The sequence below is a fragment of the Artibeus jamaicensis genome, unplaced genomic scaffold (genome assembly GCF_021234435.1).
Source record: "Artibeus jamaicensis isolate MK-2021 breed Jamaican fruit bat unplaced genomic scaffold, CSHL_Jam_final contig_466, whole genome shotgun sequence".
Lineage (NCBI taxonomy): Eukaryota > Metazoa > Chordata > Mammalia > Chiroptera > Phyllostomidae > Artibeus > Artibeus jamaicensis.
Window position 1 is genome coordinate 20,443,903 of NW_026521844.1, and position 72,089 is coordinate 20,515,991.

The 72,089-nt window shown below is 45.5% G+C and overlaps 1 long non-coding RNA gene across 1 annotated transcript; it reads right to left on the reverse strand.

Moving 5' to 3' along the window:
• Positions 1 to 34,418: 34,418 nt before the first annotated feature.
• LOC119039002 (uncharacterized) lies at positions 34,419 to 40,953 on the reverse strand. Its single transcript, XR_008392054.1, has 3 exons — positions 40,704 to 40,953; positions 38,681 to 40,180; positions 34,419 to 37,829 (listed from the first exon to the last, which is right to left on the reverse strand). It is a non-coding gene; the product is annotated as an uncharacterized LOC119039002 (long non-coding RNA).
• Positions 40,954 to 72,089: the final 31,136 nt, after the last annotated feature.

Here is a 72,089-nt window from a genome sequence, read left to right on the forward strand (position 1 = left end):
CTAATTAGCATGTCTTTCTACCCTCCCATGCCTTTAGGTATACCTATGTCCAGACACGTTTTCAGGATGCCTGTGGGAAGGCTGTGTTTAAAGGACATTTTTTGGTATAGTCTGGAGGCTGAGTCTCTCGACAATAATTAAAAAAAAAGAGTAAAATGCATTTTGCATCAGTTGAATGTCTCTAATTGGGTCTTGAAGACCAAACAATTCCCTTCAAGACAGCTGGGGCTTGGGGTAGCCCCAAACCAATTAACTCAAATTATATAATTTTCTTCCCACGCCTACCCCCAAAGCTGGTCTTGCTTATTTAGGAAAGAGGAGGATTAGTCCAAGCACTAAGGACTCCATTCTTTCACTGCCTGGTACAATATGCTGAACTCTGCTCTGGGCCAGCCTGGAGCACTCTGGCTGGGGAAAAGGTGGGGGGACCTAAAGTCATCTCCTCAGTACGTCTCCTCTTTCTTGGGACACAATGCAGTTTCAGCATAAGCACATTACTGGAAGAGTGGGCAGCAGACAGCATCCTGGCTTTGCAAACAAGCAATTTCTAACCCTCCTAACTCTCTGGAAACGCACACAAGCTAACTGAGGCAACCGTCTCATACGGTGACCAGAGAAGGCCAGAGGGATTTGAATAGTTATAGAAGAATCAGTGCAGGAGTGTGTGTGCGTGCACATGTGTGTGTTTAAAGGGGCACGTAGCTATACTACAAATAGATTTCATGTGTCTTCTCTTTCCAAATGGTTCGCGAAGGCTAGATAAGCAGTTAACAACTGATAAAATTACATAATAATTACAAATACACATTTTGAAGTAAAAAACCAAAAATTTTTAAAAGTGCAATAATAGTGTATATTACAACTATATCACAAATATGCTCAGTGAACTTTGTTATAGAACTGCTTAAGCTTTTTCCTATTTTATATAAAGTATTGCATTTTGGATGTTACCAATTTATCATTCTTGCAATAAGGTGTAAATTTCTGATTTGACTATTATGAAATATAAATGAATTTAAAATCACTTAGTTTTAATTAGAGAGGGTAATTAATATTATCCTGAGGCTGTTAAGATTCTTCAAGGAAGCCCTTTCTTTTTTTTTTTTTTCAGTTTTCGTTCAGTTTCTTTTTTTAATTATTTTTATTGATTATGCCATTACAGTTGTTCTATTCCCCCCTTCGTTCCCCTCCACCCTACCCTCATCCCCACCATTACCCCCCTTTAGTTTATGACCATGTGTCTCAAGTTCTTTAGATTCTATATTTCCCATACTATTCTTGCCCCCCCCATCAATTTTCTATCTATTGTCTATGCTACTTATTTTCTGTACCTTCTCCCCCCTTCTCCTCCTCCCACTCCCCTGTTGCTAACCCTCCTCGAGATCTTCATTTCTATGGCTCACTCCTGAACTAGCTGTCCTTTTAGTTTGCTTTTGTTTTAGGTGTGGTTGTTAATAACTGTGAGTTTGCTGTCCTTTCACTGTTCATGTTTTTTTAACTTCTTTTTCTTAGATAAGTCCCTTTAACATTTCATATAATAAGGGCTTGGTGATGATGAACTCCTTGAATTTGATCTTATCTGAAAAGCACTTTATCTGTCCTTCCATTCTAAATGAAAGTTTTGCTGGATAGAGCAATCTTGGATATAGGTCTTTGTTTGAACAAATAATAAAGGAGAATTTCCACAATCTGGCAAAGGAAATAGACTTCCAGGAAATCCAGGAAGCTCAGAGAGTCCCAAAGAAGTTGGACCCAGGAAGAAACACACCAAGGCACATCATAATTACATTAGCCAAGATTAAAATGAAGGAGAGAATCCTAGAAGCAGCAAGAGATAAGGGGACAATCACCTACAAAGGAGTTCCTATCAAGGAAGCCCTTTCTGGTATTTATTTTGGCCTTTGGAATCCTCACTTGTAAATGCTGACCTTTTATGCCACAAAAGGTAAAGGCAAACAGTAGACCCCCTGAATGTGCTTTCTTTTCTAAGCATAAAATGCTGAACTTACCCTAAAGGTATTTTCTCCCCCCTTCCTGTCTCAGAGGACTGTCAGCTCCTTCAACTACTAGAATCAAACAGTTCATGGAACAGACTTCCCTGGTATTATGAGTGCCAGGAGTTATCTTCCACAGGTGACTTTTTGTTCCTATGTCTGTCAAAAAGGCCCATCTAGTGAAATTCCAGTTCTCCGGGAAGCCGCAAGTCCATTCCCTACACTGCTAGATGAAAGAGCATTTTGCCTGCTGGTGACATTACCGACTCCACGGGGTTTTCTGATATCTATGAAGGAGACGCCAGAGATGTGTTTACTGATTTTCTTTAGAAGCTACTGACCACCAGTGTGGTACACAGCTGGAGAATCACACCTCTTGGCTCTTCAGTCCACGGTAGCTTTGACCTGGGCCTAGGCCTCCTCTGTCCATGGCCTCTGTCTTTGGGCAAGTGGGTTCTCAGATTGAGGAGCCACAGCACAGGAAAGGTATTCAGGTAAGATCCAGAGTAGGGATACTAATTAAATTTAAAACAAAACAAAACAAACAAGAAAACCCCAATTGACGTTAAAGTTCAAATTCTGAGAACACTGGAAATTTTTTTAGTTCGCTCTGTTATTTTAAAGAGGAAGCCATGGCAGCCAGGACTGGGAGGTGAGCTGTTCAAAGTCACATGGCAGCTTAGTGGCAGAACTTGCCCGGAACTCAGGTCTCCAGACTCAATGGAAAAGTGGCCCCTGGGGATCAGTGCTGGCCACATCTTAGTCACTTATTCTTTTGACTTTATAGATTGCTAATGGCAGGGGGACCCTATGATTTGATTTCCAGGTGGTGGTTTCAGCCTGCTGCCCCAGGCTGGACAGATTAGGAGTCTGTGGTGTGGTCGCTCAGGTGGGAAGCAAGCAGGGCCCTCTCTGCTGGCTGAGAAAACAGGAGGGGCACTTACTCACGGACAGAACATTACGGCCTCCATCTCGAAGCCCTAGCTTGTGCTTTGCTTTGAGACTTCACCAAAATCAAAGCACCACTCTGGTTTATTTTGAAAGTATCTTGAAAAGGAAAATGTTTGACCACTCGTCTCCCGGCCCTACCTCCATGCGTCTGGTGTAATGATCCAGGGAGAATCAATTGGACACTGCATTTTAAAGATAAGGATTGGGATTTTACTTCTGGGTAACCTGATGACCCCAATCAATCTCTGTCTTACCAACCCTCTGAAGATTTGATGCTCCATCTGCAATTAAATCCCAGCTTCCAAGAATGGCAACAGATGTTGCAATCCAAACACCTTTATTAACTATTTGTCTTCAGATGTGTATCAGTGATCTCTAGGCCGGCAGAAACCGTGGGCTGCTCCTTAAATGGAAAATCGCACTCTTTCATCTCTAAGCTATTTTACTCTGTAATCTCTTTGAGAAGATAAAACAAGACATGTATCAAGAAGGCAGCTAACGATATTGCATTGCTTTAAAATTTTGCCTTTTCTAAGAGTAGTTGTCAGCCATTCAGTAAAAACACTGGTGGTAAGTCATATACCCCAATCAAACAAAGCATTAGATAGTATTCAGGACAAGGAGAGAACAGACTCACTGAGAAGATTTCAATGTGTGGTTTCTTTTTTCTCCCTGTAACTTGCTGATGATACAAAGTGGGGCAAAAGTAGGTTTACAGTTGTTCTCACTGAAAATAATACAATAATGAATAAATAACAATACAAGAATAAACTCCGTGTAAACCTACTTGTGCCTTACCCTGCATTTCATTTGCCAGACCTTGGCCTGGTTTGAATTGTGGCTTCAGCGCCGTAGAGAATTATCCTTGCCACCCTCCTGACTTATAGGAGCACCATGAGGATTATACATGGCAGTAGGTACCTTCAACACTAAGAAGAAAATACAAGGCCAAAATATTTTAAGCAGTACTCTGTGTAATCCTTCACATTTGAATTCATCAAGGCCTTGCTCTGTAATCAACTTCTTGCCTGGAGTTTATTGAGGTTATTCCATAGAGAGGAAAACACACTATTGTGAAGGCAAGTAGACTTCCTCTGGCTGCGTTTTCTCACCGGCTAAACTGGCTAGATTCCTCTCACGCAGGCAGGCAGGCAGAGTGGGCGGTTCTTTTCTTCAAGGGCAAGGTGAATTCACAGGCAGGCTAATGGAGTTGAAGCTTCTCATCAGTACAGAACCTTCCAAAGGTGTTCTCATTTGTAAAAATTGCAAAAATCAGATATTTTAACCATAATTGGTTAAGAATGCAATGTCCACTTTGATTTCCCTCCGTCTTACCCTCAGGGGCTGTTCAGTGACATTGAAAGCTGGTCCCAGAGGAATTGTGCATTCGGTCAAGAGGACCTGGAGTGGGGGTTACCTTAATTTGTGCGTCACAGGATAGATGTATGTAACTTGCTGTCTCTCCTGTGTAATGAAGTTTTTTCTAGCCTCTTGACGTAAAGATGACTTCCGGGAATGTACCTCCCTGACGCTAACTCACCTGCTTGTCATGACACAGCTGCAGGCTAAAGGGCCTGTCAAGAGTTCAGTTAAACACCCGAGGTCTCCGGTGCATGGAGGAGAAGCAAGGACACTTTGCTCGGTATGGAGCTAGAGGCCAGCCTGGGGGAAATGCTTCTACTCACCAAGGCTATGCAGTTGTAAATGCAGGGTTTTGTTCAGTGATGCCTGGTAAAAGTGAAGTCAGGAATAAAATTAACAAGGCGTTATGCACAATTATAGATGCACCATGTGGTTTTTCTGTAAAGTGAGACTTGTGTGAAATAGAATTCGTCACAATTCTGTGTCTATAGGGGTGCTACAAAAATCAAGTATATTTATTGAAAAATCTTGAGTTTTATACATTGCAACTCTCACAGTAATAAAAAAAGAAATTCTAGTCAATCATGCCAGAGGAAAGAGCGAATTACTTTCTATTGTCTCTATTGAACATTATACAACAAAATCATTGCCATATTAAGAGTCAATCACTGTTCATATTTTTTATCTTCTTTTTCTTAGATAAGTCCCTTCAGCATTTCATATAATAAAGGCTTGGTGATGACTCATTTAAAACATTTTCAAAAAAGAGTCAATCGAAAAGTAGTAAGAAATATAGGTTAAAATATTACAGATATAATTTGTATACTATAAGCAATTAATTACTAAAAATATGAAGTTGTCCTTAGGAATTTGAATATTTATGGTATTTTACCAACTTTCTAAATAAATATCTGTATCTGTAGCTCAATGTTATGGTAACTTTTACATATTTTTTCGTGTAAAAGGCTCTCACATTTCTATTTACTTTAGCCCCTACACACGTTGGCTCTGCCCTGGGGGGTGTCAGACAACAAAGCGTAGTCTTTCATCAAAGGTTACTTAGTTCAGAGGGACCTCAGAGGCTAACCACATCCATGCTCCCTGCTTTCCTCCACCCCTTCGTCCTTACGTTTGATAAAATCAAGGCTTTGGCACAGAGCTCTCTGCCTACGGTCACACAGCCCATGGATGGCAGAAACTGAACAAACCCATGCAATAATGGGAATGATGCTGGGACCTCCTGGCCACGGAGTCAGCAGCAACGGGACAGATGATAAGCTGAGAGACCCGAGTGCCAGTCTTGGTGGTCCCCGGCTCACGTGGGACTTGAGTTAATGAACTTCTGTCTCTGGGCTTTGGCCTCTCCATCTGTGCCAGCCCAAAGGAGTATCTACCTACAGATACTCCCAGGGAAGGCTCCTGTGATAAAGTGACATCCGAGCAGAGACCTGAAGGATGCGTGGGGTTTTCTGTGAAGCAGGAACAGCTGCCTCCCAGGCAGGCATGTGCATGGTATCTCAGAGGAACAGCAGACCAGTGGGCTCGGGCGGAGTGGCCAAGGCGTGGAGAAGGGGGGATGCCATCAGAGTGGATGTAGGCCGTGGGCAAGCAGCTGACTCCCAGGGAGACGCGGAGACACTGGAGCTTGTGAACGTTGGTGTGACACGACCTGACAGATATTTAGAAACTCCCTCCTGTAGCTGTGTGGCATGATGGTGGAGACCAGGTAGGAATCTCCTGCACCCACCAGGTGTGGTCCAGGGCAGGGGCCAGTGGAGAGGTGCCCACCATCACCTCCAGTATGAGGCGCACAGTCAGAGGAGCCTGGAAAGAGGCAGAGGAAGGTGATGCTGACTGGGAGGAATGAGCCGGACATTGTCAGGCAGAGGAACTTTTGTAGAGGACATGGTATCAGCAATGACAGAGGTGTGAAAAACAAAGGCTGCGCTCCTGGAGGCCGTCCTGGGAGATGATTGGGAGCGGGGGCTTTGGGCTCTGCACCCTTAGACAAGGCATGGCCTTCAGAGTCTTCATTGTAAAATGAGAACCTTGCCGTCACCTGCTTCCGAGAGGCACTGCAATAGGAGGGCAGTCCTGGGGCACTTTAAAGGCACAGGGTAAGTGGTGGCTCCCATGACCGTGAATGCAATTTTATCAAACACCGAAAAGTTCGATGAGGCTGATGTGCAGAAATGTGATGGGCAGAGACCCAGGAAATCAGGCGGAAAAGGAGGGTGGAGGCCTGACAGTGATGAGCCCTGAATGCTGTGGAGACAAAGTAGCAGCACCTCCCCCAGACGTGCCTATTGGCCGTGAGGTTCCCCGAGCCCCTGCCCTGGGGCGGGGTCTAGGAACCAGAGTTCATCCAGAGTTCCAAGTGATTCTTCACTAGTGCTGCTTGAGAAACTTTTTTTCTTTTTTAAACTGGGACTTGATTGACTCCTCTGTAAAAGCAACAATATTCTTCATACTCCCAGTTCTCCTTTAAGCGAAGCCAGCAAGGGCAAAGCGGGAGATGGGGCTGAGGGCGATGGCCGGAGGAAGCCTGTGGCCCAGGACCGAAGGAATGCTGAGAAGCTTGTCTTCCCCCAGGGAGGCCGTGCAAGGCCGTGGCCGGGCTGGCGTTCTCATCCTGGCTCTTCTAACACCCATAGGCCATTATGGGTCTGCGGGTGATTCTTGCCTCCTCTCTGAGCTGCAACTTCCTCCTCCACTAAAAAGAAAAAAAAGTCTAGAGAGCTGAGTTGGGTAAACTCTCAAGTCTTTTCCAGCTCCAAGTTTATCTGTTTATCAAACAGCCTAATCTTTGCAAAGGCACTTGCAACGGCTACAGCCTGGAGACAGTCTTTGCAAACTTTGCTGTCTGACCCAAGGCTCTTGGGGTTACACAAAGGGCACCAAACACCCCTGCCATCAAGATAAGAGAAGAGCCCTTCTCCCTGCTGGCTCACATGTACCTCTGCAGGCTCAGATCTGAGCGCTCCGGGACTGGTCTGATTTAACCCTTGTCTCGCTGCAACACTTGCTGGGGCGGAAGTGGAAGCAGTTCGACACTGCCAGTCACCCGTCCAACTTCCCAGCAATGGGACAGTAGTGCCAGAGTTTTCTTTGACTGAAGCAGATGAGCTGGGTTTTAGTGCTCTCCCATTGGAAGCCCGATGATTCTGTGCTGTGAACAGCAAAGATACTAAGTGCCTCTGACTGTGGATAAATCACTTACGCACTGCAGGCCACCAGTTTCTTCATGTCAGTGATGTTTGGTTCCCTGAAGTATATTTTTTAAAATCTTAATTGCTATCAAAATCTGTCTTTAGATTTGATAATTCAACATTCTGAGGGCATAACTTTTACTAAATCCTTTTTCTTTCCCCCACCATGTTGTGGAATGGCCTGACTTTTTTGAATTAGCTTAAAAATAATAGTTCATTCTAAGTGAACAGCTGCCTTTCCACTCACCTTTCCACTCACCTTGTCTCTATTAATGGCATCTTTCCATTGTGAGGCAGGTCGTAGTACCAGCCACCTTGCTAAGGGCCTCTCTCCCCTGTCTGCTCACAAACAGCTCGGCACGTGGCCGAGGACTCCCGGGCGCGTTTGCTCGTTTGGCCTAACCCTCAACACCTCGTTAGTTTTAAATGCTGTGTGTTCCTGCAATTTCCAACTGAAGAGTCACAGTGATATAAGAGAGGCAGTAGGGTAACTCTGTAACCATTTGCTACTTTATGTCCTCTTTTCCACATCCAGGGGGAAAAATGTAAAATCTCAGGAAAACATACACCCCCGCAAGAGTGCGGGGTGGGGGTGGGGGGGAGGTGGGGTGTATGTGGTCAGTAGCTTGTGACATCACGATTGACTGACCAAGTAACCAAGGAAGGTTAAGATGTAACTTTTCTATGAAAAAGGCTGAAGGAGATAGGTTGGGTGGGAGTTAGCTCTTGAACCCAGATTGCTCTGGTCTGGCCGGTCGTCTCCTGCCTCCTGCAGGGCCGTTGCTCCTCACACGGTCACGCTTTCCCCGGGGGGCCTCCTGGCGGAGCCCCCTGGGACCAGAGGAAAGCAGGGGTCTCCCGTCAGCAGACTTTCCTTCTCCCGGAGCTACTTGCTCTCTGGGCCTCTGAGCCTGAGGTCCGGCCTGGGGACCTTCCGGGGATGGCCCCTCCCAGCCCTGCCCTGCACCGTATCTCCCAGCCCCTACTCCCATGAAACAGGGCCTCAGAGGGCAGGGGCATCCGCTATAGGAGTCCGGTCTTAAACACACGTTCCATTTCTTCCACTTATGGCACACTGTTTCCTCAACAGACTCACCCTTCACATGCCAGTCCAAGGCGGGCTCCCTGAAATCCCCCCTCAGCTGCTGAGGCCCACAGAGGTGGGGGGAGGCTGGCCGCCAGCAGTTGCCGAGAAGCTGCTGTGGCCGAGGAGTAGGTGGAAGCCGTCTCACCCAAGTGTCAACGTGCAGTTTCTGTTTGACTGCAGTAAAGTTCTCGTGATAAATATTTATTGAGGCTTCCTCAAGTATGCTCCACAGCATGGAGAGAAGAAGGAAATGTGGTTTTGTCCTCGGGTGGTCGAGGGCTACTGTGCTAGACACACATACACACCCAGCACTCTGAGATCCGAGGGCCGACAACCTCGGCTTCCTTCTCTGCCGGGAGACTGGAGGCTGGTTTGCCAGTGGCCCAAGACTTCCACACAAGGCAGTGGGGAGGGGGAGAGAAAGACAGAGGCCAGCCTGAGGATGTCATAAAGCAAGTGCTACTCCGGCCCTGTGCACAGACCAGCTCCTCCAGGGCACAGGATTCTTAGTGGAGTCTGTCTTCTAGGCCCAGGTCTTTATTTCCAGCTAGGCCACCGTGGACCTTCCTGCGGCAGCCAGTGAGCACCAGCTCTGCCCTTCTTGCTGGCCTCATTTCTCTTAAGCCAAAACCAAAGTCTGGATCAGTGGAATACTACTCAGAAAGGAAAAAGAGAGAGAATCTCAAAAGCCTACTGAATGAAGAAAGCAAGGCACAGAAGAGGACACATGATACAATTCTGTTTATACAGAGTTCCAGGACAACAGATCTGATCTGCAGTGACAGATGTCAGATCAGTGGTTGATTCATGTTGTGTGTATGGGAAGCATTGACCAGGAAGGAGCACGAGGGAAATTCTGGGGTGACAGAAATGTTCTGTGTCTTGATTGGGGTATGGAGCACATGGGTGTATTCGTCTATCAAACCAGATCAAGCACTTAGAACTGAGTATTTCACTACATGTAAGTTATACCTAAAATCTTTTTAAACGACTTTCTAGCTAAAGACAGGAAGGTACAATATTAGCACTCCATTGGGTTGAGAAGAGGGTACGAGAGCCAAGGACTATTAGGCTGCTGGACTGGGTTTGCAGCGCTGTGGCCTGGAATCAGAGCTTGGGAGCACGGCTGTCTGTTTCCGCGTGTGCCACAGGCCGGGGTCAGCTAGCTTCCTGTGTTCTCTGCCAGGGCCTAGCTGTCAGCCTTGGCCCAACCACAGCTGCCGTAATAGCAGGTTGGGAGAGCCATTTCTTCCCGGCCCTACAACCACATCACAGGGGCCAGCCATACCCTCTGGCTTGCTTCCCCTACCGCTGACTGCCTCATGGAACCCACTGAAGGGCCTTACTTTTCCTCACCCTCAGCCACCCTTCCGGGACCTTTCAGAGCCCAGGCTGCACTTGACGTCTGTCCAGCTCCGTGGGCTAATCAACTTTGGTTTCTGTTTTTTCCAGCACTGCTCCGCTGGGCCAGTGCAGCTCTTCTTCCTTTAACTTTTATTTTTTAAACTGTCATTTTTATATTTTCTGGTAAACTGTCAAATCAGGGTGTCTCTAGATGCCAACATCTGGTACTAAATTGCAAGTCTGGAGAGTCTTCCAAAAGAATGTTTGCTAAGAGCCAGAGAACTTTATTTTTTATGCGCATTATTTTTCTGTTCCAATTGTGCCATGTTCTCTCACTGATTTCTCCGCTGAAATACAACTTTCAGCGTGTCAAGCTCTACTCTGTTTAAGAGGGGCCTGCCACTGGCATCGGACCCTATGTTGCCTAGAGAAGAGGGAATCTCTTGTTTTGTTCTTCTCTTTTACTTTTCTTTTTTTAAAAAATCAATACATTACAAGTAAAACCTTCATGGAAGACCATTGACTGAATAAACGAGCTCTGCCTTTTCCTTATTACGATTCTTATATTGCCAATGTAAAATGAAATCTCTGAGACCAGACATATGGCACCCAGAGGAAGTGTGTTTGTCTGCATCGGGGGCTAGAGGTGGTTTTAGATATTTCACACATGCAGTGCATGTCCTCCAGCTGGGAACATGGGCTTGGAGTGGGGAGGACCCGCAACCCCCAGCTTGATTCCTTTTGCTTCTCCTATAACTGTAGAAGCCTCATTCTTTTTCTGTAGAATCCGGAAATGAGGATGGGGTGGAAGGGAAAGCCCCTGGCTGAGAGATGGAGAACTGTCTCTGGTCCCAGTGTTATCACCAACTCATAGATCGCTCAGTCCCCTCCCCTCAGACCTTCTGCCAACTTGGGCCTTAGAACAGATCGGTTCCTTTCAACCTCAATGTCTTTTGTGGGCCAGGCGAGGAGAGATGGGGTGTTGGGAGAGAAACGTCTCAGGGAGTGAATTCCTGGCCACCTTTTACTTCTATGTCAGCCATTTGTTGACATGGAAGTCAACAAATGATTTGTTTTGTATCTTGGGTTTCTGGGATGTTATTGTTGCTGGCAAAACAGCAATGATAATAACCACCACCTCCTTTTGGACTATGTCTAGTATCTGATGATTTACAGGGCTCCTTCTAGGCTGGTGTGCAAGGATTCATCATTCCTTTCTGGGGCCAAGCCATGGGAGATAACCCACCCCATGGCCGGTCACCTCGGAAGGGACTCCATCACCAGCACTTGGAAGGCCTATCATGGAAGAGGAATGTGCTCTGTGCCAACTTGGCATGTACTCTCTCTGGTTGTCTCCTTCCTTCCTTCCTTCCTTCCTTCCTTCCTTCCTTCCTTCCTTCCTTCCTTCCTTCCTTCCTTCCTTCCTTCCCCCCTCCCTTTCCTTTTTTCTTTCTGAGAACTTCCTGATGTTTTGCCTGCATGCTCTAGGTCTTCCAGTGGCAATAAATATGCTCCACAGTGAATTTGGAAGGGGGATGTGTCTAGCCTTCTGTCTAGACACAGTTTCAATGTGCAGATGGGGTTGGGCCTGCCTGGGATTCTCACACAAGCCCACCAGGGCCCATCTGTAGCTTCATAAATCTATGGGGAGCCAGATTCGACTGCCCACGGAAGGGTCTTGAGCCCCCATGGCTGCCAGCTGTTGGAAACTGCCTTCTGCCAGACATGCGAAGTCCTGAATCAGCAAACTTGGGCACCTTTGGAAGAGACGGGGAGAAACGTGAATATAAAAATATAGCACAGCCTCACTGTACAACAAAGGTTGAACAAAAGGTGGGTCCCATGGATGAAAGTTCTGGTGGCACTCGACTGAACGTCTAGTTCCCATTCACCGTGCCATTCTGCTAGAAGCACCGCTTTATTGATACATTCTGCTGAAGCTGAGATGAAATGCAAAACTAGAAAGCTGAGAGGGTTGCTGGCAACAAAATGCGGCAACTTGCAGAAGTAGAGAGAGCGCCGAACATGACCCACGTGGGGCCGCATGTCCCCAGAGGGAGCCGCCGTGACAGGGGCCCCAGCGTAAGCTGTTTACGCCTCATGAGATGTTGCCTGGCCTGAGATTTTTTCTTTTTAACATAAAAGGGAGAAGAAAGAAGGTCACCTGATTTTTGCATCCCTTAAGTGTATTGGTGGAATTTAAGAGATGGAGGTCAAGATCACTCTCTTGAGTTTCCTCAGTCTGGAAATTCCACAGCTTGTCTTGTTGTGTGTCTTCCTTCATACAAAGTGCTCCCACGGTTCACTCAATCACTCATCCTGTGAGATGCATCGAGAACCTCCTCTGTATTAGGCATTGACTGCATCCTATTTTAGTTAGTGACATTGTCCTTCATGTTGCTTTAGGGCAAAGATCATGCTTATTCAAATTCATATGTGCATATTCATAAGTTATGAAGTATATGTTCATGAAATGAGTCCTAGAGAGAGCTCTTTACGTCAGCTCCCTCTCCCTCTGTCCAGACATAGCAGCCCTTGTCCGGTCCCATTTGAACCCTGGGAAGTGAAGACGTTGGCCTGGACGCTTTCCCCTCCGCAGGCAGAAAGAACAAAGGCTGCTGGCTCCAGAGGTGTTCTCCGTCATGTTGAAAACTGTGTCCAATCTCATTGTAGGAAGCAGCAGGTAGCTGTGAAAGGCGGCTCAGGCCCCCATTGCGACGGCCTGGGCTGCAGGTGAAAGGTCACTTTGCAGGCAAGACTCTGACCCTTAACTTTTTTGTTGAGAGTGTCACAAGGTAAATTAATCAGATTTATGGCATTAAGCTCTGCCAATATCTTTATCCTTTCAGCTCTTTTTCTCCAGCAAAACTCTCTATCCTGGGGGGGGGGGGATTTTCCTTTCTGATGAAGGGGGAAAGTGCTTTTAGTTTCTCTCTCACAGTTTTCACTAAAAAGTGAAAATAGCTGGACGCACATAGATAAAGCCCAGAGGGCAGTGCAGCGCTTCCTTCCGAGAAGAACTAAATGAGGGGTCTTGTAAGTTAAAGTGGACTTTCCTGGCACTTAATCAAATGTCCTTTAGCCTGGGGACAATGAGGAGGGCAGGTTTTGCTGGTGGTGGTAGGCTTCTGGATTTCTGGGCAGGGCCGTCTCCTTCGACCAGAACAACCTGGCAAAGCCCATGAGGGAGAGGTCACCAGCCTGGCCACAGGCTTATGTCTCATCTGGACCTGGCCCAGGTCACTATTTGTACCAGAACAGTATTTCAGAGTGGCAGGTAGTTTGGAAGTGAATGAGCAGAGAACCCTCCCCCACCCTCCCGGTCCCAAAGAAAAAGGCTTGAAGCTGCCTCCCAGCAGGAGTGGGAGGGAGGCTGCTGAAGTTGCAGGTGCTTTTCAGGCAGCCTTGCAGGAGAGCACCAACTTCCTGCTGCTAGAAATTTGTCGGCAAATTTTTCCTCATTCAGAAGTGACGGGATCCAGGAGACACTGGCTAGATATGATAACTTGATTACGGCTTGCACAGGCGACCCAGATGCCTGGGAACTGGCTGCAAGAGAGCTTGTTCCCTCTCTAACCTTTCAGCAGGAGGGAACTGACGGGTTGCAGCTGGTAGATTTCTTCGCCCTAAGCTTGAAGAGGTCAGTGTTTTAGATGCAGAGCCCTCTGAATACTGCAGTTGTGTTTTTTGACACAGCTCCTTTGCAGGTAAAGGAGAATCAACTGACAAAGCATCGTTTCACCACATTTATTTGCAGCATAAAATAAGGGTTGGATTATATTGACTTAGCCAGTACTTACTGAGTACCTACTATGCGCTAAGCCCTGTTTTAGACAAGGGAGATAGAGTAGTGAGTGCTTCAAGCAAAGTTCCTGCTTTCATGAAGCTTATCATCTAACCGGGAGAAACCGATAGTAAATACTCACAAAAATTCCCCATATATCAGGGGGTTAAAGTGCTACAAAGAACAGCCCTGGCTGGTTTACCTCAGTGGATTGAGCACGGGCCTGTGAAGCAAGAGGTTGCCGGTTCGATTTCTGGCCAGGGCACATGCCTGGGTTGCAGGCCACGTCCCAGGTAGGGAACACATGAGAGGCAAACACACATTAATGTTTCTCTCCCACTCTTTCTCCTTCCCTCCCCCTCTCTCTATAAATAAATTTTTAAAAAGTGCTACAAAGAAGGATGAGGGGTTCAGGGTTCGGGGCGATACCTCGGATACAGAGAGTGGATGGGAACATCCTCTTTGGTAAGATGGCATCAGCTAGAGACCTGAATGAAGGGAGATCAAAAGCCGTGTTGGTGAGTGGCATAGAGTCCTCCTGAGGGAGGGACTAGCAAAGTGCTGTACCCTCCATCCTCCAGTGGGAGTACGCTTGACGTGTTTGAGGAATATTCTTTACAATTATGTCTTGCTTAAGAATGCAAACACCATCCCATTGAACGGTTATAATAAAAATGGTAGAACTTTTGTGACAGTGTTGTTATGAGGACCAAATCAAATAGCACAGAGCACAGTGTCTCTGAATAGTAACAATTTAATCAATGTTGACAATCCAGCAGCACTTCTTGCCCTGTACGTCCACAAAAGAGCCATATGGATTAGTGGTCACATTCAGCTTTTTGATCTACTTGTGCATATACTCATATGATTAGAGGTATAAAACATGTATGGTTATTTTAAATTCTATTTCATTTTTAGCTGGCCAAGTCTAAAGAGAGCCCATCTAAAATTATAAACTGAAAATACATTTGGCCTACAATGGCGTAAAACACCATGAAAATGTAAAGCTTCTTTAAGAAAAATTGTGAACTGTTTCAGTACCAAATAAGGTAGGACCAATGATTTAGTGTCTATTACACATGGGCCCCCATGAAACACAGTGAGAGCAGGGTCTGTGAGAGCCAACTAGCTCTGTGAGTGCACCAGGCCAACTTAGGCAATGAGACCAGGCCCTGTGGTTCACCTACTTCGACAATTTATTCCCTGGGACCACCTTGCCCTCTCACAGAGTCAGTGGGAACCAACAGCTGAGGTTCTGAAGTCATCCCTGTGAATGGGGGAGGGAGCAACAAGAAACACAGGCCTTTTGGGGGTGGGGTAAGGAATATTGATGCTGTTTTTTTCTCTAGCAGGGCCTTCATTTAGCAAAGAAATGCAAGTAGTCTCTTCTAGAACTTTGTGATCCATAACGCAAAGAGCCACAGTCTAAATTCTAGGCAAAAGGTGCTGTTCGGAGTGTGAGCTCCCCTCCTGGCCCAGCAGGGAAGGCATCCTGGACCATGATCCCACCCCCTGGACAGCATTTTAAAAGCATCTCCTTCTACATCGGAGCACTGACAATCCAGTTTGATTATTTGGAAGCTGACAAGTTGCAGCCTCAGCCCCTGCCCAAGGAACCCCCTTCCCCCAGGTCTTCTGCTGACTCCATCTACCCATACATATTCACTCCCCAGCGGTTCCTGTGTGTGTCCCTCCACAACCCCCAAGCCTTTTAGAAAGCAGTCTGTGCATGACCTATCTCCCTGCTCCTGCCAGGGCTTGGCATTGAGCTTTATATTTGGCTGGTGTTGAATAAATACCTAGGGAACTGTTAAATAAAATAAATTCTAAGAAAAGCTTTATAGGAGGATTCTGAGTACCTAATTTAGAAAAACTTGCAGGCTTTTGCCTTGAACTGCAGATAAACATCTATTTTTAATACTCACCACAGATTAGAAGTATATAAACAAAGCGTCTGGCACTTAGTAGGCTTGATAAATATTGGTTAGATGAATGAATGCATTAACTGAAGAATGCAAGCCAGGACAGGAGGCTATAATAAGCATTTCGGCAGTTCTCAAATCAAGAGAAAAAGTCAAAAGTGAGAGTATAAATAGATTCCATTACACAGTGAAATTCATTAGAAATCCACAAATCCACAAGTTGCACGAACAACTAATAACCTTCTATACATCACACCCACCAGTATCATTATATTATATTATCAGCACATCAGGAGCAGATACCTTTTGAAGTGTCTCAAGTTATCTTAACTTTTAAAATGATTGATTAAAAAAAAAAAAAGAGGCCCTGTTCATGAGAAACCTTGAAATAAGACTTAACTGTGAGCAAATGTACTTTAATTCCCTCCTTCTTGATTGCAAAGGTCAGGCAACGTTCCAAGGTCTGGATTTTCTTTAGTGAGGAAGATGGGCAAATCAGGAATTAAACGACAAAGTCAGACCTCCTTGTTGGAAACCACAGCCTCCCTGCTTTTTAATAGACCTCTTTTCCATTTGGTTTGCAATAAAGTGGCCCCAATTATTTTAGAATCCCTTAAAGAAAAAGATATCCATAAATTAGGCTATACTCCTCTCTTTATTCCCTGGAGAAATTAAATTCTTACCTTAAATGACTTAAATCGCATGGCCTGACCCAGACAAATGCTCTTCTGTGGCGTTACAAAAGACGGACTCGGCAGCACGGAATTCTGGAGCTAAAAAGATAAATAGAAATAGATATAGACACACACCCCACTAGCAAAATTCAATAGTAAGATCAAAGCTAAACTTTCTCCTTCACAGAGCTCCTGTTAAGATTTTTTTCCTTCTACACCATAATCTGAGTCTCAGATACTTTCGTTCCTATTCAGGCTCAAGATCAAACAGCTCGCACACATCTGCTGGGTCAGTTTTTTTTTTTTAAGCATTCAATAATTGATGGGGGAGGGGGGGGAGAGGAGTTTGATATCAACATAAAGGCAACAGCAAACACACCGTCACACTCCTTCTGCCCATGGAAATGAGGGGCCGGTAGGAGCTCTGTGTGTATGTGAGGGTGTGAGTTTGTAAGGAGTAATGTTAACACGTTACAAAGAGAATTCTCTCAGAATACTTGCCTGACCATTTAAAATCATCTTTAAAAAAAAACCCTCATGAAGGGTGTGTTGAGAAAGAAAGAGACATCAATGTGGGAAGGAACATCGGCCAGTTGCTGCCCATACCTGCCCTCAACCGGGATCAAAACTGCAACTTAGAAATGTGCCTTGACCGGGAATCAAACCTGCACCTCTTCTGGTACACAGGATGACATTGCCACCAATCAAGCCACCTGGCCAGGGCAATCATCTTTGTTAAAAGTAGAAAATAGCACTTTATTTCATCTCTCTTCAAGTGGAATCCTGCCCTGACCTGGTTCGAGAGCTATGAGGTCAGAGGCCTGGCCTCGGGAAGCCTACAATCTCAGGCAGGAGCTAAGCATGTACTTACAAGTGTATCCATGCAGCAGTAGAAAAGCTTTATTTCTAGTAGCATTTTATAGAAGTATTAGCTAGTACATTGAACAGCAATAAAGACTTTTCAAACTTACTATTTAACTTACCTGATTCAAATACTGGCTTTGCCACATATTTTCTGTGAGATCATGAACAAGTCACCTAAACTCCTACTTCTACAAGAGATCTTAGGGTTGTTTTGTGGATTAAACGAGATAACATTAAGTATTTAGTATCGTGCCTATCACATAGTAGGTGCTCATTAAATGCTAGTGATTTTTCCACTTTTTGCATATTTTTCCAATGCCTTTAATTGGATTTCTTTTTTACTATTTTTATTGATTTTAGACAGAGAGAGAAAAATAAGAGAGCGAGTGAGAAAGAGACATTGATTTGTTGTTCCACTTATTTATGCCTTCATTTGCTGATTTTTGCATGTTCCATGACCTGGAAATAAAACCCATAGTCTTGGTCTACTACCCGGCCAGGGCTTAACTGTGCCTCAATAGCTGTGATCAGCTTTTGTCTTTATGATTGATGTTTACATTTTCAACATTTCTCTTTAAAAATATCAGTGTCTGTAAGCACTTACACACTGACGGTGTGGGGGATTGTCTCCAGAACACACTGGTAAGGCTGCCTTTTTTAGCTTCCTGCTGCACGTTGCATGCATCCGTAGCCCACAGGTAACCGAGAGGCTTCCTTTCGTGTCCCCTGGACACCCTACCGCAGCACCAGCCCACGTCGTCCTGAGGGAGCGATGTCCTTTCTTAATAAGCACTCCCGTTACAGGAAGTGTTGGAGAGCCCTGCATCTCGGCAGAGTCTGCATTTCCTGTGCAGTCTCTCACCGATGCCTCTTTGGCCCTCCGCCTCCCTCCCTCTCTCTCAGGAGCACCTCAGCCCCTGCCAGCTTCTGGGGGCTGGGCTTCTTGAAGTCATTACCTAAGGTCATTCTCCTTGGCCTTCACAACTATACCTAATCATACTGTTGTCTCCACTGTGTTTTTCCTAGCTTTTGAACTCACCCAGCCTCTCTAAGAAAACTTTCACATTTCCTTTCATCTCTCTTAAGGTTTACACATCTGGATTGCCCCTGCTGATGTCCAGTCTAGCCCAGACAGCCTGGGGAGGCAGGGCGCATCCGCGTCTTGCCTATCCACTCCATCCATTCCTGTATGAAAGCCACACCTGATTTTGCTTTGAGGAACCATCCAGCACTCACTGCGTGCAGTCTCGAAGGGGCTCTGGGATTATTGGTCAAGTAATCTTGTCTTCCATTGGCCAAGGCTTGGCATATGATTAAGCCTTGACCAATTAGATTCTTCTTGGGAATATTTATTTTGTGTGTGCAGACGCCACTCCAGAAAGCCAGTGGAGTCGTTTAATCCCCTCAGCAGCTCCCTATCCAGACTGCTCTGCAACCCAGAGCCTGCCTCGGTTCCTGGCCATTCTGGCATGGGTCCTTCGAATTCTGATGCTGTGAGGTCCTGTACTAAATTCCTTTTGTGTTTAAGATAGTGAGATTCCATTTCTCTTGGTTGCAGTTAAAGATTCCTAACCAATATACTAGGTCACTCCAAATATCTAAAGCTCAATTGATATTATGATTATTCTCAGCTGATCCACAGGGGAATTCTCTAAAAATCTTTTGTTTTGAAACAAAGGATGTGGCAACTGTGTTTTAGAGTGAACTTCCTGTTCCCCTGCATAGAAAGACTTTTTGTTAATCACATGGCTAAAGGTAACCACAGGTAATAGAAGTAAGCTCACGAGAGGCTGATATATCTAAACTTGCCCTTAAATCAGTGCTTCTCAAACCTAGTGGCACAAGAATCACCTGAAGAGCTTGTTGTTCCGAACATCTGTTCTTGGGAACTGCTCCCTGAGATTCTGATGTCGTGGGTCTGGTGCAGAGCCCTGGAATCTGACTTTCCAACAAGCTCCAGGAGACATCGCTGCTGTTGCCCTAAGGACCACGTTTAGAATAGCAAGTCCTTACATGTGATTTTTTTCCCCAAGTCAGAGAGACTTTGCAGCACAGGAAGATTCCTCTGGCTTGTTAAAATAACAAGACAAGAGACAAGATGAAAGTTGCCTTTGCACGTGAACTTCAGAGATGTCTGCTGCTCCCCAGCCTCAAGAGCAAGCTGCGCCCCATTGAGCCCTGAGTAGGATGAGACAATGGCTGGACTGGAGGGCATGCTCAAGGGCAGGGTGTCTTTACAGTCAGCCTGGCACCCCCTAGAGCCTCATGGACTGCTGGGTCGAATGTCCAAGTCTACTTCAGTGGAAAGTTAAAAACAAAACAAAACAGTGAGTAATTGCACAAGATCTGGAAGAAATGCCCAACTGCCCCTGGGACTGCTCAGCAGGGACCACATGAGAGCTGGGACCTGGAGCTGAGCCCGGTCCCCGCTGTGTCCTCACAGGCCCTCATTCCCCCCTCGAACGCCCGCCCACCTCAGTCTTCCAAACCCTTTTCTTATGCTTCCCCCAAACCCAGCTCTGAGCTCACCTGTCCCAAGGTCCCCTTCCCTGCCACCTTTGTTCTGTGTTATCCCAACAGCTGCATACTCAGCTTTAAAATGTTCAAAGTCCAGTTCTGATACTAGTAACTGACTTCTTACTGCATTCCTGGAGCTTTGTTTATCTATCTCATTTAATTCTTTCAACAACCTTATAAGGTAGGTATTATTACCCCTGTTTATAGATGAGAAAACAAAGTCAGAGGAGTAAATGCCTAAGATAAACTACTTAGGAAGAATTAGAAGCAGAAATTAAACTCTATTCTGTCTGACTCCAAAGCCTATGTCCCAAACCACACTCACATTCTAAATCAATTCTGTACTCTGTGTGTGGGTATGAGTGTTATTGTGTGTGTCTTAGTAGTTTGTTTCCCTGTCAAATGGGAAACTCACCTACCCAGGGTGTGGGTGCTCTGGGAGAATATTCTAGTGGTTGTCTTGATCTGGCTCACATCCTATGGAGTGCTTAGAGTCATGTTACTTTCCACAGTAATCATTCAAGAGATATTGTTTACCAGTGATGTATTCTCTGATAGCTGACATTTCTGAACATCAGCAGGGATAGGCCTTTTACTAGGAGCGGGAAGCATTTTTTCCTACTTACCAATTAGCTGTGTTTCACATTCATATCTATGAGACAGATGAAAACTCTACTTCCAAAAGGAATAAAGAGCTCATTATTTGTCATCATGTATTGAGAGTCTGTTTTGTGCAAACCAGGAGGCTGGGCTCTAGAAGGAGCCACAGAGGATCCTGATTTGGAAGGCCTTAGACATGGGGTATGCTAGGACGCAGAGTTGGGGGAGACAGGGACAAGAAGGAAGAGCAGGCTGAACCTGGGCTGGAGGAAATGTCCTGGTGGTGGTACTGGTCCCACGCTGGACTTCAAACTGAATTAAAGGTGTGTGGTAAGCACCAGCACCCGCCTCGCAGGTGTATACTATAGTAGAGGCTTAAAGTCACATGGGTATCAGCATTGCTAATGCACATGCTTGGAGATAGGAGCACAAGAGCCCAGGCAGTGGTAGAGAAGGCACAGGAAACATTCACTTATTCATTCAAACATCCCTTCATGCATTCAGCAAATACTCATTGAGTATAGAACTTGGCACTGATGATAGAGTTATAAACAAGACAGTCCTGATGGGCATGGCTCAGTGGGTTGGGCATCATCCTGCAAAGCAAAAGGTCACTGGTTTAATTCCTGGTCAGGGCACATGTCTGGGTTGTGGGCCAGGTCCCTGCTTGAGGGCATGTGAGAGGCAACCAATGGATGTTTCTCTTGCATGTTGCTGTTTCTCTCCTTCTCATTCTTCCTTCCTTCCTGTCTCTCTAAAAATAAATAAATAAAATATTTTTAAAAAGACAGGTCCTGTGTCCTCATGAAACTTGTAGTGTTAAATACTAATGGCAAATGGGTGGTTTTATTATAGCTGTGATCGATGCTGTTACAAGGATGAACATAGCATTATAAGAGGACTCATGCTCTGTGGCTAGGCAGAGTGTAAGTGCCCCAAGCAAACGGGCAGGAGTTCAAGACCAGGCTCCAAGTACAATGGCCTCCATGCCTGCAGTTCATTTGGATCAGGTGAGACAAGTGTTTTCTGGAGGTTCAAACTCTGCCTTGCCTTTGACGGACAGTCTGTCTAATTGCAGAGAGAGGCCCAGTGCCCAAGCTAAGCGTGTTGGACTTAGAACCAGAAGAGCTGGTGTCTAGTCCCAGCCATTCCTTGTGCCCACATAATGGGCTCAGTAAATTGTGCTAAAATCTGAAGACATTTAAACTCTTTGAGCCTCATTTTTCCATTTGTAAATGGAAGAAACATTTACTGCTCTGCTTGCTTTATGAGGGTCATGAGTGAGAATGGGAAAGGGTTTTGTAAATTGTGCAAAGCAGAAGATCTCTGTGAACCCAGGCACACACACCCTGAGCTTAATGAGCCCAGGACGCTTAGGGCCAAGTGCAGAGTTCAGTGCTAATGAAGCATCGAAAGGGTTGGGTCTGGGGAGGTTCCCATGAACAGTCTTCAGAGAGATGAGTGTGGCACAGGGAAGAAGGCAGTGGCCTGGCCCGGACATTTTGCAGGGGTGGCACGTGTGAAGGCAGGTCGTCAGGAGGGAGGGCCCTGAGGGGAGGGCCAGAGGTCTGTTTGGCAAGAGTCAAGAGCCTCCATATGGGGTCATGAGGGAGGGGAGGAATTGTGTATGACGCAAGGAACCCTCTGGTGGGGAATCTTGAGGAACGCGATCATCTCCCCATCTGTTTCACGGTCTCAGTTTGGTCACTAAAACATGAATTTGGGTTGTTTACCACAGAGGTTTAATTCTATCAGAAAGAGGAGGCCTGACATGTCTGTAGAGAACATGGAAGGAGAGTAGGTGGGCAGGGGGAATACAGTCCACTCTGCAGAAAAATAAAGTTAGAATTCCCACCTTACACTAAGTAAAAGGTGAATTTTTAGGTGGATTAAAGACCTACATAAAAAGGTGAAATTCTAAAATTCTAAAAGGAGCTGTAGAAGAAAAGATAAGAGAATGTGTTTGTTCAAGCGACAGCCACAAACACGAAGTGAGTGCACTGTGGGTGTTGGGCACTCAGTGCGACAGACAATTATACGTCACAGATATGTACACCTGACACCTGTTTGATCGTATTAACCTATGTCAGCCCTATACATTTCATTTTTTTAAAAAGCACAACACTTAGGACAAAATACTGATGGGTTTAGCATCAACAATACTAAATTTGTGTGTTCAGTAAATTATACATTAGCTAAAGATTAAAGAAAGGCATCAGATGAAGAGGAAATGTTGCAATGCCTTAAGCTAATGGGAGTAAAAGAATATACAAGGAACTCATGAAGGCCAACAAGGAAAAGACAGGAAACCCAATGAAAAATGATACCCAACCTCACTAGTAATAAAAGAAATGCAAAATAAAACCTCAAAATGGTATTTGTACTCACTAAATTTGCCAAAATTAGAGTATGAGATCCTAAATATTGGTGAAGACGTGAGGTGCCCGCATGCATTGCAAATGTGGCCATTCCAGGGCGCCGCCACCTTGATGTACAGAATGCCCCTCATTGAAGAAAAAGTGTGATGTCTGAGCAGCTTCGCCCCAGGGGGACATGCCGGGGAAATGTCAGAGTTGTGTTGTTTGCAGAAGCAGGAAGTTGGTGACAATCTCAGACACTGTCTCTGGGGGAATGGATAAATGAAATGAATGGATGCATACTAGAATATTATGCAAAAATCAGAAACAGTGAACTAGAAGTAAAACACCAACATGAATAGATAGAAGCAAAATGGTTTTGGGTAAAAAAAAACAGAATGAGATGTATAGCACAATAGCATATATAAAGCCATAACAGAATAAAAGTATATTTACAGCTATTTATTTATTCATATCCAAAGATAAATGCCAAACACACTCAATGAGGTACCTATGGAGCAGCAAGGAGTGGGCATAATGCATCAATTAGAGTCAAATCAGGAAAACAGAAACCACTCTAGATACTTTAAACAGAGAGAGTTTAATGCAGGAAATTGATTCCAAGGGGATTGGAAGGCTGAGAGATGAGAAAGGGGACAATGAGAACACCAAAATATTATAACTGCAGAGGAAATGTGTCACCTTTAAGTCTGGTGAACTAAAGGGAAGAAATGGTGTTGTGAGACCTAAGAGTTCAAAGAAAGGAACCCCATGGCTGGTGTGCAGGCCCGATGCTCAGAGCTCAGGGCTAGGGACCAAACAGGTGCTGATGGCTGGTGCTGGGAGAGCTGAGGGAAGAGGGGGGCCAGAGCTGTGGCGCTCCTCTGCTGCTGGGGGCATGCTGCCAGGAAGCGAGAAACAAAGAGAGCCCATGGTCCCTTCATCCTCTCTTCCTATCTCCAACCTGTAGGTCCCATCAACCGCCTGCCGGGAAGCCAGCTGGGAAAGAAGTCAGGGAAATGAATTTAGTGGCTAAGCCCTGTATGACAGGGCAAAATGTAAAATTATGGGCTTGGGCTCAGAGATAATTAGAAATAACCAATGCTGTAAAAATAATAAAGCAAAACCAACAGCCTTGTCTTCGACTGCTGGTCATGGTGCACCTATGAATTAAGGAATACGATAAAATCAGATTTGTAACTAAGTCCAAAAACACGAATAAACAGTAGGGGGTCAGGACAAAAGAGTCATGTGACTTGGCCCAGTTTGAAATCTGACTCACTATGTCACCTTGGCCAAGTCACTCAAACAAAGGATCTTCATTTTACTCACCTGTGCTAGATCATAGATCTACATATGAGGTAAAGCTATAGAACTTTCAGAAATAAAACACAGAAGAAAATCTTAGTGATCTTGAATTTGGCAAAGATTTTAAAAATCTGATACAAAGAGCATGACCTAGAAAAAATTTTAAAAAATAATAAATTGCACATCATCAAAATAAAAACATTTATTGTTAGAAAAATACTGTTACAAAATTGAAAATGCCAACTGCAGACTAGAAGAATATTTTTTTGCAGAATATGTATATAATAGGGACTTATGTTTAGAATGTATATAAAAAATTCTGCCCTAGCTGACGTGGCTCGGTGGGCTGAGTGCTGGCCTGCACACCAAAGGGTCTCCGGTTCAATTCCCAGTCAGGGCACATGCCTGGGTTGCAGACCAGGTCTCCAGTAGGGGGCACTCAAGAGACAGCTACACATTGATGTTTTCTCCCTCTCTTCTCCCTCCCTTCCCTTCTGTCTAAAAATAAATTAATAAAATATTTTAAAAATTTGTACAACTCAATGATAAAAAAACAAAGAACCCAATTTAAAAATGGGCAAAAGATTTGAATAGACATTTTGCCAAAGAAGACATATGAATAGCAAGTAAGTACATGAAAAATGATCATTAGTTATTAGAAAAATGCAAAATAGAACCATAGTGAAATACTTTTAGTCTCCCACTAGAATGGCTAATATTAAAAAGATTGGTCAAGTCAAGTGTTGTCAAAAATGTGGAGCAATTAATTAGGACTCTCGAAAACTGTTGATGGGAGTTACAAATAATGCAGCTACTTCGGAAACGTTTTACATTTATTTTTAAAAGTCACACATATACCTCTCATGTGATTCAGTCATTCCCATCCTAGGTATATGCTAGGAAAAATGAAAATACATGTTCAGATAAACTCTCACATTAACAATGTTTATAACAACTTTGTTTGTAGCAGTCAAGAATTAAAAACAATTCAAATGTCCGCCAAAATCAGACTAAAAATTGTGGTACAGCTATGTAGTGGAATACAATATAGAAATAAAAATATGAACTTTTGTAACATAACAATGTGTATGAATTTCAATATACTTTTCCTGAATAAAGAAGCAGACAAAAAAGAATACATAGTGTGTGGTTCCATTTACATGAAATTCCGGAGCATGCAAACTAGTCTTTGGTGACACACAACAGGCCAGAGATTGCCACAGTCTCCAGGGTGAGGTGGAGGGGATGAGGTCAAGGGGCAGAGGGAGACAGTGATTACAAAGGGGCACAAGGAGACTCATGGGAGGAGTGGGTATGTTTGAAATCTTTATTTTGGTGAAGATTTTTCATGTGTGCTTGTATATTGCAACTCATCACCTTTTATATTTTAAATATGTGCAATTTATTCAGTCTATCCTATGTCAGGTATACCTCACTGAAACTGAAAACAACAAGTCTTCAGAGGAAGGAGTCACGTGACAGGGTCCCACTTCTAGTTCGGAGCCACCAGGGCTCACTTAGCCTTCGTCCATTTGGAGGAGGGAGACTCAGCCCTGCTGCACTTCCAGAGCTTTGAAAAACTCAGGTGTCTAAGTTCCCCTGTAAAGAATCTGATTCAGTTGGTGCAGTGCTATAGTGGTAAAGCCTAATCTCTGCCTTATTCATTGAGCCCCCCCCGCCAGGTAGCTCCCCCTTCCAGGTAATTCTAATGTGCAGGCAGAATTGAGAGCCACTGATAGAGAATTCTGTTTTGAAAAAAATCCCTGAAAGACCATGTCAAGAGGTGCGGAGCAGGCAGGTGGGTTTGTCCTGCAGGAGTGGGTAGATGTGGAAGTGTAACTGTCTGCATTCCATCAAGAGGCAAGAAACGAGCAAGCCACATTTAGAAGACTTGACTTGGTTTAGGGGGGAAAACAAGGTTGGTATTAAGTAATAGCACACGGGGCCAATGGGCCTTGAATTCCAAGATGAAGGGTGGGATTCCTCCTACTCCTCAGAGCAAAATCTTTTAAATGGAGACTATTCAATCCGCAAAGAACTTCTTGAATTTTAATCTCAGGTAATTCAGTGGTAAGAAAAGTAGTACAAGATTCTCTAAGCAGGACTCTATCTGTCCTCGTGTAATTTCTGTCAAATTACCCATGCTTCTATAACGGTAGTGTTTTATTCAGAACAGCACTGATACCTATAAAACTGCTTGACTAAAGTTCAGTTTATTTAATTTAGTAACTTGGCTGAGTCGTTTTTTGAGAGATTATAGATAAAAATCTAAAAAGAAAATACTGGACTAGTGTAAAATTAGGTTCTTCAGCTTTGTTTTCCTAAATCTCTTATGAAACAAGGAGGGAGAAGCAATGAATTGGTCCATCTGGTTTTCTTGTCCTAAAAAATACTTTCTCTGTATCGTTTCATGAAATTTGTAGGGAAATGTCTGTCATGTGATGTAGATCACATGAACTATCAAAACCCATCAAAAAATTTTTTTTAAAAATCCAGAAATGTGCTTGGCTGGTGTGGCTCAGCGGATTGAGTGCTGAACTGCATAGCAAAGGGCTGCCAGTTTGATTCCCAGTCAGGGCACACGCCTGGGTGGCAAGCCAGGTCCCCAGTGAGGATGCACAAAGGGCAACCACACACTGCTGCTTCTCTCCCTCTCTCCCTCCCTTTCCCCCTGTCTAAAAACAAATAAATAAAATCTTCAAAAAAGATAAAAATCCAGGAATGATAAAAATATCCTGTAGAGAGCATGAGTCTTTGTTTCATGGAAATAGCTATGTGGTGCTAAGAGGTGAGGGAGGCTCTGAGTTTGGGCATGCGAGGGTGTGTGTATTTATCCGCAGATCACTCCTCTGGCAACTTGTCCACAGAGTTGAGAACTGAGAATAATCAAAACACCGATAACACCAGCTAACCTGTATTGAGTGCTTGTCATGTTTTGGGCATGCGTTTATGAGCCGAGCCTCTACCAAGACTTTTAATCTTCGCAACAGCTCTGTGAGACATTGCAGATCTTATATTTGTCATCCCGTTCTAAGGAAGAGGAACCCGAGAGGAGGAGGGGCTCCGTTATTGGCCTAAGATCGCATAACCAATAAACGGCTGCTCTGGATTCAGATTAGTCTGGTTCAGAGCCTGAGCGCTTCACATTCCACCGTCATCCTGGAAGAAGGAAAAGAAGGTAGAAATAAACAGTAAGTGTTTATTAAGTGCCAGCTACTTTACACATGATTATTTCATTTAACCCCCACAACACATCCTTAGCTCTATGTTATATCCAAAAAAGCGAGGAAATGCAGACTTAAGAGTTTAATGACTAGCTCATAAGAGGTAGAGTTATGATCCGACCTTAATTTGCCTGACCATAAACCTGTGCTTTTTTCACTAAACCATGAAATTTCAGAGTAGCGTCCATGCATGAAAGCACACTTAAGGGAGAGAGTCTCTTGCTTAGAGTTTCATCTTTAACTTTGTACGGTTTGAACAAGCTTGATTACCTGGCTTCCTTGCTAAAACCAGGAAGTATGTGGGGGTGGTGGATGGGTAGGTGAGTTGCAAAGGAAATGAGGTTGATAGAGAAGTAGGGGTCCAAGAGAACACAATTGTTAAATTAGTAGTATTTTCGCTATTCATCTTTGATTTCTTTGAATAGAAGTTTTTTTTCTTTTTCATTACAAGCTATGTACTTTATTTAAAGGAATCAAAGAAAAGAGGCTGAGTGAGCTTGTCAGGTAAGTTTTGTAAACTTTCAAAAGTTAGTATAAAGATAATAGTTAAATTTAGAAAACAAAATCAAATTCAACCAAGTACTCCTTCTTTAAAACACAAAGTTTTGACTCTAAAGAATACTCGGCCATTTACTGTAAACAGCATAAAATCAATGCAATGACGATTGCAAGATTATTAAACGCACACCGGAAGGTGTACTGAGCTGAGACACCAGCCGGTCCCAGCCGGGCCCTGCTCCTTCTGCGGGTCCAGAGCTCCACTGCCGGCCTCAGGGCTTCCTCCGCCCCCTCCAGCCACCCCACAGTTCTCACACTTTCATCGGGCTTCCGAAAGAGGAGGGCTTGTTAAAACACAGATTGCTGGGCTCCACCTCTGGAATTTCTGATTTAAGACTCTGAGCTGGGCCCCAGAGTTAGTATTTCAAAAAAACCTGCCCGCTGGGCTGACGCTGCTGATCCCGCGACTGCACCCTGAGGACCACAGCTCCGAAGAAAACGTGTTTCTCCTCTGGGCCACCCTGGTCTGTTCAGTGGTTTTATTTTGACTTCCACCAAGCAGGTGATTTCTCTGTTTCCTCAGGAGTCTGTGAGCTTCTTGAAGGAAGGAGCTGAGTTTTCAGACCTGGGCAGAGGGTTAGGGAGCTATAGGAGGAGGACGCCTGCTGAGCAGCGAGGGCCCAGGGCTGAAAGGTCTATCAGCAAACAGCTTAGTCACAGGTGTGTGACGACTCCATTCCAAACCCCAGACTGTGTGGACTCACAGGCAGGTGGAACGTCAGGAGTGGTAATTAAACACAAAGAGCTAGTTAAAACAAGCAAACAAAAACAAAGGAAGAAGGAGCACTCGTGGGGAGCCCTGTAACGGTATGTGACACAGGGAGAGAGGTGTATTTCTTCACCTCCACAAACCACCCTCTTGGTGCCCAAAGGAATTCAGGCCATCGCAGGCAATACCTGAGTGAGATGGTTGCACCCAGCAGAGAAGACATCGCCCCAGGCTGTGCTGCCCAACGCAGGCACCACTGCCCAGACATAAATTAATTGGAATCAAAGAAAAATTGAAATTCAGTTCATCAGTCGTGCTAGCCACATTTCAAGGGCTCAAGAGTCACAGATGGGTTAATGGCCGCCCTATTGGACAGCACAGATATAGAACATGTCTGTTATTGAAGAAAGTTCTATTGGCTAGCACTTCTGTAGGGGCTGTGAGTGATGTTATGGTAGGAATTCGATGGCACTTGGGACAGGACAACGTAATGTGCTTGGGTCCCTTGCCCTACCTGCTACCACTGCCCAAGCATCTGCAAAGATTTTGCAGTCCCGCACGCCACCAGTGCCTGGGAACAGATGCTCCACCTCAGCTCCCTGCTTTCCTACACTCCTCGGGCTAAGACCTTACTGTCTGCTGTGGTAATGGAACAGTTGGGACAGAGGGGCACATTAGTGGGACTGAGAATAGGAGTGTCCCTGAGTGTGGGCAAAGTCACTCCCTGGGACTCCTAACAGGGCCCCAGGGTCCTTTGCATGGGGTGAAGACTGCCTGATGTGCTCAGGCTAAGTTGGGTCCTTTCCATCAGTCCTAGAGAGGCGAGGGCCTTGCCTGGCTCCTCCGGCAACAGGGACTGCCTCTCCACCTTCTCGCTAACCAGGTGAGCTCCTCCTCTTGTCATCACTCCTCTATCAGAAACAGCCTCCTCTGTGTTAGACTTCAGGAATTTCAAAGGATGGCAAATGAAAAAGTAGAGTTGGGTTATCCGGGCCAATGATCGCGTCCCCCAGACTCGCCTGGTCTCTTGTGTGTTTCGGGAATGGGGTTTCCCAGCCTTCCCTGCAGATGCAGCATGGTCTAATAAACCTCTCTCTATAGCAGAATTTCCTGATCAAACTAACTTAAATATTCCTTTTTCTAATTCTTCCTTAATTCATCCTAAACTAAGAAAACAGATCTTAATTGCCTCCAGTCTGGCTAAAGGTTAAGGTAGGAGGGAGGGAAATGCATATCCAGGCTGTCTTTCAGGTTGCACATGGGACTTGAACTTTAGCAGAAGGGCCCTTGTCTGTCTCTGCCATAAACCGTTGCAACTCCTCAGCCTTCTGTACGGCAGAGTCTCCGTCATTGGCTGGATCACAAGACAGGGACCCTGCTGTGTACTGAACACATTTAGGGGAGAGGGAAGGAGCCTGAGAATAGAATGCTCGGCCAGATCATTGAAGTGAGTCAGGTATGGAGTTTAGGAGTGTCCAGAGTGTGTGGTGACAGGCAACTGGAAGTCCTCCTGTGAGGACCAAGGAGCGTCCTGGGAGGAGGGGGGTCAGGGCACTGCAGGTTGGTCTGGTAGGCGTAGAGTCTGAGCTGGAAGAGGGGGGGGGAGCCCACACGCATCGTGGCAATTGTCACCCTGATTTGTCTCTGACCCAGCTGGGGGAAGACGACATAAACAGGACTACCGTAGGCACACTCTGGAAAAGCTCTTTGACTTTAAACTATAACACATTGAGCCCAAGCACCACTGCTTGGGGACTTTCTAGCAGAGTGTGACGGAGCACAGTGGTGAGCAGACGTGTTCTCTCACTCTCCTCCTGAACCCACATAGCCTGGGCATAGACACAGGATAGGCAGCAGCTGAGTCCTGGGGGACCCAGGAAAGCCCTCACTGAGCTGAGCGCTCAGCGATCCCAGGGCATCCGGGCTCTCACAGGGAGGAGGAACGTACACAAAGAAGCTTGGGATACAGAAACAGGCCAAGGAAACCAGCTCTGCTCTTCCCTTCCCTTCCAGAACATTCTGTTCCGAAGCCATTAAGTGAGACGGAGCAAGGCGAGCCTCTGTCCCTGAGAGTGGAGTGGCCATGGTGGCCCAAATCAGGAGGGTCGAGCCAACCAGGATGAGGAGGAGGCTCACACGGGAAAAGGGGTGGTGACCCACAGCGAGGCTGGGGCCCACGTGGAGTGAGGGAGGTATCCGCATGGGAAGGTGGCCCCGTGTGTGTCTCAGCCCAAGTGCAATGACTAGGGTAACTTAAGCAAGGTGAGAAGATTGACCCACGGGGAGGCCCTGTGGCATGGGGGCTCATGCTCTAAGTGGAGTGAGCAGGGGTCTGCCTAGGAAGGTGTCAGGAACCGAGTGGGTGAGGAGGGTGTCTGTGCAGTAGGGTGGGCCAGGGCAGCATGCTAGTGTCCTCACGGAGGGCGACCCAGCATGGGTGTCTGCCTGAGCAGGGCGAGGAACGGGTCCGTGTGCCCTCAAAGGTGGCTATGAGTCTCCCTCTTTGTATTCTGCGCCTAGCAGAGTGCAAAGTGATTGATTAGTAGGTGCCTAAGTAATGGTAATTGTTAGTGAATAATGAAATAAATGAGGACAACCTGGGTTCAAGTCCCATCCTTACCACTCAGAGCTATGTACCAATGTGTCTTCGTCTCTGACAACAGGATACTATACATGAAGAAACTGAAGAGCTGAAGTACCGTTCCACCTGAAGGACCCCCTCTGCTCTCCCTAGTGGGAAAGGGACTGTGGCATTCTCTGATGGGCAGGCCTTCCTCATACTTCCCGTGCTTCCCTTTGTGGGCACCTGGGCAGTCTGCTCAGATCCTCGGGCCCTGGTATCCCCTACGTCAAGTGAGAAGAGCATGAGCCGACTCCCCAGAGCCAGCCAGGGCTGGGCCATGGCGGACCCAGAGGGAGGGAGCAAATTTATGGCCATGGTGAGCAGACCTCTGTGTCCCGTGTCCCCAAGCCCTGTTCAGTTTATTTGGCCTTGCTTGCCCGCACAGGTCTGTGGGAATAGGTGTCGCACTCCCCTTTCTCCATAAATACTGCACTTTCATAGTAGACTGAGGCCCTTGGGCTTGCTCAGGGAACACCAGGGTGCCTTCCCATTCTAGCAGACTGGCTTCTTTCTAGCAGACTGGCTTCTTTCTACCAGGTGCAGGTGTCCGAGCGCGGGCACTGAGTGGGAACCACCAGCCCTGGACTAGCCACGTGACCGCAGGTAAATGCTGCCCTGCCCTGGACAGCTGAGGACAGCCTGAGAGCTGTATTCTGGGGTCTCAGTCCTCAGAGTTTCCCTCCTGACACCATGGGCCTCATGCAGGCAGAGGGGACAAACTTATGACAGGCAGCATGAGATCTGATGGATATCTAGAAGATGTCTCATCAAATACACCTCTCCCCGCACAGACACACCCCCAGTGGAGTCAGTTTTGTGGGTAGTTAAAACACAAATAATAAAAGACAATTTCACTAAATATGAATACATTTAAGTTATTCTAAACCAAATTGTTCTGAATTTTTACGTAAGCTTTTTAAAATTTTGTTTTTAGTTAATGCCATTATGTTTACAGCCCTGAGTCAGATTTCCTGGTCTACATCCTTAGTGTTCTTTACAGGTGACATTGCCCACAGTTTTCTCTCCACCAAGGTCTTCTCCCCTGACCTGCAGATTTAGGTATCCAGCTGCCTCCTGCACATGACCACTTGGATGTCTCTCAGGCACCTCCCTCCACAGAGTGAGCTGTGAACCTCCTGCTCCCTCCTGCCGACACCACCCTAGGCTGCTTCTCTTAAACCTCCTAGGGTCTCCCAGATCAGCAGCACTGTCCCACTCCTCCCTCTGCCCCCACCAGCCCCTACCTTCTCTGACTCACACCACAAGGAGTCCTGCTAAATCCTGCTGATTTTACTTCCTAAGTAGTTCTCAAAGCTGCCCATGGTTTCCGCCTCTGTTGCCGATATCCTGGTTCAAGGCACCGTCATTGCTCACCTGTAATACTGCAAACAGCCTCCCAGCTGGTCTTGCAGGCTTTTGCCCCCTTCACATTAGATACCCTACAGCACTGAACTTTGAGAAAGGTAACTCCGAACCATCACTTCCCTGTTGAAAACTAATTTTTCACTATTGCCCTTAAGATAAAGTTCAAAATCCTTACTCTGATTTTATAAGCAGCCCTCCAGGGAGACCAGCTTGTCCAAAACAGCCAGGGACTTCCCTGAGTATAGCCCCGGAAGGCCTGGGTCCTCCTCAGTGCCTGGCACACTGAGCAGGGCCATCACTCTGCTCTGCTTACCAACCCCTCCCCACCCCTGCGCACCCCTGCTATTTTCCCCTATTCTGAATTTCTTTCCTTTAATGCTGTCTGTCACCTGGGGCCTTCACACTCTCAGTCCTGTGGCCTCCTACTGAGAAATCTCTGCCTCCTTCTCTTTGCCTTTTAAACTTTTACCAGCGCCCCCAGATTGGTGGCAAGGTGTGGCAGGCCCGAGGACTCGCCCCTGCTCTGTGGCACTTTCTAATCCCCCCTGTGAGATATAGGCAGGTTATTTCAGTCAAGGGATTATTTGGATCTTCCGTCCAAGTCTGTAAGTGCAGCAGGTGGGCTCTCTCGTCTCTGCCCCTGATGTCACCCCACATCTGGCACAATGTCTACCAGAGGTTTCAGGGGTGGTGTTTAGATCACGACTTGTTCAGGCACAGCCTGAACACAGAGTATGTGTGTATCTGATATTTTGGCTCTTAAACAGGCAGCCTCAGAAACAGAAAACAACCAGCTTATAAATACATGATAAAAATGTCTGCTAGCACTCACGATTAAACATATGCAAATTAAAATAATTGTAAGATTCATTTTTTTACCTCCGAGATTCCTAAAGATCGAAAAGTGGTGGGAAGGCTGGGTCATCAGCAGGGTGGGGGAGTGTAAACCTGCAAGAATCCTTCTAGAACAACTGAGCAATCTCTGCCAAAAGTTCATCTGGACATATTTTTTGACAACTTCACTCCTAGAAATATGTTCGTCAACTATTCTTATGTATGAGCATGTGAAAGGTCATACAAGAACATTCAACAGATCATTGTGACCAAGGAGGAAAATATGGAGAAAAGACACTGCCTCTTCATCAAAGAGAGACTTATTAAATACACTGTGAAAGTCCTTCTCACAGAGATTGTGAAGTTTTTTAAATGAGGTAGATTTACACATGTCCATTCGAAGCAATCTTTGAAGCAAAACATTTAAAAAGGTACATGATGTATATATTTTAAATTGTGATTTTAAAAGAAAATGTACATATGCATAAAAATGTACACAGGCATAAAATATTTCTGCAAAAACATGCAAGAAACTCTGAACACTAATTAGCCCTGGGGAGAGAGACCGAGGTTTGGGATAGGCATTGATTCATCGTAGTTTCTGTTTCGGGTGTTTAAATATTTTAATGTAGTCATGAATTACCTTTGCAATTATTACCAAAAGAAAACTCTGAGTCTTTTTTTTACAAGAAAGAAGCCCATGAATTTTTATTTCCCTTTGATTCAAGTAATTTCCTCCTTCTGTCCCCCCTTCCCTCCTTCTTTTCTTCTGTTCTCTTCTCCATTCTGAGCAAATTATCTTTCCAGAATCTTCTAAGAATATTGAAGATCAAATGAGACGAGTTTCCCACCCCCGCCCAGATCCAGGCCTGACTGGGTGAGCCCATCCCTGCCGACTTGCTGGTGTGGGCTTCTCTGACCCGATGGACGTGGCACCTCTTGTGCCGGCCTCTTGTCCTGTCAGATCACCTGAATGGAGATTCCAGCCGGGCCTGAGCTTCCGCCTGCAACTCCTCCCAGCACCTCGTTTTTCCTTCTTTCTGCCCCCAGGGCCACGCCGTGTGGAATGTGTGAGGAAACTGTGTTGCCACCCTGACACTGTGGACACCTGGAGATAGGACGAGACTAAGAAGCCAACAGGTGACTTGTGGGAGCCAGTGGTGGATCAAGACTGTACTCACCACTCAGTAGGGGCCCCTGGTGTCAAGTACCCATTTGGCACTGGACTGATCAAGTCAACCATTGACATTGGATTGTCTCTCCCTCTTCCCTGTCTACTCTCCCCAGCCTCTCACTCCTGTTTCTTGGGATCACTTCTGAAAGTAAACTACTAGCTCTTGGTGTGGAACTGCTCCTTGTGGGAACCCAGTCTGGGCTGCCATCCCTCCCAGTCACTGTGCGCTCTGGCCTCCTTGGACACCTGAGGATCAAGATAAAATGATTGTCCCTGCGGAGCTGCTGTCTCTGAGTCTCCCTGGGGTGTAGCTTTTATCCTCTAGGTCCTCATGCCAGTCTTCCCTGCCCCCCACCCTCTGTCACTGTGAGGATGGCATCTGTGAACCTAGCTATTCTTCTTTAACATTGTCCCCAAGTCAGACAGAAAAGAATATTACAGATTTTCCAGGTAGGAGAATCTGTTCTGCAAATAAACTATATCCTTCATGCTGGGATCATCTAGCCTCCATTTTAGATCCCTAAACTCTGATTTGGTGATTTGAAAAACCCGAGAACCTTTGGGTCTAACCCTGATAGGCCCCAGATTCACTGGAGGGCGAAGGGCATATGTGGTTTGCTCATTTGGAGACCAAGGCTTCATGCACAGAAGGTGCTGGACCAGCCTGCCGATCCCTGGCTTAGGGTCACTATGGTTCCATTGCCGTCTGGTCAGAGAGCCTACAAAGGGCTGCTGATGCCTTTCCAACAGGCCTGGAAAAGTGACTTGGTGGTCTCCCCTTCTTCTGACCCGCCCTTTCCTTCCTTCTCTGTGTTGTGCTTTCAAAACAAACCACCTCTGCTGGCTCTGGTAAATTTCAGCGAGGGAAATTTCCAGTTGGGAATGAATGGTAAGAAGACCTAGTGGAGGGACACTATACATAACTTGTCTTTAACGGCCATGATAACATAATTGCCTTTTCCCTGCTGCCTGCCATCAAGAAATAAATAACGTTTTCATTTGAAAATCAAACCAGAATAGGGTGCACAGTCTGCCAAGATTCAATAAGGTACGTGTAAATATGCAACATGGCTGTATTATTTACAGACCTGACTATAATTTTCTGCAGGAGAATAGGTTCATTTGGGCGCTGTGCAGACCCGAGTCGACTTAATCTGACAAAATCAAAATCCGCCCTAGAAGTCTAGAAGTTTAGAGCTAGAGAGACCTTCTGGAGTCACAAAGTGTAAAGCCCATCTTCTCCCCAAGGTCATGCGATGACAAGATGGGGACATGCAGGGAGGGAGAAGAGACCCATTCTCCCTCACCTCCTAGAGAAAGGCCTTGATTCTTAGATCCAGTGAAGGGAGCACCGACATCTTTTTACCTCCTCTAGCCAAGATTTGGAGGTTGTAAATCCCCACTGTTCAATTGAGAAAATAGGTTTGGAGAATGAAGTGACTTGTTCCAAGTTGCACAGCTAACCTGTGACGGGGACTGAATTGGAACCTGATTCCAGTTTAAGGCCAGTATTTTTCTATTCATTATGACATCTTAGTTGTTCCTGGTTTCTGGACTCTTGGGTCAACTTTGATATCTCCACAGCAACAGTCCTGTTTCTCCCACCCCACCCCCACTCCTCAACACCTCACTCTGATCCCCTCTTTCTCCCAGGCCCAGGGCTTGCTCATACTGTGGATGGCTTGAGCCTCCCTAAGCCTCCATCACAGGTGCCTTCTTCTGGACATACTTCTTGCTTCTTACTCCAAGCCCATTCTCAGTTGTTTTCTTCACTTTCTCCCAGAGTGGCCCTTTCCAAATAGAGCTATTTACAATTTCTTTCTTCCAAAAGAAGAATTAAAAATGAAAACCACATTTTAGGTTCCCTCTTCTTCCATTACTTTCATGCTCAAATCCAAGCCTTTGGCCTTGGCATCCAAGGCTCTCTGCAACAGGGCTCCTGCTGTGCCCCTCATGCCCCATCACTGTGCTGCCTGTACTCCCACTGCGGCATTGGTCTTGCAGTATGGCCTTATAGAAGCACAAGGCATTGAATTCATTTTTGTGTCCAACAGAACATCTGCCACAGGGTCTAGACATAGTAGCTGCTCAATGAAGGTGTTGAAGGGAATGGACTTTTCCTGTTCTCTGCAGCGTGTTTGTACAGCATGTAAGACCGACCACACCACTCCATGTGGGGTGGGGCAGTTCTGGGACCGCCCTCCTTCGTAGCAGACACTCTCCCACAGAGGGGTGAGATCTGCCCCTGTGCAGAGTGACCCAGGACTGGCTGACCTAAGCGAAACTCATGAACGCCTTACTAATACAATTCAAATAAGTTTTTCTGAAATCATCATAATGAGTTGCCTGCTGTTTTCTACAAACTTTATCTGAATGGTGTTGATGTCTTTACTGACTCCCCGAAACTGACCTGCTCAAGACTGGGTAAAGAGGAGTGTTGTCAGAGTCTCCCTAGACATGGCAGCACCCTGTTCCAGTGCCTTGTACTGGGGTCCCGAGACGCTTTACGAGGAGTGTCCAGTCTAGTGGGGACGGAGAAGGTGTGTGCAGGGTAACAACCCTGCAGGGAAGTCCTGGGTGAAGACAAGGGGGTGAATACAGACACTGTGTAGTGAGCTGGGGTGGCAGGGATCAAGTGAGATAATGTACAGAAAACGTCTACACAGGGCCTGGCAGAGGCTCTATGAATGGTAACAAGTCTTGTCCTCACTGTCGCACCTCCGGGTGGGCACATGGAGGACCAAGGCCTCTTAGCCCGCATCTGACTGCTGTGCTTCCTCCCACCCACTCCATCTGCTCATTGTGAACAATGAGCTGCACCAAATTCTTTTCCTCCCTGGAAACAAAAAGCTGTTCCTTATGCTGGGAACCTTCTGTTCCCAGCTCTTAGCAAAACTGACTCCATCCCATCCTTCTGGCCTCAGGGTAAATGCCACCTCCCCAGAAAGGCCTTTCCCGACACCCCCATCACCCCCAGAGTTATTGTCTATCCCGTCACACTGGCTGTTTCTTTCTTTGCAGTTACCGGAAGCTGTAACAATTTGGTTTATTTTTTTGCTTTTATTTATTGTCCCATTGGACTTCAAGCTCCAGAAAGAGACGAGTCACCCCTGTGTTCTCCACTGCTGCACCTCAGGGCCTGCAGTGTGCGTACTGCAGGATCGGCCTGTGGCTGCTCTCCCTTTGTCTGGGACAGCTGGCCAGGGCTCAAACAGAGAGGTGCGTCTGACGGGAACCTCGCAGGGCGAACAAGAGTTCACCCACCAGGGGTCTGGAAGGTGAGGTGCACCGGGCCTGCTTTTCAGTGGGAAGTACTGAGAAGAGAGGCCTTGTTGTGGTCAGCAATTCTGTCCAAGAGAAGGCAGGCTCCTAGTCAAAAGTGGATATTCAAACAGAAATGCCTTGAGGGTGGGAGGGAAGGAAGGGTGGTGGGCACCTCATCTCGCTCTCAGGGGCTTGGGACTCAGACTTCCACCCTCTTACCTGGATTCTCCTGCCAGCCTTCTGAGTCGGAATGTGTTTTTATCAAGGTAACCTGCCCACCAGGCAGGGGGAGACCTTATCAGGTGGCCAAGCCCAGTTTTCAGCCAATAATAATGAGACGTATTATCATTTATTGAGCCAGTACCGAGTGTCAACCATTGTACTGGGCATTTTATATCTGCGTAAGCCACAGTTCCTGGGCAAGGTTGCCATTACTTCCCCATATTCTGAGGCTATAACTAGGATTCAAAGAGGGGGAGTGACACGTCAAAATTCTTGGAGTTGTGACATGATGGATGGAGTTTCAGACCCAGCTACATCCGACTGCGGAACCAGTATTCTCAACCACAACCTCCTTTGGCCGGTGCACCTCACAGGTGAATCAATCACTTAGGTTTGGCTCAGACCCTTGAGGGTGAGTCAGCATAAGTCTGGCTGCCTGAACTTGCTCCTCTCTGGGAAGCTGATATAAACCTAATCCTTAAACTGACAACATCTAGGGCGAGGCTCTGGATTTTGGTAATCCCAGATAGGGCCTCTTCTCCCTAGGGCAGGACCCAGGGGTACCATGGGGGTGAGTGATTGCAGAAACTGTGCCTGGCTCTGCCACGGAGTGGGGTGGCTGAGAGCTTGGGCGGAGAGGCAGACAGACTGGTTTGGAAACCAGCTCCTGCCCCGAGTAGCTGTGTGACCCTGGCCCGGGCAAGTTCTTTGCCACTTTACACTTCAACTCTTACCTGTAAAACGAGGACGAGGAACATCTCCGGGGTTCTCATCTATGCTATGAGGATGACATGGGAGAACGTATAGAAAGGGGTGCAGAGAGCAGGAAGAGTCATAAGCTGGGCACGTAGCAAGTCCTTGTCGATCAGCGGGCTTTATCTCACTGTTGTTAATAGTCTGAAGGGGAGGCACTCAGAGTAGAGTAGGTTGGAAACTTGGCGCCATGTGATTTGGGGAAGTCAAGACCCATAGTCATCTGTAATGACACCTGTCTCAGGGTTAAAGGATTGCATGTCTGTGCTTGACACACACTGGGTGTCAACAATGCCCATTCTTTCCCCATCTTAGGTAAACCCTATGACCTGCCCAGGCGAAGAGATTGTGGTCACTTTAAGGCCTGGAACCCTGCCTCCTGTTGCCCTGGTTTCTTCCCCTCACTCCCCAGCAAGCCCCTAGACTTGGCCTTGCCCTCCATGGTTGTCTTATCCATGCTGTGGGTTCTCACCACCCTGACTTCTGTCCACGTGTCAGTCATGCCCTCCTGGTATTCCCTGAGCCACACGGCAGCAGCTACACAGTGAGGCACCCCAGGCTCCGCAGCGTGGCACCCAGATTCTAAAGCTGTTATCTACCGCCTGTGGAACCTAGGTCCAGCCATTCCCACCTCTGGGCCCTCATTTCCACATTCGTGAAATGAGGACACTGGGCCAGCTCCCCACATGCTGTAGTATTTGTATGAGTGAATTATTCCTTCCTTCCATCTTTCCATCCATCCATCCATTTATCCATTTATCCATCCTTCCCACAAACTCTCAGCACCTTCTCGGTGCTGTTAAGGAAGATTGTAGGAGGAGTTTAAAGGACATGCCCCAGGCCTCACACTCCTCACACCATGGTGAATTATACAGTCCTCTGCAAAATAGGATGCATCTTTGCAGGGGACAAGCAGTATGAGCAGATGGCGGCAGAGGGGCACTTGGTAAGTCTTGCCTGAGTCCCTGCACCAGTGGTTTTGCAGTGGCAGGCACCCAGAAGTCGGCCCTGCTTCCCGTGGAGATGCCTTCCCTTGCTGAGCGTTACTCAGAGCCCTGCAGTGTCTGCCTCCCTGCACCCGTCCTTCTCGTCCTCTTCGTCCTCCTGGAGAGCAGCACAAAGGTCCTGTTGTGGGCCAGAAGCCCAGGCAGCAGGCGAGCCTCTGGGTGACTCACTATCTTGCCATTTCCTTTGTGTGGCCCCGCAGGATCCTTGCTGGAAGCCACTGTGTGGCTGCCTGGCTCGGGGTGGGGGCACTGGCATTGATCTCTAGCATCACCCCTGCAGGAAGGGGGAAGGGGATGGCCCCGGGACTCACAAGCCTTTTTATGTAGCTGGGGTCTCCCACACACAATGCCGCATAAGGAAGGTGTCTGGCGCAGGCAGGAACAGCAGGATGTTTGCAGCCTGGGCAGGAATCAAAGCGCCTGCGGTGGGGGAGGCATGTGGTCCCCATCAGGCAGTCCTCTGCTTCCGGTGCCCTAAGCACATGAAAAGTGAAAATTAACCACGGAAGGGAAGGGCCGGATGGCTTGGGAAGCAACGTGGGCTCCCGGCCTCCTGGGGGATCTTTGGTCCCTGCTCAGATGCCCTGTCAGCTGCTACAGAACCCATCTGAGTTTGAGACAGTTCCCAGGCCTGGCTCAGGCCTGGGACTCCTTGTAATCTGTTCCCTGGCAAGGCTCCAGCTAGTTTGTGGCCAGAGGCAGCCTGGCCAGGGGCAGCTTGGCTAGGGGCACCTAATGACCAGTGAGAAAGTAATCGAGCCTAGGAGCCTAGAGATGAGTTCTCCCAGAGGTTAACTGCAACACCTCCAGCAAATTTTAACAGTGGAATTTCAGGCATCTTTTGCAGTAGGTTTTAAGGCATAGCTCCTAAGACTCTTCCTGGCCTGGCTCCTGACTCCTCTTCTGTTTTTCGATCTACTCACCCACCCCTTCAGCTTTCTACTCTGGCCACTGTGAACAACTTGTTCTTTCCTGCTCACACTGTGTTCTTGCTCACCTTCAGGTTTTGCACAGATTGTTTGTTCTTCCATCCTTAGGGGCATGTGGTGAGTCCTTTCCTTGAAGAGCGAGCTCAGGTGCCACCTCCCACAGGAAGCGTTCCCCTGGAGTCAGGCATGGAGCTATCCCCCACGGAGCTGTCCCTCTTTGGCTGTCCTCTGAGAGCCCTTGCAGAGACCTGTGAGAGCACTTACCACCTGGCTCTGTGATTCCCGCTGGCTTACGTGAAGGAGGGCACTGAAGCAGTGAGTGCATGAGTGAGTGAATGAGTGAACGCAGGGCTTGGGGAAGGAAATTGCTTCACACACCAGTGGCCTGTGGGTGGGTACTAAGACACACCCTACAGGAAGCCTAAGAAAATGGCTCTAATTCTGTCTTTCCTTTTACAATTTTTAGGCATCTCTTGTGAAATGGCAGGTGCTATTGTGAGGTTGTTGCCCTGGACTGAGGAGGCACCCGCACAAACGAGGGAGGGTGCATTCATCATCAGCATGGGGGGGTCAAAGCCAGCTCACAGTTTGTAAACAGACCGCTGAAGCATAAACATGCACGGACAAAATGATGGGCCCGTCAGCAGTCTGTCTCTGAGAACAAACAATGCAGGAGGCATCGAGAATAATCCCACACACTCCCACGGTTCTTCAGGGTTTGCAAAGCTTTCACCACCTGTAGTCTTATTGGATCTGAGTAGGCAGGGTGGAGATAATTCCCGTCACTGTTTTCGAGATGAGCATACCACACTTAAGGGAAATGGAATCTTGCTTAAAAAGTGGGAAGAAAAAACCCAAGTTTTCTGTAAAGTGACCCTCAGAGACTAGTGGGTGTCAGGTATCTTGAAGGTGAAAAAGACGTGGTTCTTGCCACCAGGGAGATCCAAGGTTGTCAGGGAGATCCACGTGACAATGCGACCTTCACGATGGGAACAAGGGGATATTGAAGTTTTGAGGAGGGAGAGGTTTTCTTCTGGCTGTAAGTCAGGGAAGGCATTGTAGAAGAGGAGACTTTTCATAGCATCTCCAAAGGTAGTTCAGAGTCTCCTGAAGATGAAGAGGAGAAAGGGAGGAGAACCCAGTGAGAGGGAGCTGTGGGGGGGCGGGGGCTGTGACAGGGAGGCAAGCCACCACAGGTTTCCTCTCTTTGGCTAGAAGGTCTTAGTCTGTCCTTGTTTAATCCAATAAGGACGACAAGGGCAGACACAGTGGTTGGTTAATGTGAAGGTCCTAGGAGCTTTTGCAAAGCACCCTTCTCTGGGCCTCCCCAGATCTCAGCAGCAGTGAGCTGAATCATCACGTTTAAATAGGAAACTTGGGTAGTAGTTGGAGAGGCGTGAAAGGGGGTCAATGGAGGATTATGTTAAGGTAAGAGAAACATACTACAGTATGTCCTAGGCTGAAAGGAATGATCCAGAAGAAAGGCAAAATAGTGCCCAAGCATCATCAACTTGGACATCAGCCTGCATCTGCTCTAACTGACACACAGTTCCCTCTTATGGGGTCTTCTTCATGACTTAGTGGGCAGGCAACTGGCATGTTGGGTCCACACCCATCATCTTCGCCCTTTTCTGTTCCCTCCGGTTCCTCATCTGGTCAGCCCCAGCAACACCTCCGCTGGTTATAGGGAGAGAAAACCAGAAATATCCATCCAGGTGGGCCTGCCTGCTCCATCCATGTATCTCTTGGAAAGGAAACACAAATACAAGTAGAAGGTTCTGAGGGAGATTGAGCCAACCTGCAAGTAGCCCTTAGCTACGTTGTTGTTTAGATTCATTTATGGATGATGATCCAACCTATCGCCAGTCACCAGGAAGCAATGCAACCCTCCCCCGAACTCCATTTGTGCTGACAAGGTGGGACCTGGGCATCTTGTACTTCTGATTCTCATCAGCTGACTCAGCCAGGCATGGACACTCAAAACTGGACTTCAGTCTGGGTCAAGCGAGTCCGATTCTTTCTTGATGGGATTTGCACTAAGAAACATAGAGTCTTAAGTTAGGAGTATGCTCAAGCTGAAAGGTCCTGAGACATCAAGACAGGAACTAGGACTAAGTATAACAAAGCAGGATCCACAGGCAAGCCTTTATTATGAACACGTGCGTGAAAAACAGAGTCTTGTGCAAAGGTCCAGTTTGCCAAGAGTACAAAGAGTTAGAGACAAGATATTCTTTTTTAAAAAAAAATTTATTGATTATGCTATTACAGTTGTCCCATTTTCCCCCCTTTATTCCCCTCTGCCCTGTACACCCTCTCCCACTTGCATTCCCCCCCACTCTTTAGTTCATGTCTGTGGGTCGTTCATATAAACTGTTTGGCTTCTATATTTCCTATACTATTCTTACCCCCACCCCCGGTAGGATTTGTCAGCATCCAGTGAGGTGTTTGGGGCTCCATAACACCTAATCTGCCAGTCCCCTTTCAGACGAGAAAACTGCAGCTCTAGGCAGGAGTAGGAAAGTTCTCCAGGTCAGCCAAGGAAGACACGAGGCCGGAATGTGGTGCAGGTTTACCACAGCCGTGTGCGTCCATGCCCTTTCTCTGTTTTCTGGAAGGCTAGACAGGCCACTAAATGTCACTCACAAAGGAATTTCGAAATGACCTACCCTTAAATTAATGGCTGAGGCTGGTAGTGGGTGGGTAGAAGGAACAGATTATAACAAAAGCCCCATTGCATGAATTTAGCAAAGCTCTGAACCACACAGACCAGAAGTCTACAGAAACATTTGACAAAATGGTTAGTTTTTGTTCAATAATCCCAGGACTCAATTTATAATAAGCCTTGGGCAAGACCCCAGTCCAAAAGCCTTTATCATTTTACAAAGCCCTCTTGAGACCACACAGGGCTTCTGGCTCCCAGAAACAGCGGGTGCTGTTGCTCTCACAGGTAATGTTGTCACTAACGCACAAGGGGAAACAGAGGCAGAGACACCCATGATGCAGGACAGCGGGGAGGGGGACAACATTAGATCCTCTCTGGGGTTCTGTCTAGCTGGAACACCTTGGAGATGGTGTGCTGTTCCTATCTCCTGAAGCTGGCAGCTTTGGATGTCAGGAGCCTTAGCTGGAGAAGCTGGGAGGGAGGCAGGGGAGAGCGGTGGAGAAGGAGAGAGAGATGGTCTGGGAGTGAGAAAGCCCAGGATAAACTGAAGGTAGATGAAAGGGCAGGCAGACAGAGCCAGATGAAAGCGCAGCCTAGAGCTGTGAGAAGGTTGGACCCAGCCTGTGTCTAACATGTAACACAGGTCTCCAAACTTAAGGGCCCATCAGAATCACATGGGAGGCTAGTTGAATTCCCAGTTTCTGGGGGAATCTCCAGAGACTCTGAGTCTTCGGTGTGGCCAGAAGTGGCGTTGTGACCAGTTCCCCAGCTGGTCTTACACAGGCAGTCCTTAGGCATAACTGGCAGCAAAATTTTCCTCTGTGGACGTCCATGACCTGCTCTGCAAATTGACAGGTTTGTCAAAGACGATTCCTACTGTCCCTGTCAACTTTAACTCTGGGCTGCTCAAAGGCTTCCATGTCACCTCTGCCCAAGCTCTCTGGCCTTGTTATCTCTCTTGACATAGCTATTTCCTGAGCCTTTTAATTTATAAGAGAGGCAAGTTGTCAGCTACCTGTGCAGCTCTGGAAAAGGCCTGCAGATAACAGATTCTAGCACCTCCATCTGGTCTGCCCATTTGGATAAGAACAAGGCAGCTTCATGTGTGTTCATATGGGTGTCCAAATGGGACAGAGTCCCTCTCTCTGGAGGCTGTGGCTTGGGGCCAGGACAAAACCACTTCCAGGTCTCAGGTCATAGGACCATGCGGGATGATTTATTTAAGGAAGAAAACTTCAAGGGCTTAAAGGAAATTAAACATGTATATTTCTCCAGCAATTATGCATGTGCTTTCCCTTGAAAAATAGTCCCCATGCCCTGTCTGGAAAAAAAAAGCCAATTTCTCAATGAATCTGTGTTCTAAAGGCATCCAGAGGGGTATGGTGTTTTTCTAGCAGTGAAAGCCACATGAAAGTCTTTGCAGCAGGTTTGCAGTGTTTCTGCCGCAGCTCCTTTTGGGGCGGACTGGAGAGTCAGGGAGTCCTGTCTGGGAAAACGAGACAGGCTGGGCCTGAAACATTGATTTCTGGTTCAAGTTTCTCAGTGAAATGTGAATAAGGAATTTTCCACTTCTTTTTGTCCTGATTCACCTTGGCGGAGTCTTTGGAGTCCCAGACTGGGGCAGTCAAAGTCTGTCTCAGGTGGGCATTGAGCCAAACTTGCACCCCAAATGAATAGTCCTCTGTACTGTTCCAGTATCAGTTGTCTCCTTTTGGCTGGGAAAAGACTCCATCCATCTGACTTCTGCTTTAACCATTTTTGCTTTAGGAGGAACTTGGCCAGAATGTCAGGACAAGAGAATGTCATAGTGCCATGTAAGTCCTTATCACTGAATGTGAACTTAAGTGGGTGATATGGATCCATTTGTACTAATTGAATAGCTAGCATATGTCAGGCTTATTGCCAGACTTTGGGAATCAGAAGGTAAATAGGACACAGTCCCTGTTCCCCAAGAGTTTATAGTCTTATGAAGCTGACAGTTGTGCAAATATCAGCCAGGGAAGACTCTGATAAACAGGACAAGAGTGAAGCAGAGAAATGGGGGAGATATGTTCTGGCTGGAAGGCACTGGGGAACGCTTTGTAGAAGAGCGGGCATTTGCACCGGGTCTTGAAGGATAAGTGGAACTAGAGAGATGATGGAGGGGAAGGGGACAGGGGAAAGGCTGTCAGAGAGAAGTACTGTGGTAGAACATCCCTGGTACACGGGCGTACAGTAAATAGTCTGGGGTCACTAGTGGGTAAATGTACACAAAGAGGAGTAGGAGGTGAGGCTTGGACAGAAGGCAGGGACGGAGCTACGAAGGGAACTCTAAGACATGGTGAGGGTCTGGACTTCACAGGGCAGTGGTAAACAACCATCAAAGGGCTTTGCGCTGGAGAAAGAGGAATTGGATTTAGAGAGAACAGATCAAAGTTTTTGCAATACACCCAGCGAGAAATTAGTTTCACCCATGTTAGGCTGAGGAAATGAAGGTCAAGGGCAGAATCAAAAGATATTTTGGAAAAGAAAAAAATTTCATTAGTTGACCAGGGGCAAGAGGGCGAATGTAATGATTCCCAAATACGTGCTGATCCCTAATTTGGACAATGACTGGGGGTGGTAGGATGGCTGATGGTGACTCGCACAGGCCCTGGAGTCAGAAGACCTCCACCCAGCGGCAGGGTGTCCCATTTCCTAGATAGAAACTGACCAACTTCTTCATGCGTCCATCTCCTCACCTCTGAAAGGGAATGGGCACATTGCATAGTAAATACGTTGGCTATCATTGTATTAAAAGCCCTACCATTTTCTGGTATCAGTTATTTCTAAGGTCCGAGAGGGTCTGTGACTTGGAATTTAAACGAGGTACCCTGTGAAGGGGGAGTGCCTGGTGTGTTACTTCACTTACCAGGGTAGGATTCACTCTGCCCATTGTTACTCTCCACCTGGTAACTCATTCAACAATTCGGTTAAGTGATAAAATGTTCTTTGCAAAAAAGAAAAAGAAATGTCTCTTTTGAAAATGAAGAACTCTAAGGAAATGTTGTTTTTTGGGCAGAATATGGAAGTTTTATGGGGGAAATAACTGCCAGAATAGCATTTGAGAATTTGAGGTTTCTCAAAAGAGTCCTGCAAATCATCCTTTGCATTCTCACTGGAAAAAATTGAAGAGTGCTGTGCTATGTGGGGTTTTAAAACCATTAAACAATATAATACATAAAAAGCCCATAAAACATACCAGCAAAACAAACTGCTATAAAATGAGCATTTCCCTAACCGACACTCAGGTCAAGTAACAGAACATTGTCAGCCCCGCAGATCCCCTTCCTCTCGCACCTCCTCCACCAACAACGAACTTCGTCTTGACTTTTACGGCAGCCACTTCCCTGACTCGCTCTCCTCTCTCTACCCAAGTGTGCACCTCTGGTCCCTGAACACCCAGATTCCATTTCGATCAGCTTGACCTCCCTATCACAGAATCACACATATGTACCCTTTCGTGACTGGCTTCCCTTTCTCAGCGTTACTAGCAATAGCACCTGTGTGGGTGTGAGTCTGAAGTTTGTGCATTTTCACTACCACACTAGAAAAATATACCACAGTTTGCTCGTCCATTTGACTTTGGATGGGCATTCGGGTTGTTCTGCTTGGGGGATATTTTGAGCAGTGATGCTGAGAAAATTCTCAACCACGTGCATACATTTCCGTTGGGGGTTTTCCTGAGCATGGAATCGCTGGGTCATCAAAAGTGGGAGTAGATTTATCTTAAGGAAACGCTGCTAAACAGTCTTTTAGAGGGGTTCTACCAGTCCACACTTCCACCAGCAGGGATCAGGAATTTCCAACTATTTCCATACTCACCAGAACCTTCTACCGTTCATCTTCCTTCCATGTTTTATGTCTAAAGGAGGTTTGAAGGGCATCCAGGCAAATAATCAGAGGTTAGTGTGCTGCCAGATCAGTTTCAGGTCTAAAGAGCCATGATATTCATAAATATAAGTACAATGGGTTACCTTTTCAGGGGAAGACCCATAATTGCACTTTAAACATGCAAAAGATTATTGTAAACCTCTGCATGGAGTCCCAGAGGCAGGCTGACTTCTGGGTGATAGAGGTGGAGCTGTAAGGAGATAAAACGGATTTTCAGAAAAGCTTTTGAGATGGAAATGGAGGCAGGAATGGAGAGCATCAAGGGTGCACAGAAGCAGGTAGAGGCCCGGAGGGAACAGCTCTGGAAAAGAGGTTTTAGGTTTTGGAAGTAGGTATCGCTTTGGGTCCATTGTTTTTTAAAATGTACATAAATGCTCTAGATTGTTCTTTTCACTTGCGATTTGTCTTTTGCCCCCCCAAATATTGACCTAGTTTATTGATTTTTAATGAGTATATGATATTTGTTTAAATTTGAACATTAAATTTACTTATTCATTCCTATATTGATAGATATTTTTAGACAATGCTAAAACAAACATATTTTTTAAGATATGGAATAAAATAAGCTGAAGCAAATATGGCAATTTTGGATGTTGAGTATAAGAATGTCTTATATTATTTTCTGGATACTTCTGTATATCTGAAGTATTTTGTAATATAAGTATGTTTTAATACTTAATATTAACCTAAACATGGCACACAGAGAAGAGCACTTGAATAGGCAGGTTCCAGAGTTTTTCGGGCTGGGGTGACCAAAGAGCCTGAGGAAACTATAGAGACCAGACATCTAAGGGGTCAACCGGATGCAGCTTGGCCAAAACCTTATGCTTGTCCCAAGCCTCAGAGGTGTCCATGTGGTTCAGTTCTGGAATTAGACAGGTATGGTAGGATCCGATTCCAGTGCTCACAGAATGAGACTTTTGGCAAACTCTTCAGTTCTCAGCCTTTTAATCAGAAAAACTCAGGGGATTATATCTATCAGGCAGAGCTGTTATGAAAGTAAATGCAATCGAAGACATAATTGGCAGTTACACCAGTTTGCATTCGATGAGGGAAGCAGAATAACTATGGGTGATAGAATGAAGGATCTGTTATAGGAATATGACCATCAGGATGTGGAAATTGCAGAAGAAAAGATCTGGAAGAGGACAGTTGGGGGATCAAAGTCACTCACCAGGGACCACAAAGTGATGCTGGTTCTGTAAGGTCCTGCCTTTGATGGTGGTCTGAAGTCACCACAGGTCAGCCGGAAAGATGGTTGGGGGAAAATGCTGGACATGAAGCAGAAGGGAGCAAGGACAAACTAGAACTCACGAGGACAGGGCTCATTTCATAATGATCAATCAGCTCAGGTCTAATGGTAATTTGGTGGCCCATAGAAGGCATTTAGTCTCAATCAGGCCCAGTAGCAAGGCAGAGGCTTTTTTAGAGGCAGACGGTCACCTGTAGAGTATGGCATAGTTTTGCACTCAAATCCTAAAGGGCTGTGCTATGTCTTACCAATAGGGACCGGTTAAGGGCTCCACACAGCTTCCTTATCTGCCACAGACATTTCTAGTACAAATGGATCTGCTGAATCTTATGTTCCATACAGGTGGCAGAGTATAGCTTGTTTGCCAGGCTGGATCTGTTGCAAAGTCTCCTCATTTTCTGGACCTCACTCAAAAGTGGCAGCTGTTCAGGTTACTCAATAAATTAGCTGAAGTACCAAGCTTAAATGAAGTACAGTTGCCTGCGAAATCCAGAGGTTTGTGGGGCGTTCTGCCATTTCCTCAGCAGGATGAGAGACCAGGTGCTACAACACCTTCACTTTGGACGGAATGTCTCAACATGTCCTTATGGCCGCACTCAGATATTTCACCAAAATAGCTGGTCCTTGATTTTTTTTTGAGATTTATTTTCCTCCATCTTCTTGTTTTTGTTTTCTTAAGGTATTCAGAGTAGCAGCTATTTCCTGCCCACAAGAACCAATCAGCATTATCATCAGCACAGTAGGCCTGTGTGATGTTCTGTGGAATGGAGAGGCTATCAAAGTCCCTGGGGTTAGATTATGACAGGAAATTGGGGGGGCTAATAAGGTCCTAAGGCAGGACAGTGACAGTGTATCGCTAGCCTTGCTGTCTGAGAGCACACCACTCCAGGGGCCTTTATTCAGAGGTATGGAGAGGGAAAAAAGCATTTTCCAGATCAGTAGCTACCAGAGGTTGTGTTGATTTTCTTCAGTAACAAAACCACATCTGGAAAAGGAACTGCAACTTAGGTTACCACTGATTAAGTTTATGATAATCCACTGTTACTCTCCAAGATCCATTTATCAGGCCAAACAAGAAAGCTGAATGTGGGTGCAGTGGGATTCACCATCTCTGCATCTTTCTAGTCCACGATTTCTGACATACCTCCAGAAATATATTTTTTAATTTAATCTTTTGTAGATAGAGATGATTCTATTGTCTTCCAATTGACTTTTCCTCCCATAATAGCTCTTACTCCATGGATAAGGTAAACAATGTGGAGAGTCTACTAGTGGCTGAGTATGTCTTTTCCTAAAATGATCAATTCTGGAACCGGGGGAGTAACAACAGGGTGTTCAGGGACACATTGAGCCCACTCTGAGGTGAATCCAAGCCAAGGCTCCATCGATCACTTGACCTCCATAAGCTCCTGTGTTAACTGTGGACCATGGTGGCATTTTCAGTCTCCTGAAATTAATCATTTCAGAGCCAATACCCAGTAATTCTTGAAAGATGTGGTCATTTTCCTTTCCCCAATGCAACGTCACACTAGTAAATGTCCTCGGGTACCTTTGGGGAAGGCTACACAAAGAATTACTATATAGATTTTGGGCTGACTTGTAGATCTTCCTTTATGGGATCAACTTTCTTTCATTCAAACAGTGATGAGACTGAGTGAGAACTTACTGAATTGATTGAGGGAACCATATTTTTCTACTGTAATCAGGTCACTTCTGTTTACCAGGGGTAGAACTTTTCAATTTACATAAATCAAATAAGACTTGTGTAGGCCACTCATCAATTTCTGTTTTCAGGATGTTATGATCAATTAGCCAATGCCAAAGAGCTCTCTCTGTGGGTTAAACCATTCTGATTAATGCTTTGACTCTGCTGCCCATTATGGTAACCACTACACTCAGATGATTAAGTGTCTTATACTTGACTTCTACCACCTGGACGTCCTATCATCTCCACAAGTTCATGGAACCCACTTCAATGGCTATTAGAGGTTCTTCAAAGATACTGAGGCCCCCTTTGTGGTATTCATACCATATCACAAGTCCTTGTAAAGAGAATATCCTTGGGACCCTCTTGGAAATGTAATGAGATAGATAGGTGGAGAGACAGGTCTCATATAATAAATCTATGCTGGAATTCTGATTTTCTTAGCCTTTGGCCACCTTCCTCTACATGATGTCAAGAGAGTTATAGTATTTCAATTACACCAGGGATAGGCCATCACTGGGTCTAGAATTTATAGTTCAGTAAACCAAGCAAAGCGTTACTCCAAGTAACACACTAAATTGAAAAATCTGTACTCAGTGTACCTATATTGACATATTTGGCCTGGTTCAGAATTGTATTCCTTTTGCCCTGATATAACATCAATAAGATCCATTTTTAAACATATTTCTCAGGTTCCTCTGAATATATATCGGAAGAAGTTTGCAGTTCTTTTTTGTATGACATTTCACATGGGTCACATTTTATTCTATAATCCCTGGGACCTGCTGGGACTTGTGTCTAGTTATAGGTCTAGAAGTAATGAGACGACCTACAGATGGGTGTTGAGAAGAATCAGTAGTTTTCTGCAAGGCACTTCAGGCGCTTGGTCCTGGTCCAGGTCCAATGGAAGCTTTTTTTTTTTTTTTTTCCAGAAAAGGTAGACTGAGCTCTTCAGTTAGGAGGAAAGTGCTGCTACTACTTATAAAGGAGGTTCAGCAAAATTTAGAATTCAAGCCCCCCCAGCTTCATCTGAGTCTGCCCAAATGCCTGTATCCCAGTCTTCAGGGAACCACTTCTCAGTCAATGTCCTAACTTTAATACAAGGCCCTATGAAGTTGCAATTTTAATTTGCACAATTCAGCCCAAGATTAGAGTTTAGGGTCAATTTTGAGAAATCTTGGACCTGTAGTCATAAATTCTATGGGTTTTCCTTACCCACTCCTTGAGTTAGGGACTGAAAGCCCTAAGGTCCTAATTTTCTTTCTCCAGCACATTTAGAAGCTCCCTATCAATCCCTTTCTCCTCCTTACTTTCACTAAAATGATCTACGGTGACTACTTATACCTTGCCTTCCACAGGCATTTAATTACAGGTGTTTCAAGTTATATTTTAAGTAGCTATTTTGGCACTGCATGCCATGAATACCAGTGTCCTCTTTACCACTGGCCTCAGGATCATCATGCCTTAAATCTAATCAAACAGAGAACCCATTCCAGAAAACAAATGCAGGACCAATTCATAGAACTCAGCCTTTAGATTCTTTTCCTTATAGTTTAAGCAGAGAAGCAGAGTCACTCGCAATGATATAAAACAAAGAATTTTTTGCAGACATTAGAGTTTTCACAATTGTGAAAGAAGTTGTGGATGTTAAGGTCTGGAAGAGAAAAGTTACTAACTAGGGACCACAAAGGACAACCGGTGAATAATTCTGGGGGAGACTTGCCTCTGTGTCTCCTGGTGGTTCTGAAGTTACTGCAGTCAGGAAGACAAGTTAGGCCTAAAGCAGAAGAGAGTGAGAACAATCTGGGAGGCATGACTGTCTCTTACCATAGCTAACCCTGACCAGGTGGTTGGCCTATGGAAGAAGCTCATGTCTTTGGCCATCGAGCTGCACTCATGCCTGACACAGGGCTCAGTGGGAGCTGGAAAGGCTGCAGAATGGGATCCTGCCCCATGCCAAGGAGGTGAGTGAGCAGATCAGTGACAATGCTTGTGCACCTGGGGACATGCACCTGATCTTCAGTTGGAATAATTATTCTCTTGCTCTGCCTTCTAAATCTCATGCCTACTTTTCAGTGGCCAAATAAAAGGAGGGTCATACAAAGAAGGGAAATCTGGGAAATGTGGTGTGAGCTTCACTAGGCTGTTCAGTGCAAAACCACAATATCAGTCAATATTTGGTAGCTCTCATTTAAGGAGCTCAAGATCTAACCTGAGAATTAGTACCTAGAGGGACATGTCAAGAGAGAAGAACGAAGAGGAGCCATGTAAAATTGGAATATGAAGCAGCCTAAATAAATTAAAACTGTCTGTGAGATTTAACTCATAAAAAAATCAGGATCCGGGAAACCAGAAGGGAGGGCAGATTTTGTTCCAGAGCATTTCTCTGTTTGACATTAATGATGAGAACCCACCATGCCCTTTCAAAGCATTTTGTGGCCTGGAAAGCGCTTTCACATCCATCATTTCTTTCTGGGTAGATTGACCTTCTACTGCATTCAGTTATTCACTAAATAGGTATTGAGCATCTGTCCCATGCCAGGCACTGTGCTAGGTATTTTACATATGCTGACCCCCAGCACAATATGTCCTTTATATTCCACTTGTTGCTATTTTCCATGTAAAGAAATTGTGGCTTTAACATTGGGAATACAGAGATGAATATTCTGTCATTGCTTTCTAGAACAGGGGTTGGCAAACTTCCATGTAAAGGGACAGATTGTGCATATTTTAGGCCTTGTGATACAGTCTCTATTACAAGTGCTCAAGTCTGCAACTGTAGAGAAAGCAGCCAGACACTACACAAAACTGAATGGATGTGACTGTGTTCCAACAACATTTTATTTACAAAAACAGCTGGTCAGACAGATTTGCCTGTGAACTGTCATTTCTCACCCTACACCATGAGGTCACAATCTAGAGGAGAAACTAATGTGAACAGTTCACTATGAGACAATGTGGTGAGGAGCTGTATGTGCAGGCAGAGGACATAAGAGGTCAGAGAACTTGGTGAGGCCTCCACACAGCCTGTCTAAAATCATGGCCACTGTGGCCTGTGTTTCTAGATCACTACCATCTAAGACCCAGGAAAAGCTTGCAGACCAATGCAAGGTGGACCTGGTGCTTGTATCTGATCAGAGCATGTGTCTCCCTCCTGCATTGACTCTCTTTCTATGAACAAGCCTGTGGTGTGGGTGTTGTGGTCCACTTCCCCTGCACCACCCCCCACCGAATACTTCTCGAAACCCAGAGTTCTATGTCCTTGGCAGTGCGGAAGCTGTGGGCTTGGATCATCCTAGGACATGCTGCCCTAGGATGATACTTCCTTGTATACCTCCCCCAACTTCTTCTGATCCAGAGCATGGGAACAATGGCTCCTAGTAAGTGGGTTACCAGTTTATACTTCCTAGAATGCCCTCGGGGTAATACACTCAATGACCAGTCTGGCTCCCATTGGAGGAATGGAATCACACCTGTGGTTGGTTGGATCTTACAGGGAGGCCTGCTTCAGCTCAGTACAAGGAAGAACTCCCTGAAACAACGGAAGCAGCCTCAACCACAATGAGTCATCCAGGGAGACGAGTTTCTGACCAGGGGGTTTGGGGCAGTGGCTGGAGGACCACCTGAAGGAGAAGGACTCAGGAGCCTCTCTGTCCGGCTTTCCTGTTAACTAGCTGTATGACCTTGGACAAATGTCTTAACCTCTCCTAACTTGATCTCATCATTTGAAAATGGAGGTTATGCATCTTTCCTGTGACCGTTGTGATAATTAATGAGAACATAATTCAGATTCTTAGCATGCACCAGCCTGGCATGAAGTTCAAGTAAGACCGCCTTAGAGGACTCAGCCATCAGGTGGGGTGAAGTAACTACTGAGGTCTGAGGTTCACAGTTCCTTGATGCACATATCTAATAAGAATTCCTTTCTTTACATGAAATAATTTCAGGGAATCCTAGAAACAAAGGAATACGACCTCAGAGGATCTATGTGTGAGAACCCTAAAACTGGACATAAGAAAGGAACATTTACCAACACAAAAGGATTTTATTTGGAGGGGAAAACGGTTGTGAGACTTTTATGCTTTATGGCTCTTCATGGGCATGAAAGGCTGTGCGTAAAAGGCGTTCCAACATGAAGTATTTCCAGCCGACCTGAAGAAAGTCTGGCTTTTCGTTAAATTGTTGTTCTATCACAGTTGGCTCAGTTTTCCCCCTGCTCCCATAGTCAATCCCCACACTGCTGTCCACATCCATGGGCCATTTATATTTGTTCTTTAACTAGGCCCTTCCCCTTCTTTCTTCAAGTGTCTGTATTAACAAAACTTTCATGAAAGTTTGGGGTGGGGGAGGTGGAGCTTCTTAAAATTTTTGCTTGCTGCTTGTTTAAATGTATTACTCAATGAGTTGATATTAGAAATAGGCACTGATTCCTGTAAGTCCTCCACAAAATGGAAGTATCTGTATTTGTGAACCAAAGAAAGTGCAACTCCTTTTTCTTAATGCAGATGGAAGGAATCTCAAGAGACCAGTGAAGCGAGGAATTATCAAAGCTGCGTGCGGTATTTACTAAGTAACTTTGTGCCAGTGCCCGGGGAGCTGCCGCCACAGCTGCCAAGCCCGGTCGCCCTTGCTGACCGGTGCAGAAGGGGCTCACTGCTCCGGGACAGAGGAAGCAGGAAGTTTGCTGAACCCAGACAGAAGAAAAAGAACACATTCTAGAGAGTCCCAGCAGGTGGGGGAGCCCCTTCCCACAGGAGTCTCTTTTGACCCAGAGCACACACAATAGAGCTCTCTCAGAAGAGAGATTTTTTTTCCATGAGTTTCTTCTTGGCCCTGGGGATTTGTGTTCTAAGTGGCTTTCTCTGTGTGTGAGTTGTCTTGGCCTTTCTGAGTTTCTTTCCCTTTGGAACTCTCAGATCTTTCCATTGTGCGCCATGTCCTTATTAAAAGGCTGAGTCACCCTGCCTTGCACTTTGCAGCTTGCACATCCCCCCTTTGAATTAAGGTAACCTGGCCCATGTCTGGTGGCTCCGCGGGGGAAAGGGCACCTTTATCACCCCCTCTGGGCACCTGCACCCCTCCGGAGCATTGTTGAGGGACACAGGGTTTGGATGAAAAGGTGTCTGTAAAAGGCTGACAGGAGCTGCTTAGGCCAGATGACCTTTAAAGATTTTTTTTTTCCAGTTCTGAAATTCTATGATTCTAAAATGGTATGCAGCCCCCCAACAATGCTGTTTGAGGAAGAGCAGATGGAGCTAAAGATGTGTATGACTCAAAGGAGGCATTGGAGCTGCCTTTAAGATCCTCTGAATACAGAAATAAAGAAGACAGATTAGTTTTAGTATGTGCGGCCTCAGAAGGCAGAAATTTTGGCCGGAATTTTCTAACAGGATGGGAGTTTATAGTTCAGATAGAAAAGGAACTCTGGCTTAGCAGCTAGGGCCCCAGGTGTAAAGGCTGAACACCTGGTTTCAAATCCTGACCATCATGAGACTCTGGTCTAGTGACCTTCACTCACGGAGCCTCTGTTAAAGTTTCTCTCCCAGGTCACAAGGTGACAATAAGATGGGGGTGGCTTCTGCCATGGGGCTGTTGTGAGGACGGAATAGGATAAGGGAAAGTGCTTCTAAATTCTGAACATCTACAGATTTAATCTTATTGGCCAATAGCCTGATTTTATGTAGGACAAAACCAAAGTCTAGAAAAGTTAACAAACTCTTGTGATACCATAAAATATTGGTCTAAGCCAGTAGCTGATAAGGCCTCACTAATAATTATATTGGTCCCAATATACCCTGGGGTCAAAGTCTTTGTGGGGAACTTGGGGCCATGATGCAGCCCCAACTTTCCAGTGGGGTTTCAGTTACTGTAAATTTTCTTTTCTGATTATAAAAATAGTATATGCTCACGATATGAAACTTGTGGAATACAAAAGGAGGAAGAAGAAAAGTTTAAAACATTTCCATGATTCTGCTATATAGTTGTATTCACTGTTGAAATTCTGATATATATGTTTCTAGTCTTTTTTCTATGCATGTACATATTTGAACATAATTGGAAGGACATTTTATGTGAAGTTTTCTATATTGACGTATTATTTTTTACCTAAGAGTTTGTTACGCACTTTGCCATTAAAATTCATTAAGCAGTATTTAATGCTTGCTCAGTGGTTCAGTGTACGGTCACCTTAGATATCAAGGTTCTTTTCTAATTTTTGTTATTATTAAGAACATGTTGAACATTCATACATTTGTCCCAAATGCTGCAAGTTCTAACCCACCAGTAAGAAAATGTTTCCTCCAAATTTCTTCACATTATTTTGGCTTTTCTCTAAAACTCTTAAGTGTCTTATCTTTCATAGAGTCTCATAAATGTTAGTTTGCCCCAAGTGTTATAGGTTTACCTTGATGGCTTGTGTGGTGTAGAATATAATACATAATTGAGGCCCAAAGCCCCACTGAAAGTATGTTATTTTTTGAAAGTATGTTATTTAAACATATATATTTACACTATTTATTTTTGCCCTCTGCTGTTCCCAGATTTGCTGAGTTTCCCTTGTCTTTACAGGTTAAAGTTTCAGATCAGACACTTTCCAAATGGCCTTCCCACACCCACATTACTGGGAAGTCCCCTCCTCTTGAATTGGCACCACCGGTGGCTCACTTTGGGGCGATGGCATGTAGCAGAAATGACGCTGCTTGACTTCCACAGCGGGTCGTAGGAACCCTTGCAGCTGTGGTCTGGGTCTCTGGGCATACTCTTCCTGAGAAAAGGCACTGCAGATAAGAAGTCCAGCAATGCTGAGATCGCCGTGCTGTGAGGACTCCTAAACAGTCCACGTGGAGAGGCCCGCCAAGTCAGGCCCCAGTTCTTCCAGGCACCCCAGCTGAGGGTCCAAGCAAGTGAGTGAAGAAGCCATCTTGGGAACCCAGCCCAGCCTGGTCTTCAGGTGATCCCAGCCCCATTGTCACTCTGGCTGTAACCCATCCTCAGGTGGGAAGGGGCTACAGCTCTGCGCTTGCTCACTGGGAGCAGCTGAACCCAGTCAATCTGAAGACTAAGCTAGGTTTAAAGAATAAAAGATGAGTAAGACATGGTGCTGCTCATCCTCAGGGAGCCCTAGTCTATCATAAGAATGCTCATGAGGCAGTGACTGATAGGATCCTACACACACAAATAATGAGCCTTACTTCACTGGTTGCTCCACTAGGGGACAAGGTGATTCTGCCACAGAGTAGGGAGGGATTCTGAAAAGATGGCATTGAATTGCACTTAGAAAATGCCTGGGAGCTCACCAGTGGACAGTGCAGGGCTGACAGTCCAACAGAGAGGCTCATGTGCAAAAAAACAGCATAGCCTGCTGGGAGAAGAACAGGCAATAAAACCAGAGGGAGAGGTAGGGTCTGATGGCGACAGTCACACGTATCAGGTCATAAAGTAGAAATCTGGTCTAGCCGAAAATGGGTTTTTAGTAAGTGAATGACATGATGAGATGTGCTCTTAGAAAGATCACTGCAGCTACGCTTTTTTACCCAACAAATGTTCACCGAAGATTTACCTATTCATTGAGCTAAAAATGGTGTAGAGAAATGATGCCCAATAGAAATGCAACGTGAACCATAAATATTTAAAATCTTCTAGTAGCCATATTTTAAACAGGAAAAAGTAACAAGTAGGATTAACTTTATAATAATGTATTTTATTTAACCTAATTGTTCCAAAGTATTATTTAAATGGGTAATTAATATAAAAGTTATTGAGATATTTTACATGATTATATTCCAAGTCTTTGACATTGGTGTATATTTTACACTTTCAGCACATCTCAACATGGACTAGTTACATTTCAGAAGCTCAATGCACACACGTGGCTTGTGGGTATTGTACCCGGCAGGGCAGCTCTAGATTCAGAAGACACAGTGGGGAATGAGTCTGGGGAGGTCTCTGCCCTCACAGAGTTGATAGCCTACAGTTGAAGGGCAAATATTGAGAAGAAACCAGCAAACAAGTAAATCAGCAAGATTGTTTCAGAAGGTGGTAAGCAGTATGGAAAATATAAAACAAGTAGGATAAAAACATTAAACTATGGTGGTATGTGCCTGGGCAGGCAGGTGGTGGTGGCCAGGCAAGGCCTTGCAATGGAAGGGATGCTTACGCTGACGCCCGAGTGACGAGTTGGTGCCGGGTATACAGGGCTCTTGGGACAGAACCTCTGAGGCCTGATGAATTTGAGGTGCTTGTGGGCTACATGAATGGAGATGCTCAGTATTAATAGAGGTTCATAGAATTATCATAAAGTTGTTCTTCATTTTCTGCTTTTTCTCCTACCCCTTAATGGCATCGTGGATAGACTTCATCACTTCCAGTTAATTAAATCTCAGTCAAGTGAATGTACTAAAAGCCACTTTCAAATGCTTGAAATGGTGAATATTATGTTATATGAATATTATCTTTTAAAAAATCAGTTGAACTTCCTTTAACCCATCCATCTCACACCGGGTTCAGAGCTTTCCCTTCCCCCTAGCTGGCTATCCTTCTGCCTTGAAGAATTTATGTAGGAAAGGTACAGGCCTGTTCTTTTCATCTTCTTCTCCTTGTTCTGGACTTTTTTCCTTATAAATTGGAGTGGGAAGGGGGGCCAAGGGAAGTGAAGGTTATTTTGTGTGTCTGGCCTCATGTGTGGTAGGGAGGTGTCCTTGGTCTCGCTCTGGTTCTTTGAGCTTCCGTCGCCTGCACCAATATGGCCAACTCTCTAAGAAGAGTGAATATGTTATTTTTCAGCTCCATGTTGGTCCTTCTTGTAACAGACCACCCCTCAGGCCAGGGCCCTGCTGGCATTTATACCCCCGACTTCTGCTCTATGAGGGGGCTCCATTACTTGGCAGCCACGGGACAGTCCAGGAGCCACTATCCTTCCTGTGCTTGGCGCTTGCTCACTGGGAGCTGCAGGAATTGCCAGAGACACACTCAGAAGGCTGCAGGAAACTGGGAGGAGGAGCCTGTTTTTCCCTTGTCAGCACAGACTGCAATGTCCTTCTTAATTCCTATTGGTACCAGCCAGACTGTCAGGGCCAGAAGGAAGTGGGCACTGCCTCTTTGTGTACATGTACCCCTTTCCTTCAGGGGATGTGCAGTCAGCTGTCCAAGGAATTCCCTCCCCTTCTTCAGTCCATTTGGATGGGGGTTTCAGGGTGGGCCTGCAGGTCAAACCCTTAGCAAGCTGGGGGCCAGTGACTGAGGTGTCAGTGCCCTTCACCTGAAGGCACCTCCATCTTTAAAACAGATTCATGATGAGACCCCACCTTACTTGGCCTTGGAGTTGGGTGTAGTCCGCTCCTTCCCCACAGGGCGGAGGACAAATATCTCCCCTAAAACAAAGCTGGGATAGGCTTTTAATTGTTTTATACACTGGATTCTGCAACTAGTAAAAGCTTAAATATCATTAAGGTTCTTCACAGCGTTGAGAATCTCCCTCTATCTCCTCAGTTGGGCAGCAAGTGAATTCCAGCTCAAGGCCTCTGGGAACACAGCTGGCTCCTCAAGATCTTCCCCCCTTGGAAGCCATCCCTCCTTCATCTTCTCCCCCCACCAGCTCAGTTTCAGAAGGAAGCACGTGTGCCGGTGCCTGAGGACAAGTGCTCACGGAACACGGGGACGCCCACACTGGCATGCCACCCTGGGTCCAGGTCCCCTGCAGGGTTCTGCTTGCTCTCAGTTTTGCCCAGAACAAGTGAAAAAGAAGACAGGACCATTGTAAATACCTGCAACCGGGGAAGCGAGGCTGGTGCTAGGAGCCCAGCTGGGCTCCGCTTGACTTTAGAAAAGAAAGCAGAGCCAGGACTCAGTAGGGAGGCTCATAGTATCCCCAGTCTGAGTGGGGAGGAAACATTTCATCTACCCTCAGTAAAGGGTGCTGTTACTTCGACTTCCAAAAGCAAAATTATATTGTGGTCCACCAAAGAATGAAGTCACTTGTTCATAAACCCACATGTAAAAAACTTTTCAACTCAACATTGCTTGGTGACCTGGGTTTCAGAATGTGGAATGTGAGTTCTGGAAAGAAGTGAATCGTCCAAGGTCACAGAGATAGTTAGAAGGGGAATGTGTAGTTGTAGAATATGTCTCTGGGACCCAACAAGCCCAGACCTGATCCAAACTCTGCTGTGTGACCTTAAGCAAATTTGTTAACCTCTCATTTTCTCATCTGTAAATGAAGGTAATGATACCTGCCTAGCAAGCTTACTGTAAGGATGAAATGAGAACATACATGTAAAATGCCTGACCTAAAATCAGTGCTCACTAACTAGTGGTTTATTAGAATGAAGTAGAGCTGCGTATAGGTATAGTGTCGCCTTTAATGAGAAGCAGAATCTCACAACAGAAGAGCTGTGTTGATCACCGTCTGAGTGTCACTGGGCACTTGGTGGTAATTCTATCCTTGGGAGTGGTGTTTCTCTGGAGTTCGTTGTAATGGATCAGGAGAGAGTCCCTCTTCCTGTCTCCCATGAAATTTGCCACGGTGGCTTCCCTCCCAGGTGCAGCCTGGGAGCAGCCTGCAGCCTCTGAATGAACCACTGTGGAGCCTCCAACACCTGCTAAAACACTGTGACCAGTGATCAATCACTAATTTTTAATTTATTCATTCAACACATATTTGAGCATTTTATTCATTTTAGAAATTATTCTAGGTGCTAGGAACACAGCAGTATGCCTTCATGAAGCTTGCATTCTAGAGGATTCTAACAACTTGAGGAAAGTTGTGATGCAGCTAATGGCAGGTTACGAGGCCTTTCTGTTCTGAAGGCTCTTCCCCCGAATTGCCACAGACCTTGTACAAGTCTTCTCACTTCTGCCAGCAACAGTGTCCACATCCTGCTCTGCTTTAATGATTCTCTTCTCCGGACCACTCCCCTGTAACTGGGGGAATTAAACAGAAAAAGAGCAATCGTTCAGAAGCAGGAGATATAATAGTCTCTTCGATGATTGAGAAATCAAATAAATTAACAATTTTACAAATTCCTTCCCTGAAATGTGCCCCTGCCTAATTCAATTAGGTTGCTTTTGTCTTGTAGCTGACAACTTGCTGAGCGTGGCTAGCCTGCTTCAGAAGGGCCTCCTCCCTTCCCCAGGCCCAGGTTTTGGGGTGTGTCTATTATAGCAAACATGGCACCCCGACCCCACCTCCTTTATCACTTGAGGCTGGCTGTGAAAAGAAAGAGAAGAAAAGTAGGTTTGTTTAGTGGGAGCTCTTTTCTGAAGCCAACAGGGAGAACAGGATTTGAAACAAGAGGAGGCTGCCTGTTTGGGGTCAATGGTTAACCAGTCAGATTAATAAATGCTAGAAGGAGGAAGTAGCCAGTGAGTCAAAGGCAAGAAAAAAATGTCTCCCTGCAGTTCAAAAGCCAACTAAAGTTTACCAAGATCTGTGACCTGTGGTTAAAATGTCCTCAGAGGCCAGCGCTCATCTGATTCCCCCCTGAAATGCTGCCGCCTTTCAAGAGAGCCACCTGGCTCTGCTCTTAGGCACAGCAGCCTTGGTGCCGCAGCCCCAGCACTGACCTGTGTCGCGCCTGCCGCACAACGTCCCCACGACTGCGGCCACAGAAGTGTCTGGGCCCTGCCCCACGTCCACACACTTCTTTCCTGGGGACCACCTCCTCCATTTCCAGAAGCTCCTCCCCAAATACAACTTCCACCCAATGTTAAATCGGATGGAGAGCTTTGGGCCGGGTGAGAACTTTTGGCTGACATGATCAGGAGATCAGGAAAGGTGGGCCGTCCCGGCCTCTCTTTTGAATTGCTCTATGAGTTTTGGCATGTTGCTTACCTGAGTTTCCAATTAAGATGACTGGTTGACCTGGAGTAGTGATTGGCAAGCTTTTTCTATAAAAGGCCAAATAGTAAATATTTTTGGCTTGCGGGCCACCCAGTGGGTGTTTCTCTCAACTACCCACTCTGCCATGTCATATGAAAGCAGTATAAACAATATGTAAATGATGGGTGTGGCTGTATGCAGCTAAAACTTTATTTACAAAAGCAGGCTATTAACAGGACTGGCCAGTAGACTGTGGCTTCATAACTCCTCAACTAGAGCCCTAAGAAGCTTTGCAACACACGAATATCACTGAATCCTGAATTATTTCACAGAGAGAAAACTCAGTCCCAGAGATACTGAATGACCTCCCCCAAGCCACCAAGTATGCCAATGGCAGAGCTGGGGCTAGAAGTTGAGTCTCCTGGCTCTAGTCCACTGGGGCTCTCAGTTCTTCCAGGAGCAAAGCACAAGCTTTTTGGCAGGTGGGCCAACTACGGGTGAGAGTGGGCCTGTCTCGGGAGCGCTTTCTGGCTCGGGGAGGGCCCCAGACTGAATGGGATAAAGAACTACAAGAACGGGGGGCATTCAGCAGGCAAAAGCGAGGCTGTTCATTCTGAATCTGAGACAACTGGGGCTTCAGAGAGGGAAGTCCCTGCATGTGCCATGTCATAACCTCTGCTTCCGAGCCTGCATCTGTTGACCTGCTTTTCACCCAGATGGTGCTGCAGGGAGGAAGGCCCCACCAGCGTGTGCTCTTCCTGTGTGACTAAATGTTCCACTGAAGGGGGCTCCTCCCAGAAGGTCAGCTCCTGAGCCTGCTCTCCTGGGGCAGAAGTGGTGCGGCCCAACACGGCTATTTACTGTTACACTTCCAGGACATGCTTCCCCTCAAACAACTTTGTGTAAATTTGCTTGGGACTAGCTGTTCCAAAAGGTTTTATGATGTTATTCTGTTTTCCTCTTTGTCCCCAGCCTTTGCCCTTCAGAGGGAAGAGGCCGTGGATAAGGTCCAATGGGGTGGGGCAAAACTTTTCACTTGCAATCTCAAGGGCCCTATGGTCTAGAGAGTGTGATTTTCTTTTTCACGCTCTGCTCTCCAAGTCCTTCAGGGACCCCTCACAGGACCCTGGCCACAGGATTCTGGAGCAACAATACTCCCCGTCACCAATGCCATGCCTGTGACTTCTAGAAGTGAGACAATGTACCCTACCTATCTGCATTTGCTGAGTTCCAATGAACAGCCCCAGTTCTGTCTGTTGTGATCAGAGTTTGTAGCAAAATTTGCATGAAAGAAGTAAAGCTTGGGGATTAGTTTGCTACAGGGATTTTTCAGCCAGATGAGGAAGGAAGATGTTCAGAATTGGCTTCAGCATTGGAGTCTGGATTGGGGAGCTAGAAGGGTTATGGGGAATCATCCAAGGAAGCCTTCCCTAGAAGGTACACAAGATTCCTTGTCAGCTGGCATCTTCTAGCTGCAGGATCAGCTCAGGGTGATCCCTACCTGGAACCATAGACCTCCAGGCTAGTTTCAGAGGTTGTTGATGTTATAAATTGGGGTCCAGCAGTTAGAACACCCCAGTCCACCATCACACACCCTATAACAAACTATGATGATCAGAGTCTGAGTTCTCCAGTAACTGCTTCTCTGGCCTTGTCACCCACTCTTCCCACCAATGCCCCTCATATTCCTGCCAAACTCAACGGTAGCAACCCCTGATCTGCATTTGCTTTCTAGTGCCAGCATTGGCCGACAGTGTTACCTTCTGCTTCGAAAGCCCAGCCGTCTTCTGGTCTGTTCCCATTAGTCCTTTAGCTTCTGTTTTTTAATGGTCTTACCACATCCTTCTTTATATTTTAGTTATTTATGCACCAAGGCCCTATGGACAGTGATATACTTCAGGGCAGGGACTCTATCCAAGTCATTACCATATCTCCATTTCCTCCTATGACCTTTGGAGTAACTGTTGAAGGAGTGAGCAGACGAGTGAGTGAGTGACATCTGAGGGATTGACAGCTCATTAGGCAGGTGAATAGTGGTCCCCCCACAAAGTATGTCCAAGTACCAGTTCCCAGTACTCATGGATGTGACTTTATTTGGAAATAGGGTCTTTGTAAATACAATTAAGTTAAAGATTTTGAGATGAGACCATCCTGGATTTAGTGTGGTCCCTAAATCCCTATGAGAGATATAAAAAGAGAAGATAACAGAGACACAGAAAGGAGAAGGCCATGTGGAGAGCGAGAACCATATTGGAATGATGCATCTACAAGCCAACTATGCAAATCAAGGAACACCAAGAGTTGCTAGAAGCCAGGAGAGAGGAATAACGGATCTTTCCTCAGAGACTCCAGAAAGAACCAAGCCCGCTGACACCTTGATTTCAGGATTATGGCATCCAGAACTGTGAGAGAAAAACTTTATGTTGCTTTAAGCTTCCAGTCTGTAGTGATCTGTTGTGGCAGCCCTAGACAACTAACATAAGGTGGGGGGGAATACTTCCTAACTATTTCTGTAAGGTCAGTATTACTGTGATACCAAAATCAGACAAAGACATGAAAAGTAAAGAACATGACAGGCCAATATCTCTTATGAATGTAGAGACAAAAACCCTCACAGAACATTAACAGATCAAATCCAAGTACATATAAAAATGTTTATATGCTCCAAGTGGGACTTAGGGGTGCAAAATGGATTTAAAGTAAAAAAACAAACAGTTAATGTAATATACCATATCAATGGAATAAAAATAGAAAATATACAATCATCCCAGTAGATGCAGAAAAAGCATTCAACAAAATACAACACCCCATCATTCCTGATCAAATACTCAACAAACTAAGAATAGAAGGGAGCTTCCTAAACCTCATAAAAAGTACCTATCAAAAACTTACAGCTAATATTGTACTTAAAAGGTGAAAGAATGATTGCTTTCTCCCTAAGATCAAGAAAAAGATGTTGGGGGCTGGGATAAGCCTGAAACAGGCTGATACAATCCGACCTGAAGGTTGTGCCTGAATAATAGGATGCTGCGGTTAGGAGCCATAGAACTCCCCCTCCTGGACATGCGGGTGGCACACCAATCAGTGCCTTGATCACGCGCCCGCCATGCACCCCCGGCCAATCGCAGGCTAGAGCACGCTTTGAAGCCACCTATCCACTGCACTTCTTCCACTGCCCTCCTCTATATAACTCCCTCCATTTTGAAATAAATTTGCAGCTTGATCAGAATCCTTTGTCTTGCTGCCATTCTTCGCGCCTCCTGTCCCATCCCCCTTCATCCGTTACAGGTATATCGGCGGACCCCGTTGACTGCCTCATGGGCCGAGGCAAAAAGACAAGAACATCCAATATTGCCACTTCCATTTAGCATTATACTAGAAGTTCTAGCCAGAACAATTAGGCAAGAAAACAAAATAAAAGGCATTGACATTAGAGATGAAGTCAAACTGTCTCTGTTTGCTGACGACATAGTTTTGCATATAGAAAATTTTAAGAAATCCACTAAAAAACTATTAGAACTAATGAATGAGTTCAGTAAAATAAAAATTTAAAAATAATTTAATTTACAATATCATCAAAATAATAAGATACTTCAGAATAAATTTAACAAAAGACATACTAAATGTATACTGTAAAAATTATTTTAAAACATTGTTGAAAGAGATTAAGATCTAAACAAATGAAAATATATTTCATGTTCATGGATCATAAGACATAATATTATTAAAATGACAATACTTTCCAAAGATCTACAGATTCAATGCACTCCATGAAAATTTCATCTGGATTCTATGCAAAAATTGATAAGCTGATCCTAAATTCATATGGAAATTTGAAGGACTCAGAGTAGTCAAGTCCATAGCTTACTCTGAAACTATGTAATCAAGACATTGTGGTGCTGGTGTAAGAATGGACATACAAACCAATAAAATAGAATTGAGATTCCAGCAGAACACTTCATATTTATGGTCAAATAATTTTTGACACAGGTGCCAAAAGTAATTCAATGAAGAAAGAAGGATATTTTCAACAGAAGGTGCTGGGACAATTGGATATCCATGTGTAAATGGATAGAATTGTACCCATTCCTCATACCATACATAGAAATTAGCTCAAAATGCATCCAGGAATCTAATGTAAAGCTAACTAAAACACTGAGAAGAAAACATAGGGGTAAATCATTATGTGCTTGGATTAGGCAATGGCTTCTTTGATATGACATCAAAAACATATGCAACAAAAGGAAAATGGGTAAGCTGGACTTCATCAACATTAAAAATATTTTGTGCTTCAAAGGACACCATCAAGAACGTGAAAAGATGGCCCTGGCTGGTGTAGCTCAGTGGACTGAGTGTGGGCCTGCAAACCAGAGGGTCACAGTTCGATTCCCAGTCAGCGCACATGCCTGGGTTGCAGGCCAGTTCCCAGTAGGGGACACACGAGAGGCACCCACACATTGATATTTCTCTCCCTCTCTCCTTCCCTTCCCCTCTAAAGATAAATAAATAAAATCTTTTAAAAAAGTGAAAAGACAACCAAAATGGGATACAATTTTTGAAAATCATATATCTAATAAAAGATTTATACCTAAAATATATAAAGAACTCTTAAGGCAATATTGAGAAAGACAAATAACATAATTTGAAAATTGGCAAAGAATATGCATATTTCTCCAAAGACTATATATATGACCAATAAATACATGACAAGATGAGTAATTAGTCATCAGGAAATGCAAATAAAAACCACAATAAATGCCAATTCACACCCATAAGTATGGCTATAATAAAAAAGATAGCAACAGCCATCACTGAAGATTCGGAGAAATCAGAATTCTCATACACTGCTGGTGAAAGTGTAAAATGGTGCCATTACGTTGGAAAACAGTCCAGCAATTCCTCAAATGATTTAAACAGAGAGTTGCCATATGACCTAGAAATTCTACCAGGTATGTACCCAAGAGAAATAGAAACATATGCCCATACAAAAATGTGAACATAAATAGTCATAGCAGTATTATTTATAATGGGCAAAAAGTAGAAACAACCAAAATATCAATCAACTAAATATGAATTTTTTAAAATGGTATATCCACATACTGGAATATTTTTCAGCAATTAACATGAAGTACTAATACATGTTACAATGTGGATGAACATGAAAATATTATAAGTGAAAAGACAACATATTATATTTATGGAAAGTTCTAGAACAGACAAATCTATAAAAGTACAAAGTACACTAACGGTTGCTTGGAGCTGGCAAGCGGTGGAGAAGAGGGAAAATAAGGAGTGGCTGCTAAAGGGCAGGGGAATTGGGGGAGTGACTAGAAAGTTGTTTTAAATTTGATTCTGGTAATGATTGTGTAACTGAATATTCTAAACACCATGGAACTGTACATTTTAATGGGTGAATTGTATGATATGTGAATTATATTTTAATAAAATCGTTACCAAAATTTTTAATGTATATATTGGTATAAAAAGCCTAGGAATTCATACTCCAAAATGTGTGGTGATTTATAGGTAATATGTATTTTTACTCTATACTTTTCTATAGTAACAAATTTTGTTTATTGTACATGGTTTTCTTATTATGATCATGAAAATTAATATTATAAAAAATTAATAAGCAAGAGACTAAATGGTTCTCTTCCTTTCTTTTCCATTTCCTTTCCTCCCATGGCAGACTGATTACTAAAATGGTATCTGAATTATCCTGAAATGCAGTTACTGGGTTGGTCAAAAGTCCATTTAATTTTTTTTCATAAAATAAAAGACAAATTTTTGTCTTAAAAACTAATTTTACTGATTTGGATATTTTGAGTGTGTTGGCTATAATATTGATTGTTCTCAATTACTGTCTCAATTTGATCACTATCAACTTCAACTGGTCTGCCCAACTGTGGACCATTGTCCAATGAGAAACTCTAGCATGAAACTTCGCAAACCACTTTTGACTCATTCGATTGGTCACAGCACCTTCTCCATACACTGCACAAATCTTTTTTGTGTGTGTGTGTTTCAGTCGCATTTTTACCTTTCTTTCTTTTTTAAAAAAGATTTTATTTATTTATCTTCAGAGGGGAAGAGAAGGAGAGAGGGAGAAAAATGTCAATGTGTGGCTGCCCCTCATGCGTCCCCTGCTGGGAACTGGCCTGCAAACCAGGAATGTGCCCTGACTGGGAATCGAACTGCGACCCTCTGGTTTGCAGGCCTGCACTCAATCCACTGAGCTACACAAGCCAGGGCTTTTACCTTTCTTGAAATAATAAAGCATAATATGTCAAAAATATTGCACATTTTCTTCCATCTTCAATATTGAAATGGTTACACAAAAATTCACTGATTTTGATAGTATTTTTAAAATGCACACTGATATGACAGCTGTCACAATAAAATCTAACAAAATTGTTTCAAATGAAGTTAAAGACAACTAAGAGCCATCTTGCGGGAAAAAGCAAACAAAATTTGGGCAACCCAATAAAATGGAGATATATCTTAAAAGCAGGGACACCTTAAGGAAATAGATCCTTCTGTACAGTATCCTTGACAGAGGGCCCAGCCTCCACTAACCCCAGCAGTGACCCAGAGCAAGCTCACTTCATCCCTAGGCATCATGTTCCTGAGGGCTATCTTAGAAGGTTTTGTGTTGAGTTGAAATATTTCTTCTCAGAGCTTTCCCCATTGGTCTAGTTTTGCCTTCTGAAGCCACACAGAAGCAGTCTGTTTCTCTTCCACACGACAGCCCTTCAGATAGCTGTAGATAAATAGCGACTCTTTGAGACTTCCCTGCTTCAAACCAAACACTCACAACTCCTTTCCTCATTCCTTACATGATGTATGTATCAGTCAAAGTTCTGAGTTGCAGGCAGTAGAAACCGGCATTAACTGATGTAGGCAGAAAGGCATTATTGTTAATAAGAAATGGAATTGATCACAGAACTGGAAAAAAAAAGTTGGAAATCTTGCTGCTTGAGAAATGTGTGGGACAAATGGTGTTCGGACAGCCAGAACCACTCTGAGTCTTGTCCAGAAGCACATCAGGAGGCCACTCCAGATATCAGATGGAACTCACACCACCACAAGCAGGGCGTAACTGTGCTCTTTCTAAACTGTGAATGTTGACTCACCTGTGCAACCAAGGGAAGAACAGCTATTTCTCAAGAACTTAAAAATAAGTTAATGAAATTTTTCTAGCCCTTAATCTGCCCTGTCAGGTCAGCTTGGCTTTCTCTAAAAAATCAGCCGATGATGGGACTATGGACAAAATGTTTGTTTCTTCCCTGAATTCACATGTTAAAGCCCTAAGCCCCACTGTGACCTGTACCTGGAGATAAGACTTCTGAGGAAGTGATAACAGTTAAATGAAGTAATAAGGGTGGGCCCCTACTCTGATAGAGGTGGAGCATTTATAAGAAAAGGAAGAGACACAAGAGCTCCCTCTCTGTCCTCCCTGCGAGAACGGAGCAAGGTGGTGGCCATCTGCATGCCAGGAAGAGGGCCCTCACCAGGAGCTGACTCTGCTGGCTCCTTGCTCCTAGACTTCCCAACCTCCAGAACTGTGAGAAAGAAATGTCTGTTGTTTCAGCCAGCCCGTCTTGGTATTTTGTTTTGGCAGCCTGAGTTGACTAAGACAAATGGGTTGGTGATAGCTATGTGCTCTCAGCTACCTGAAATTTGTGCAAAAACTGGTACCCTCTTGAAAGATATGAAAACAGAGTCATGTCCCAGGGCTTGCCCCTTCATGCCCCGGACTTGTTCTCATGATGGTGGTTTTGATACAGCTTATTCCAAGGAGCATCAAATTAAGACAAATAAAATTCATCATTCAAAAAAAGTATAGAGCTGAAGCATTTTAGAAATTCTCTGGAGCACTAATTTCAACCCCAGTCCTGAGACAAGGACCGGGCAGGCTATGTACCAGTTGTCTGGGAAGCTTCCTAAAAATATAGATTCTAGGCTACACCCTTGAGTCCAATTTCATCAATCTGGGAAGAGAGCCCAGCAATCTGTATTTTGGACACGGGTTCCAGGACATGGGGCTAGGCAGGGCCAGGACGAGGAACTCTGCTCTGGGCAAGTTCCTCATTCCACAGAGGAGAGGCTAAAGAGGAAATCTCAGACTTGAGGTTCAGCCTGGACCAGGACTCAGGTCTCTTGGCCTCTGGGTATTTGTCTCTCTCTTCACAGCACTGATCCATCCTCTCTATGTGAGAGAGCATTTGCTACAGACACCAATGGTGTTTGAGGAGCCATGGACATCTCCCATGTGAACAAGGAGCTGAGGGGGCAGGAATTCTGCCTGGGGGAAATAGTCCCAGTTTTCTGGTGACGGCTTACCTACAGCTAGGCCTGAAAAGGATAAGCAGAAATGAAGAAGCAAATGAAAGTACAAGGGGATTCCAGGTGGAGGAAACGGAGCAAAAACCTGCTGGCAGTGGGACTACACAGGCCAAAGGAAGGAAGCGATGGCAGCCCCACGTGACTGCTGCTGGCCCCACCCAGGGAGTTGAGCATTTTGGATGCTGTTGGAATTGAGGCTGACTTGGCAGGTTGAGACTATAATTCTTTTGTAAACCCTAAAGCACCACTGGGCACATAGAGATGGACAATAAATGCCTCATAAAATCATTTGATAACTTGCCCTGATTTCCAGAAGTAAAGAGGAGTTGAAGTGTTTTTAATCAGCAGAGTCATGTGTAAATCATATGACTCACATCACCCCATTGTGGGTGAGGAGACTCTTTCCCAAAGGGAAAGAGTTGTATACCCCAAAATATTACAGAGAAAAAAAGAGGTTACCTCATTCCCACAGCCCCACTGAGTTCTCCCAGCTCCCTGGCAGGTATGTATTTTGGCTCCTGCTGCTTTTAATGCACATGAGGGAGAGGTCACAAAACACACAAGGTGGAAACTGCATCCCTGAGTGACTCAGAGCAGAGATTGCAGGCTTGACTGTGCTGAGAGTCAGGTGAACAGAGCACTTCATGGCCTACCCATCAGTGCTGAGCCATCAAATGACAGGCATTTCTTGAGGAAAGAGGGGGCAGCTGCCAAGTAGGCACAGAGTCAGATGGGTGCATTTCAAGGTAATGTCAGAGGTGTCCCAGGTCCCACCCAGAACCAAACACTACCCCCAGCATGCAGCTCCCAGGGCCTAGGGAGGGAGCAAGCCTCCTTTGGAAACTACCATCTCAGGTCATATGCATTCTTTGGCACCAAGTAATGTATGATGGTTGCTGTGTTAGGGTCTTGGAGGATGTTACGAAAGGAAGAGAAATACCCCAAACACCTTTCACTGTGAAAGGCAGAATGGCCAATGCATGGACAAATAATCTGTGGAGTGGGCGTGTCCAGGGGTACAGGAGAGGTGAGGGGCAGCTCCCAATTTCTATGGAGGAAGCAATGTCTTCTGGAGATCCTGGGAAGACATAGAGCAGGGTAACCTTTGAGTTGAGACTTGAGAGTAGGGATTTGGAAGTGATGGGTACAAAGAGCCGTAGCTGGTGTAAATGATGTGAGGAATGGCAGCCCAAGGCCTTGGTGGACATCCTAAAGCCCAGCCACCCCTTCGTGGTCTAAGTCTTTTCTCTTCCTGAGGGTCCACAAGGCAGAGCTCATGAGAGTCTTTCAAAATCTCTGAGCATCCATACTGTTCAGATCAGAGTTCCAGGTGCTGGCATTGTTTATAGAGGAAGAGAAATGGCTAGATCATGCCTTGTAGTAGCTCAAAGGCACAAATGGAAGAGGAAAACTGAACAGACAAGAGGGGTATTGTTCCTGCATGACCCTGCCCCAAATCCCCCAGTTTGGTTTCCGAGGAGGCCAGGCCAATGCACGCTCCCCCGTTACACAGAGCTCCCTGGGTGTGAACAGCACTTGCCCTGCCTCTCAGCCTTGACTTTGCTGTGTCCTGCATGTGGTGTGTTCCTTCTCTCATGTGTGAGTGTCTAGATCTGCCATCGAGGCCCCCTATCAAATACTGCCTCCAGTTTGACCGACTGTGCTGATCTTTATCCCTTCCCCCCAGGGCGGAAGCGGTCACTCCCTTCCTTAAATTCCCACCACACTGTATCTTTATCTCTGTCTTATAACAGTTATCTGC